General features: G+C 26.2%; 2 protein-coding genes across 5 annotated transcripts; one reads left to right on the forward strand and one right to left on the reverse strand.

The window, feature by feature from the left end:
* The first annotated feature begins 264 nt into the window (after positions 1-264).
* LOC145832746 (kelch-like ECH-associated protein 1) lies at positions 265-14,927 on the forward strand. The gene is made up of 11 exons (XM_082940080.1): positions 265-443; positions 3,592-3,776; positions 4,173-4,356; positions 4,959-5,079; positions 7,794-7,964; positions 8,323-8,487; positions 9,482-9,687; positions 10,032-10,172; positions 10,436-10,641; positions 12,168-12,344; positions 13,310-14,927. Exons 1-11 carry the CDS (start codon positions 322-324, stop codon positions 13,513-13,515), a joined length of 1,884 nt encoding a protein of 627 aa, XP_082796206.1. The 5' UTR covers positions 265-321; the 3' UTR covers positions 13,516-14,927.
* A 15,889-nt stretch (positions 14,928-30,816) lies between these two features.
* LOC145831443 (uncharacterized) lies at positions 30,817-48,379 on the reverse strand. Of its 4 annotated transcripts, none has more exons than XM_082938703.1 (19): positions 48,290-48,379; positions 46,762-46,927; positions 45,045-45,170; positions 43,988-44,081; positions 43,650-43,801; positions 43,056-43,391; positions 41,535-41,789; positions 41,137-41,242; positions 39,592-39,753; positions 35,518-35,675; positions 35,206-35,297; positions 34,949-35,060; positions 34,309-34,478; positions 33,937-34,123; positions 33,394-33,571; positions 33,034-33,143; positions 32,234-32,329; positions 31,413-31,631; positions 30,817-31,170 (listed from the first exon to the last, which is right to left on the reverse strand). In XM_082938703.1, exons 1-19 carry the CDS (start codon positions 48,328-48,330, stop codon positions 31,003-31,005), a joined length of 2,928 nt encoding a protein of 975 aa, XP_082794829.1. In that variant the 5' UTR covers positions 48,331-48,379; the 3' UTR covers positions 30,817-31,002. The 4 variants fall into 4 exon arrangements, with proteins under 4 accessions (XP_082794829.1, XP_082794831.1, XP_082794830.1 ...); XM_082938705.1 differs by having other exon boundaries at positions 43,988-44,072; positions 45,045-45,173; XM_082938704.1 differs by having other exon boundaries at positions 43,988-44,078; positions 45,045-45,173.
* Between the last annotated feature and the right edge of the window lie 7,192 nt (positions 48,380-55,571).

Genomic DNA, 55,571 nt, shown 5'->3' on the forward strand with positions numbered 1-55,571 from the left:
ATCTCTATTTCTAGAGTAATATTATAGAATTTAATAGAAAAACTAAATACATCAAATATGCTATTAACTCAGACAAGTTTTTAAGCATTCAGGCTAGTTTTTTTTGAGTGACAACACTCCAAAAGCTTTCATTATAAAACTACAGTTAAGTCAGAAGTTTTCATTTTAATCTTTGCAAAGTTATAGTCATTCTAAGAAATAACTATATTGTCAAAATTTATATATTCTGTTTTATCAACTAAAACTGTTTTCTTTACAGCTTAATTTATGAATTTTGATGTAAAAATATACAACTTTTAAATCTGTTGTTATTGTTTAGTAATGTCTTGTCAACTCAAACAATTTTTTGGTGGTGGGAGCTCTAGCAACACTAATTCAGACTGTTACTCCCCAGGATGGGGAAAGTGTCCGGGAGCAGTAATTCCTTCAATGAATGGAGATAAGTTAGTATTCTTGCAATTTTATAACTGTTTGATTTCATTGTAAAACTTTTAATGTCACTTAGTATTCTGTGTTTTTAGAATTTTAGATGATATTCTTTTAAAGTTTTGAATTTTTAGGAGTAATTAAAAAAAAAACTAACATGGTTGCAACTCAACTAAAAAATATTTTTTATTCATCTAGGGTAAAATCAAGCTGAAAGTATTTTGTATCTAGTATTTATGTTTTATGTTAATTAGGTATAGTTTTTAGATAGTTTCATCTCACAAATTGAGTATATGTCTATATGGTTATACTCATGGTGGTAATCTTAAAGAGTCTCACTTTTTTTTACAAAAATTAACATTGGCTCTGTTTGTGTTATTTTAAAGCTTAGAGTATATGTTATAAGATACTTTCTACAGAAAAATTATCAGTTAATTTTTGACATTAAACAAATTTTGTAATAAAAATTCAGATACAACCGTATGGAATCAAAAGTTTTCAAGGCTAATTTTCTTGGATTTTTGAAATTATTTACTAAACATATAACTCCTCCTTCATTATTAAAAGAACTTAGTTCAAATTTTCATTTACTTTTCAATATTACTAACAACTTGTAAGAAGTGGCTTAAAAAAAGCCATAAGAAAATTTAAAGCAAAGCTGAAAAAAAAACAATTGCTTTTGTTAATTTTTTATTATTTAATTTTCTAATTAAAAAATATGTTACCTAAAAATTGTTTAAAAATTTGTTTAAGATTTTTCTAAAAAGTTTCAAAACAATTTCTCAAAAACTGAAGAAGGATATAGATTTTAGCAAAATAGTCTTTTTTTGCTCTTTTAGTTTGCACCTTCCATTAAGAGCCTATCAAACGCTCTAACTTTGATCACTTATTTTTCAAAAGTTACTTAGATTTTTTAAAGCAGTAAAAAAGTTATAACTAAATTACCTAATTATGTATAAAATAAGACTACATTTCAAAAAAAAAGAAGTTTTTACCCCCCCCCTCCCCAACCCTTATCTTACTAAATCTTACTAAAATTTACTTCAAATACTTGTAGATTTGTTAAAATTTTAATTATTTAGGTAACTTAGGTATAAATAACTCCTTGTTTTGTTTTATTTAGCTTTATTTAGGAACATTGATTGATCTGTTAAGAATAGCAATACACTAATATAATACTAAAACACTCTATAACTTTACATACCCCTAGCTTATTTTGTGCACAAAAATCTTTAATTTAAAGGAATAAATAACTAATCAAACAAATAAAACCCAGTTATACTAAAAAGTTTTAAGTAACATTTATAAACTTAAAATACTTTCAAAAAAAGTTATAAAATCATCAAACAGAAAAGGTACAAAATGAATAAATAATTTTCCACATAAAACCTAAGCAGTCTATTTTCTGAATGTTTTAACCTTATTTTCTTCATGCTAAAGTCTTTCTAGCTCACTTAAATCTTATTTTTCTAAAGTTTATCCCCCTGCATTCTACAGTTTTTGTCCCACAATTCTCTTCAGATTTTTACTCAAAAGTTGTCTAAATTTAAATTTATCAGCAACCTTTATGGTTGTTTTGCTTGTTTGACCAACACTATTGATTTTTTTCTTAACTTATGGTAATAAGTAGTTTTTATATTTTGTGAGATATCCTAAGTCTTGAAAAGTTCCAAAATTGTACTAGATGTGAGTTATGATCTTGAGTATATTTAGGTTAGAAATATTTGTTAAACTTTAGATATCAAATGTAATTTGTTTGCTATCATATACCTGTTGTAAAATTTCAAAAAGTTTTTCTTTAATTACATCCAAAGAAATTCCAACGCAGAATATTTGTTTAACTTGTATCAAAGTTTCCCAAAGGGGAAATATTGCTCTTATTTGGTCAATTTCAGTATTTTGGAGGGCAAAGCTACTAAAAGGGTCAAAAAGGGGGGGGGGGGTGGCAGTTTTCGAATTTTGGCCAATCATACAACTTTAAAGCTTTAATTTGCTTTTCAATATTTTTTCCTGAGGAAACTCCTTTGTTAGTAAACTTAAAAAATTGAGTGCATCAAAAATACTTACAGTTTTTATAATTTTATATGTTTTTGTACTATGTTATGATATAGAAATAATTTTAATTGGTTGACATCCAAAATATTGAACATAAAAAATGCAAAGTTTTCTAAATTTTTGCAGCAGCTGTTAGTTTTACAAGTGTGTTTTAATGCCAGTCCTTTAGTTAGTTACTATAAAATAGTCAAGTACAGTTTTGTAGGAATTGTTTTATATAGTTTACTTATAAACTTAAGCTTAAATAGATTATTATTTTTTACTTTTCAAACACACCAACCCTGATTTCAATCGTTTAAGGGCTAGGGGCCACCTTGATTTTTAAAATTTGATCTTATTTTGTAGAGTTTTATCTGAGTTATCAGAAATTTTTAACCGTTAAAAAAATCAAAGTAACTTTTGAAATATAAGCAATTAAAGTTGGTGTGTTCAATAGGTTTCCAAACCAAAAACGCAAAATAAGACTCATTTATTAAAACTGTATCTTCTCCTTCAATTTTCTACCAATCAAATTTTCATAGAAAAGACCATTTCTAATTTTTGCATAGCTTGAATGCAGAATTTTTTTAAATATTTTTAGAATTGCAACATTCAAAGTTTTTTAAACTATAATAGCAATGTTCCTGAAAGTTTGAGGTTTCAAGCTCATAAAATGAAGAAAAAATTAGATTTTTAGTAATTTTTTAAGTTTCTGATAAAACTGACTCTAAAAAATTTGTGCCTCATTCGTTTGTAACAGAATTTTTTATAAAAATGATAGTATCTGATAAATGTAACAAGTTTTTAAAATTTTATTTAAAGTTGTGTGTAGTTTGTACTTTAAGCTTTCATATAAGAGTCAATGACAGTTTTTGTAAAAAATGTTGCAACCCCTTTGTCCTTAATGGAAGTCTAACTAAGTTGAGTAAACAATATTTTTTACAGATACATATTAGTTTATGGATTTTTTTAGACCAAGGAATTAATATAAAAACTAGTATAAATACTCTAATCAAAGTACAAAGGCTTGATATTTATTGTTTATCACAAAAACTTGAAAAATTTAAAAATTATATAAGTAATTTTATAATAAAAATACTGACTTTTATTATAATACTTGTTTTTTCACAGGAAAGAACAGTTTGAACTTGAGCAATACTCAAATGATATACTGTGCAGGCTTAATGAATTGAGACATAACAGTTTAATGTGTGATGTTACTATAAAAATCGAACATAGTGGTGTAAAAAAGAAATTTAGTGCACATAAGCTAGTTTTAGCAGCATCATCTCCTTACTTTAAAGCAATGTTTGCAGGTATTTTTTTATATATTGCTTTTTGGTACTTAATCAATAACTTAAATATAGAAAAAAAAAACCGAAGACATAAGTTTTATGATCGTTTTAATTTATATTCTGTAACTGATTTTTTTCCATCCCCTGAGAATAAACTGAAATTGAAATTTGATTAAAAATATAATAGCTGAAAGTTAAAACATTTTAAAACTTGATGTTAATTACTAGAAGCTGATTTTAAAACATTTAGTTTTAAACAGTTGTTTTTATCAAAAAAATAAATTATAAGGCTTTATGATTTATATAGAGTTAAAATTTGTTTGCTTTTAATTTTACTAAAAATTATAAGAAATATAACTTATTTATAATATAGAAAAATAAGTTATGTTTGCAATACTTTATTTCTTAAATTACTAGGAGGCTGCAAAGAGAAAAATTCCTCAGAAGTTTCAATGACAAATTACATCCACCCAGAAGTTTTTTCCAGAATACTTGATTTTGTTTACACCTCGCGCATTCAAATAAGTGAAAAATGCGTTCTTCACATCATGAGTGGTGCCTCCATGCTTCAAATGAATCATGTTGTCAAAATATGCGAAAAGTAATATTTTTTAATTTTAAACTAAGTATTGTATAATTATAATTTTAAAAACATTTTGAAATTATGAGTTATTCAAAGTTTTGAGTCAAGCTTATAACAAGTTTTATGTTTACGTAAATAGTAAATTCTAGCAATTATTTCATCCCTTTTATATGTTTGTTTGTTGCTATGCTGAATAGCAATACTGTTTTAAAACTGCATATACCTTAAAGTTAAACAAAACTTTATAATAGAATTCACTACAAAGTCTAAATTTTAAATTAAAGTCATTTAAAGCAAGATAAAAAAACTAAGTTTTTATAATTCTATTTTTATTAACCAATTAAGTAATAAAAGTAAGACTAGTTTCTTAGTAAAGTCTAAGTATAGTTGCGAGTAAGTAAAATAAAACTATTTAAAGCACTATTCATTATTAGTTCATCTAAATTTAAAACCCTAAAAGTACATTTGAGCTTAAATTATTTTAGACCAAAATTAGTATAATGTTTATTAAAAATGCACGTTTTTAAAGTAAACATTGCTTCAATATGTGTGGTGTAGAAATATTTTCTGCATAATTTATTTGTTTTTGTTTATTTTATATTAAAAATAATTAAATAAAGGTTTCTTGAATCTCAGCTTGATCCTTCCAACTGCATTGGTTTAGCTTCTTTTGCGTGCGAGCTTGGATGCCAAGAGTTGAAGAAAAAAATTGAAAAGTATATATGCGATTATTTTGACGAGGTTAAATGTTGCTCAAATTTTGACTTTGATATAATGTTCTATTTTAAAAGTTTTTCGAAATAATGATTTTTTTTTAGTAATGCCATTAAAAATTTGATAGGGATTTTACACACTCGAACTAAATCAGACTAGTGAAAATTTTATAAAAAACTCAGACCAACTCAGACTAGTTTGAAAAATTTTCAGGTTTTTGAAAAGCTCAGACTTGTTTGAAGGCCTTTTATAAATAAAACTCAGACTAGTTTCTTTTTTTTGGTTTCAATTTTTGGCTAGTATTTTTGATTTAGTTTATTTTAATAAAAATACATTTGTTATAGATATTCGAAGTTTGAAATTGCAATATTTTTTTTCTGCTCTTATAACTTTATATATTATAGTTTAACATAAACTCAGGTGATTTGATTTTTTGCCTTAAAGTGTGGAACTCTGATTTAAACTTAAGCTTTTAAGTGATTACATCTATACTTGCAGTAATGCTGTTGTAGTTTTGTTTGGATAGTATTACTTCCAAGTTCACGTCTGTTTAATAACAAGCAATAAAATCAGTTTAAATTTGTTTCAAATTTAAAGTATTTGAAATAGATATTTAAACTTTAAAACACTTACAAATAAAATCATAATATATTTTATTTTGGAATAGTTTTGATTATTTTAAAATTGTAAGTAATGTTGTGACAGTACTTGAATTTTTTTTCGTCTTAAACTAAGTAAGAGAAAGGTTACATTATATTGATATTTTCGTACACTTGACTTAATTTATAATAAAATAACCTCTTATTATACATTTTATATTTGAAATTAGTAATATTAATTCCGACATTAAAAAAAAAATATAAAAAACATATTTTATTATAAAAATTAGAAAACATTGATCTTAGCAATAGAATTTGCATATTAAAGCACAAGTTGATAATAGTTCAGCACTGATTGAGGTATTATAATTGAATTCATTGCAATATTCATTAAATGTTGTTTTATTAGCCATAAAAACGTTGGTAACACGTTTCTAGTTATAAGTTTCTCATTGTGTGTTTTATAAACTAAACAAGGCCAAGGTTATTCAAACTCAAGTTTTAGTGTCATGGCTAGGCTATTATTAGTTTAAGCTGTAAATTAGAATATTTCTTTTTAAGTATAGAATTTAAAGTAGTTTTAAAACATAACTTTAATCTATCAATCGAAGAAAATAATTCACGGTTGTTTCTTTTGTTAGGTTTTGTTAAAATTAACCTAGTTTTAATAATTAGAAATACTAGTTGAACTGTTCGTCTAATTAAGTAAGTTATGAATTGTAATTTAAATAACTTTATTTTTTATTTTAACTCCCGTGTTAAGTTTATTTGTGCTGCTAAAAACCTCTCAAATTTGAAAAATGTATACTTTGTGCTGAAGCTCGGAAAATGTTGAACAATGAAGACAAATGATAATTACGCACGGCATAAAACAACAAGTAATTCTGCCAAGTCACTCTTATCTCCGTTTTTCATGGCTGCGCTTACCAGACAACTCTCTTACTGTCTAAAATTTTCGTTGCGCTAAATAAAAGTCTTTGTGCCATAAAAAAGCTTTAAGTTTTTTTCAAAGCGTTTGTACCTTTCAGCCATAAACCATTGTGTATTTATTATTTATTCTTTATCTCATAAAAAAAGTTGAAAAATGAGTGTATGTTTGAAGAAATTAAATTATTTATATTAGTTTTAAATGCTTCGAAATACAACGCTTATTTTATACGTAATTTCATAAGCCACAAAATACAATTTAAAAATTGTTTTGAAAGTAAATACAAAGTTTATTATAGGTCAACTTGATTGTTGAATACATTTTTAACTGTTCAGTTCTTAAACTTTGATGGTTAGGTCTTTATTGTGTTCAAAAAATAGTTTTAATATTTTAAATGTTGTAAAAAGATTTTTTTGAATTGTGAAAATAATTTTTTTTACATTTTTATAGTATTGATCAGTTTTTAGCAGGTTTTTTTTAATGATTATAAGTGTAAGTGTGAATTGTATATAATTATTTACTTTTTTACTTAAAATAAAATTAGTACTATAAATGTTGGTAAATTATTGCTAATGAAAACTTTCGAAGATTAAACCATATTTGCTCGTTACTTTAAAAACTTTGAGGCTTAAAAAAAGTGTAACATTTTTCCTAAATGTACTATTTAGTTTTAGTGTAATTCTATAAGAATAAATTAATTTACACATTCTAAACTGAACCAACGAGTTTATGCATGAATGGAGCAGTCGAATTCAAAATTATTTGAGCAGTCACAGTCAAATACATTCCATTCACTCTTAAAAAGTTGTTATAAACTAAGTATTTAATAAACGTGACAAAAGTTAATTCATTTTAAATAAAATAGAACTGTTTGGTTTGAGTATATTTTTACCTAACCAAGTGATTAGATTATAAATGGGTTATATTAAGTGTTACTTTAGTTTTAGTACTTATGTTAATTTATTTTTAGACTACTGTAATTAAGTTTACAATACAAACATTTAGTGTAATTTTTATGCTTCAAACTTTTCAAGTGTCCAATTATACGTTGGTTTCAAAATGCATTTAACATTTTCCATTCTTAAAGTTTAATGTCTGATACAAACAAATAACAAGACAGTTTACTGTTCAACCGAAAGTTTTGAGTTACGTGCGTACAGCACATTAATACAAAGCAACCTTGAATTATAAGTTTGAACCCCGAGAAATTGCAGGTGTCTCAGAGCGAGGAGTTCAAGTCGCTGAACGTGTGCCAGATGTCGAAGGTGGTGTCGAACGACAAGCTCAACGTGAAGTGCGAGTCGCAGGTGTACACGGCCGTGACCAGGTGGGTGCGGCACGACTACCACAACAGAAAGCAGTACTTCACCATGCTCGTCGCCGCAGTTAGTTGATTCAGTTTAAGGCTGAATGTTCTCGTAAGCTCCTGCATTTCTGATGATGTTTGTGTTGTTTACAAGGTGGCAATTGAGAAGTTGGCCAAAGAATAGCAACATTAAGCGTCTTTGAAATTTCTGTTTACATTTGCAAAATCACGTTCCTATATTTAAGGCTTTTTATTTGATAGTAAGAACTAAAAGTTTTTTTCTTACATATTTGTGCGTTTAGAAGAGTAATTGAAAAAATACCTGTTGTTTAACCTAGTAATTTATTATTATAAACACACATACGTAATTTATAAATTAAATATTTATCTTAAAATTTTGTCTTCTATGAAAAAAAACAACAACTTTATACGATTAGGTGAGGTGCCACTCATTGACACCAAAGTTTATTTCATGGCAAATTAAAAATTGTCCGATGCTGAGTGACGATGACAAAACAAGAAATCATTTAGTTCAAATTTTAGACGATTTGACGGTTCACAATTATGTTGATCGCAAACCAAGGCAACCTGATATACCACAAGTTTGTTATGTTAAATGATATTAAGTTTATATATATATATTTATATGTGTTGTATGTTTCAAGTTTAATTTTTTTATAAATATTTGATAAAGTGTATTGTTGTAAAGAATTATGCGATTTAAATTTATTAGCTATGTTAAAATAAAATTTAGAAGCTTTATAAAAACTATTCTAACACTCATGGTCATTAAATGTTGTTTTTATTTTTTAGTCAAAAATCATGTTTAAGCAAATTTCGTTACATAAAAGTGTTGTATTTAGACAAAAATAGCTTAGATTCGTGATAAGCACTTTAAAGAGTTTATTTTAGTTCAACAAGTTACAACACAAAATTTGTAAACAAAACAGAAGACCTGATAAACATTTTATTTGCATGTTGAGTAAAGTTGTGTATTATTGCTAAATCATCACACGAATGCCTACTACATAATGCTCAGTCACTATGACTTTTATCTGCTACAATTTGTTTGACGTTTACCTTTAAATTTGCGCTCTTACTATTTGTTTAAACTAGCTTGTTTATTGCTTCCAGCTAAAATATCGCGTTTATTACTAAAGCAACCAGATTATTACATTAATTTACAAGTAATTGTACCTTTGCTTTTAAACGTGTTTGTAGTTTAAAAACATTAAGCTAGTTTTTTTTAAGCATAAGATAAAAAGCGCAAAACAAAAATTCCGTTTGATGTAAGTTTATGTGTAAAAATAAACACTTAAACTGTTAACTAACTTTCCGTTAAAAAAATCAAAATAATAACAAATTAACATGTTGAGTTTTTTTAAGTAAACATCAACTTAAAATTAAACAAACATAAAAAAATATTTTAATTTAGTACTCGTTTTATACACTTAAAAAGTATATTTAAATATTTTTTGTGCTGTAATATATTTAAAAAGTCTACCTATAAAATTATTTAAAAATTTATATTTACTACTGACAAAGTAAAAAAACTGTGAAAAAGTCTTTCAAAAAAAAACTTTCAACAAACTGCAGGCTTTGTACGTGGTTGGCGGCTACCTCCGAAACTCGTTGATAACAGTTGAATGCTACCTGCCCTCCCGCCGAAGCTGGATGAAGCTTCGCAACTTGCCCATGCCTCGCAGCGGGCTCGCTTGTTGCGTCATACAAGGCCTCGTGTACGTCATAGGAGGCAGAAACAACACGCTTGAAAGCAGCTTGGATCTTGCAACCTGCGAAAGGTTTTACTTGTTTTGTACTACTCTTGTGTGATATGATTGCTTGTTTTTTATAGCTGATAATGTATACTAATATGTTTAAATATGTTTAGATAAAGTTGTATTGAAAAGAAAATGCTTTGACTTAAACTTACGGCGTTGACACATATATAAATATAATTGAGGTTTGAATTTTTTGATAGGAATTCTAAATAATTCAAGCATTTATCATTACTTTACTTCCAATGCTGATTTTTATGATTTTTAAAATTTTAATCCTAAAATACAATTTATACAACATGTTTTGAATTATTAAATTCGCTCTTAAAACAAACTAGTTCAAAAACCTTATTAAACAAAAACTACAGGTACAATCCGATGTCAAACCAATGGGACTCGTGTAAATCGATGTCGGTGCCGCGGAATCGAGTCGGCGTCGGCGTGATCGACGATGAGATGTACGCCGTGGGGGGCTCGAAAGGAACCGATCACCAAAACACCGTTGAAAAGTTTGCACGCTTTAATGTTTTACGTGGTCGTAATTGAAGCATTTTATTTAAAACTATTTAATTGTTTTTATTTTGTTCAAAGATGCTTTAAATAACTTATAAGTTTTTTTTTTAAACCAGTATTCATTCAAACGGGTTTTAAAAAACAGAACTTTATTTTTATATGCGACTCATAAAACAATTAACAAATACTAGATAAGTAACAAACTCAACAATCATACTTTATATCCGCTAAAACTTATTCAAAACTCAACCGCGCGCAGGTACTCGCCAACGGAAGACGCGTGGCAGCTGTGCGCTTCGATGAAGACCTCCCGCATAGGAGTCGGGTGCGCGGTGGCCAACAGGATGCTGTACGCCGTGGGAGGGTTCGACGGGAGGCACCGGCTGTCGAGCGTGGAGAGGTACCACCCGGAGAACGACGAGTGGTGCTTCGTGCAGTCCATGCTCACCCCCAGGAGCGGCGCAGGTTTTTAACATGTTATTTTTTTTAAGGCAACGAAAGTGACCGTTAAATTGGAACAAACTTAGTTATATGTTTGGTTTTCTTTAGAAAGAAATGTCTTTAAAACAAAGTTGTGTATTTTTGTTTGATATATTATACATCAGAAATGAATTTTTACTTTTTTATAGCGAAAAAGTATTTTATATATTTAAAGTAAATTAATTTTGTAACAAAAATAAAGCTATAAAGGAACGTTTTCATTATTTTAACTTTTCATAAATGTATATTAGACATGGAAGTAAACAAACAAAGTAATTATTGTTGTTGCCGTTTTTCATCAATGTCATAGTTTTTTATTGTAAAAACACTCCCAAGAATTCGTGCGGTTTTCTGTATGTTTAACTGAGTCATTGTTGGTAATCAGTTTGCTCATTTTGCTCTCATGTTATTTTGAGTTTGTCCACATACTTTTTCCGTTTACACGTTTTTTCCATAATTTCTATTACAATAAGCCATGTAAGATTGATTTAATTTTACTGTAAAAAGTAAAAATTTATCTAAGAGTAAGGTTTTATATTTACTTAAAAAGTTTATTAGTTTGAGTATAAAGTTGCAATGTTTTATTCACGGTTAAGTCTTTGTAACTAAAAAAGAGATTTTTTAACGAGGTTTTACAGTTATAAAATAAAAAAATGAAGGTAAAAGTATTATTTTTTAATATTAAAACACCAATTAAAAAACTGATTGAGCAGTATTTTTTTATACATAAAGTCGTTTTTGTTTTGTATAAATCAGGGTTGCCACTTTACCTGGAAACTTAGAAAAACCTGTAATTTGACAATTTAGGCAAAAATGACCTGGAAAAACCTGGAATTTGAGATATTTTGAAAAAAACCTGGAAAAACCTGGAATTTTAAATAATTTTAACATTTTCAGTAGTAAAATTTCGATATGACACAAAAAGTCTATCATATAAATAATTTTTTTGTCATCATCAAAAATGTTTTGATTAAAAAACACATTTAAAGTAACTTTACAGTATCTTTTCAATGTTTTTATACTATTAAACACAGTTTCTTATATAGAAATTAGGTTAAAACTAAAAATAGACCCAAAAATATGTACTTTTGAAAACCCTGGAAGAAATTTGGAAAACCTGGAAAAATTTTTGAAAAAACGAGTGGCAACCCTGATAAATGTTGCATTGAATTTTATATCTACTTGTTTGATGAAAAGTAAGGAATGAAACAGAGACCCCACTTTCCGTAGGCTATAAGTATTTTTATTTTGTTAGCGTAGTAAAGTGATTTTTACTAACTTAAGAAGTTGGTATGGTGTGTTATAATTAAAATATTTTACATGCACAGTCACCTCTCGCGAATCTACGCACTCGTTTAGTTACGCATTTTAGAATTCTTAAGGAGCATTGAAAAAAATTGAAAAATCTTTAGTGATGTAAACTCGTTGCGAAGTCAGTAAAATATAAAAGAAAACAAAACAGCTTAAGCATTAAACTAAAACCGTACACTCTCATACAACTAATTTTTCAGGGGTGGTGTCGGTTGGCAAGTACATATACGCCATAGGAGGTTACGACGGCAAAGAGCAGCTGAACAGCGTTGAGAGGTACAGCATTCGAGAGAACTGTTGGGTGAAGGTTGCCAGCATGAAGCACCGAAGATCGGCTCTCACCGTTGCCGTTTACGACAAAAAAATTTACGCAATCGGTGAGTACCAGTTGTTTCACTTTTGTTTTCGTATACATAATAAAAGGTGTACCAACATCTTTGCTACTTTGAAAAATAATAAACTAAAGCACAGTTTCCTCTCGCGAATCTACGCACATTGTGTCCACAGCAAAAGTGCTTAAGTAAATGAGAAAACGTAGTTAAAAGAGAGGTATCAAATTATATCTTTTATATTAACTTTTTTCTTATGATTTATTTGATTAAATACATTTTGAAGACTTCCTCACTTTTTTGTTTACAAAAACAGCTTTAATTAATGTTGTACATAAACGTCAATGGTTTTTTAATTAAAGTATTTTATGTGTAAACAAAGTTTTTTTTTTCTTATTTGTTCCTTACCTACCTAAGATTAAATTTGTCTTGCATGGTATTAGAGAGAGTTATTTTTCTATTACTATGTAAGACAAGTTAAATCTTAGGTGGGCAAGGAACAAATTAGCTAAAATAAAACTTTAAGCCATAAATAATGTTAGGAATAAACATTGTGCATTGTTTAATTAAAATATATAAAGGGTGGTTAAGAGAACTAAAATTTAAGAGTAAAGATATAGAGTTTAATGAGTTTTTTATGGAAGGCACAAACTAAAAGTGCAAAAATCTATCTCCTACTATGTTTTTCACAATTTTTGCTTTAAATTTTCTTTAGGTATATAAAAAATAAATACATTGTTAACTAAATACATATAACAAACTTTTTCATTTAAAAAGTTTCAATTTTTCTCTTTTGTATTCTTAAAGAATTCTAAAATGCGTAACTAAACGAGAGTGCGGAAATTCGCGAGAGGCGACTGTATTAAGGCATTAAGTGGATTTTGAAAATCTAAAATACTGAATGTTTCTGAAGATGATATTTCGTTGGTAAAACCTGTTTTCCAGTAGACTTAATGTTTTAATTTTACTTAATGAGTAAAAAAAAATTGTCTAATTTTATCAACAATCTCAAGGCGGTTACGACGGTAGCGTGTTTCTTCCCAGCATCGAGTGTCTCGATCCGGGGGAATCCCACGGAGGCGTGTGGCGAGAAGTGGCAGAAATGAGCAGCGGGAGGTCTGGTTGCGGGTCGGTAGTTGGGTACCAGCCCTGCCTGCCCCAACCAGAACGACCTTCAGCCCAGCCGAACAGGTCCAAGTTTCGAGTTTCTCGGCACTGAAACTTCAAGTGCCTTCTAATTCGAAGCACGTTTGTGGTTAATGGGAAAATTTTTCATTCCCGCATTAATTTGTTTTACAAGATCTCAAAGTTGTTTATTAGCAAAAAGAAAACTTTTATGTTTATGCGGTAAGTTTGAAATATGGTAGCCACCTCATCAGATACTGTTGATGAAAGTTTCTTTAAAAATATGTTTAATTTGTTTAAAATTTTGCTATCATAAAAGTTAATTGATTTCACAAAGATATATCATATCTAAACAACTTTATAAATAATTTGTGTTTTATAAGTGATTTTTTTTCTATATAATTTAGGTTGTACTTTCAATTATTACTATCAAATAGAAGTTGTTGTGAATAATTGTTTGATAGATTAAATAAGAGTTATTTTTGTTTTTCTGTGAGAAGAAACTGTTGTTTTTACTTTTAAGGTAAAGTTAAATTTTTAATTGTTGTTTTTTGAAGTTTTAAAATTAAGCAACTAGTGCCTATGATATCAAGCAGTACTATGCTAAAAAGACACTAATCAAAATTAACAAAATTGGTTTAAAATTGTAAACAGCTGTGTATGAACAAATGAAAAATTCAACATTTAATAATTTTTAGTTTACTCTAACAATTAAGATTATTTTAGTTTTGTGACAACCATATTAAAAACTTGAAACTTTAAAACTAATTATACTGTTCTACCACAAGAAAAAAAAAGGTTTTAAATTTGTTTAAATTTTGAAAACAATTTTTAATGAAAGACAAACAGTTTGTATATTCAGCTTGTTTTTTACAAACTATCCTTTTAGTATTCAAAATTTAGATTTATTTGAATAATCTTACTAAAATCTTATTTTATTTACTTTCTTATAATGTTTTAGACAATATTATTCAGCTTACCTATTTATCTCCTCATAGAATTATCTCATGTGTTTAATTATATAGCATAGTTAATTTTGTAATGTGTTTTATAATCACTACCTAATATATCTAAAATGGTTCTAATAAGATAAAAAAAAATTTTTAGTTTATAAGTTTGTGTTATAATAACTTTTTAAATCTTTATAGTCCATGACTACGTTTAGTTGGTTAAAGATACTAATTTTACAAATGCTGAGTTTTAAACTATTGTGCGAGTTCCTTTTTATTTTCAAACTTGTTAGTTTTAATCACATTTGAGTACTAAAGTGTGTACTTGGTTTTCAAAACGTTTTTCGTTTTTATTTATACGTCTGTATATGCTCACCTATGTTTTAAAATCAGCTGAGTGTTTGTACTATGTGTAAAACCTTAGGTAAATTTCAATTATTTGTCATGATTTTTGCCGATACTTCTTTCTTGTGATTGAGTCTTTTTCACTGCCTTCTTTCTCCTACCATCATAACTGCTTTTGTTATTTTGTATACTGCATGTTTTATAACAAATATCCAACTAATAAATCTTGTTATGATTATAACAATTACTTGATGTGTTTTATATTTTTACCTTTAGTCTTACAAGTTAGTCTGTAGTTTTTGATCTTTTTAATTCTGACTACTGGTTTTTATTATTTTTTGATAAGTTGTAAGCAAAATCTATTTTTTAACTTAAAACTAAACTAGCTTAGTAGTATAGGATATGCAAGTTTGGTAAGGCGGTAAGTAAAAACTAACTGTACAAATTTTTGATGTAATTGATAACAGATTAGGAAAACTGAATTAGTTTCATTTGAATACACATTTTAAACACTAAACCATAAGTTCTTTTTTAAACATAAGCTTGCATAACTATTAATTAGCATTGACTTTAAAAACTAAACAGCAAAATAATTAAAAATAAATTGCAAAACTTAGATACATTCTACTTCGTAATACTAGAAAACATTGAAGTGTAATAACTCTAACTTTGTTCAGAAAAAAATTCTATTAGTTTTTTTTTTACATTCTTATTTTTAGAAGTAGTTTGAATTGTGCTTCTACGCTTATTATAATGAAAATACCGTTTAGATTAAAAACTAAAACATCTTGTTATCATCGTTTTATCATTAAATTAACTGAATAACAGTATGTTTACATTAGTTTTTTGTTAAGAAGCATATAAATACTAAAAAAAGTAAGTCTTTCAAAAAATATAGTTCGATTAAATATTTGCTAAGCTGAAATCTAATGATAAATTATACTAAATTAATTGTTTAAACATGAAAAGTAAGACTTATTTTATAAAAAATAATTTTTTGATAACAAACTAAAATTTGAGTTTCATAAAAAACATACTTATTTAGCACCATTTAAGAAGGGTGAATAATAATGTAAATTTTGAACTTAATCTTATTAAAAAAAACGACTATTTTATTTCTTTTAGAAAAAATGTCACTAAGACTTCAAAAATAGTCACTTAATACAAAATAAACACTATTTAGAAACTACAAAGTGTGTTATCGTTAAATTGCTCTGTCGTACGAACAAGACTCAATCAGAGTAATCCAAACTCATCGACTAAATTGCCTGTTTTCAAGATTATAAAAATGCTAATTAGTTTACTTGAAGCTAAGCATATTAAATAAAACTAAGTCTTGTATAGTTATTTTTAAATTTTGTTTGAAAAGATTTTGCAGCTGGAAAATTTTAAGACCACAAAGTTCAGTATTAGGACCGTTGTTATTCCTAATACACATAAATTACTTAAAAATAATACTAGTCTTAAAGTCCTTAACTTTGCAGATAATACAATGTTATACAAAACGTTCACAAAAGACACATACCCAAATGACGGTCAACATTTTAATGCAGAACTTAGTAAGGTATCAGATTGGCTTATGGGAAACAAACTTCAACTAAACCTTAATAAAACCAGAAGCATGATTCTACACAAATCAAAAAATAGTTTTTGTAAAAATAGGTAAAACAGTTGTAACAAACACAGATAGCTATAAACATTTGGAAGTAATTTTAGACAGAAATTTAAAATGGACAGAACAAGTAGCAGCTATAAAAACAAAATTACAAAAAAACGTTGGGTGTATTATATAAAACAAGACATTTCTTAAATGAAAAAGCAGCATATTTAATCTTTAATTATTTATCTATCACAATGTTAGATATGGCTTGTTGTGCTGGGGATGAGCAAATAAAAAATGTATAAATGAAATCAACGTTCTCATAAACAGAGCACTTAGATGCATACATTATAAGAAATATGATGATAGTGTAAGAGAATTAAAAACTCAGAAAAAAAAAAAGAAATGTTGAAAGTCTGTTTCTATATGAAATAGGTCTGTTTAAGTTTGACAATAATTTCTTACCAGGTAACTTTAAAAATTACTATAAAGGTGTAAAAAATGTCCATAATTATCATACCAGGTCTTCAGAAACAATTTTTTCCTACCTAGATTCAACAGCAAAATAGGTCATAAATCACTATCCTTCCAAGGTAGTAAGTTATGGATTAAGCTACCATTATGTTTAAAAAATATAAGTCATTTTGGAAAGTTCCAGGATGAACTTAAAAGTTATCTTTTAAATAGTTATTCTCAAGGTCATTAGTAATCATTCCTACTCGCCTATTTACTTTGTTTAAGAACTTAATAGTATTTGTCATTTAGTATCCAAAATTTTATTTATTTTTTTTATTTTTGTTTTTTTTTGTTCGAAAGTTGATCTGTTTGGTTACAGTAACATTGGTTTAGTCTAGGTTTTAGCATTTTCTACTCTGGTTGTATTTTAAGATTTTTCTCTAAGATTACTATTTTGAATTAAGTTCAGAATACTTAAAAACTTTCTTTTTTTCTCTTATGCTTACAACTTTTTTTTTACATGCAAAGATAAAAAAAAGTTATAGATGTTTTTAATTTAGCAGAAAAAAAGTATTTAGATAGTAAGCTAAGATAACTGTTCTAAGCAAACTGAGATATTTTTTTCTTTTCTTTTTGAGGAAATTAAAGATTTTTTTTTCTTTTTTATGTTTGCAAATGTTGCTTGCTTTCTATTATTACAGCTTTAGACTTGGACAAGTATATGAAAAAAAAATCAGTATTTATCTTCATATTTTATAAAATTAAGTTCAGTTACTATAAAAATAACTTCTTTAAAATTCTTTTTAAAAAAATTTACAATAGTTAATTTAACTATTCAAATGTAAAATTGTTTTTACTGTTCAAGTTGAATTTTTAAATTAAAAAAAAAAACTTTTTAACAAAAAACTTATAAAAAAAATTTTTGTTAGAAATTTTCAGCGTATTACATTTTACTTTCTTTAAAGAAGTTGTAATCTATAATTCAAGTATTCGCAAGTTTGTTATTAGTGTCGTTTATTTACTTTTAAAAGTTAATGTAAAGTGATATGTATATTTTTTAGTTCATACGTTACTAAACAAGATTCATAGTACATTATTTAACTAAAAATTCAGTTCATTTTCGTTTATTTTTAGTTTCTTTTATTTTTCTTTTGGTTAAACTGATTGTTTTTTACTAAAGATTTAAATATTTAAACTACAAAAAAACTGTGTATAATAGATCGCAAGAAACTTTATAAGCATGTGGTGTACGACTCGATAACCGAAAGGTTCCTTTGTACACCAGGTCCTTAGACCAAACTTTTTGAGCTTTTTTTTATCGTTCAATAAACAAAATATCAGCCTTAACCATATTGTCTACCTCTGACACAAGGCTTAAAATACCATCAATAGACATCAATTCATCTGTATTTGATAAACATTTTATTATCTCGGTCTTAACATCATCCATGTTGTTTTAATTTACCTTCAGTCTTGATTTAAATTCACCCTTGTGGACAAAAAGGAAAAAAAAAGCTTCTGCTTAATTCATTTATAACTTTTCAAATTCCTTTTAATCGTAGTCAACTAAGCAAAACTTCAGGTCAAGATATTTTGACACGAATATTTTTCAAGTAAGTTAATCAAAACACTCATTGAATTCACTTCTATAATAAAAGACAACTTTATGTTCATCTTTCATACTCAAAAAAACATCACCGTTCTCAATATTTTGCACATTTTTGTATGGAGTTAACAAGATCAGAACTTTTTTAATAGTTTCAGGAATTTTTTCCAACCTGTGTAATAATCTCTCAAAACTTTTAGATAGTAAACTCTAAACATAGGAAACATAAAAATTGTGTTTTCATCGGAAAGACAAGAAAGTTCTTTATGATCCAACTCAAGGATGACAAAAATAAACTCGGGGTGATTTTTAGCAAGTTTTTTGGCATTACGAAGACATTCAACACCGTAAGTTAAAGAATTCTTGTGAAAAAACTACCAGCATCGATCTGATTTTTTGATTTATATAAAAGTTGAATGCAGCGAAGTAATTATCAGCCACTTTAGTAATTTATTTGAGCTACTGAAACACTAAAAATTGTGAATAAATTAATAAAACTATACTTTTTCATTTAGACAACTAACTTGAACTTTTGTAATGATTAAACTAACTTTAAAACAAACTTGTATTATTATAACTTAAGAATTTTCATATTTTTATATACAACTTATTATAAAATAAATATTTGACAAAAATAATTTAGTTAGAAAATCTTTACATTATAAAAGGTTAATATTTTTTGAAATACGTTTTTTATTAATTTTTAAACTCTTTTTTTATTGAAGACTTGAGAAGATTTAACTTTTATATACATAACAAAACTCTTTAAGCTAAATTTAAGTAACACTGCATATACATCATTAGACTAAAAAAAGTTAAACTATTTAAAAAAAAACCACTTGATTGTCTATCATTATCTATGACAAGTAATCAGTCTAAAAAATTTTTAACTTTTTAAAGATACAAACTTATTAAGAGTGTTTTGTTTTAGTTGTGTTCTTATTTAAATAAATTTTTTTTACTGTAAATTTTTGTTTTGAAAATCAAGTGTAAAAATACTTTAAAAACAATTATGTTTTTATAGTTACTATTTTTTAAATATTCACTAAACTATTTTTTTACAAACAACTGTTTTATTGGAATTTTGATTAGTTTTACTAATTATACATTTTTTAAATGTTTTTTTTTTATAACAGCTATCATCACTACCTAACGATTAAATAAAGGTAAAATTGCTCAACATAAAAATATTATCTTTTGTGTAATTTTAACACAAGTTTTAAAAATAAAAACTTCCTACTAACAAGTATTGAATAAGGCTGATACAAAAAAAAAATCATAAGTTTCGTCTATATCTATTGCAAAGTTTCTTCAGCTTTACAACTAAATCTCCCAATTGGCGGGTTAGAAATAATTTTTTGTCCCATAGACTGACTGTACGTTTAAATATTTAGTTAAAATGTATTTAAATATTAGAAATTTAGATTTAACTTGCTTAAGTATTATATAATACTTATTCAGTATAGTTTAAAACTGTAAACTACAGTACTACTAAGCTACAGTAACCTACCACCTAGGTACGAACTGCCGTTTTGGTACACATTTTTTAGCGAAAAGTTCTGTGTTCAAAATAAAATTCTATTTTTGCTTTGAAATTAAAAAAAAAACAAATCTAAAATATACTAGAATTAATTTCACTCGAAATTAGTTAAAACTAAAAGACACTAGAAAATAAATTATGAACTTACAAATTGTATATCAAACCCAGTATTTAAAACAAATACATTACAGTATGTAATTGTAACGAAAATAACGAACAATACAGTTTAAATTTGCATACCACATGATTAAAACATAAGGGTAAAAAATACTCAAAAAGTCATACAAAATTTAGATGAACAAAAAAAAAATTAACAGTGCAATTAACATTTGCATACCACATGATTGTAAAATAAATGTAAAAATTGTATAAAATGAGCGATTTTAAAGAAATCAAAGAATATTGCAATTGACACTTACGTACCCAATGATTGAAACATAAATGTAAAAAAAGTATAAAAAACGATATTAATGAAATAAGTAACACTGAAATTGAGAATCATTTAGAACTAGATGCTTTTGAAAACATGTCTATTATTGTAGCTTGTCGTTAAGGTTTAGTAGACAATTTTTGTGGCTTTTTTATTTTAGAACCTTAAATTATCGTTTTAGAATAAACACAATTCAATAAAAGCATGATCAATCTTTCATAAATATTTAAATGTTTAAAATTAGTAACAAAATGTTTATATGTGCCATGTAAATTTTAAAGGTACAATGAAATCCAAGATAGATTAAAAAAAATTTGTCGGTTGAATATAAACTACATATAACAATAAGTATTTATATATAAAATCATATATTAATAAAATACTTTATAACTCTTACATGTTTTCAACAAATATATTTTGCTTTTATGATGAAAGTTTTTGTTTTTGGATATATTTTTTTAATATAGTGACTTTTAATATGTTTGTATTAGGCTTAATGCAGGTAATAGAAAACCAAAGGTTCTAAGATACGCACTGACGCTTGCATAGGCACTTTTGCGCTGTTCAAAAACCGTACCTAGTTGGCAGGTTACTGTACTTTGTACTAACGATACTAAATACTTAAATTTAGGACTTTGATGTATACAGCAGTTAGTGTAATTCCATTTACTGATTCACACTACACAACCTAACTTAAATTAGCTGATAAATTACCTTTAATTCATCATCCATAAACAATCGTTATTGTATTTAGTTTTTCAGCTTTGTTCTCGTCTAATAAACTAATTTTTTAGCGAAACGTCGTTACGTGAACATGCTCAAAACAAAGTTTTTTTTTTTTTTTGATAGGTTATAATTATTTAAAAGCTTCTGTATTGCTATTATTAATGTGTTCTATTGTTCTAATATATATCTATTATTAATGTGTTATAATTCAATCAAAACCTATATTTTTTTTAAGCTGTTGTCATAAGATTGTTTAACCACTGTGGTATAAAATAAACAGTTTTAAAATCTATTTTCTTTTTTAAATGTGATTAAAAGTTACTCTTTGTTTCTTATCATATAGAACTCACTATACCATTTAAAAAACAACTTTGAAATTTTTTTTCAATTTTTTTGTAAACATGATAAATAATAATGATACCTTAAGCATTTTTGAACTTTTGAAACACTTTAACAAAAAAAGTGTTTGTCTTTATCTACAGATAGGTTTTTATTCATTAGTAAATAGTAGTTAATAGTTAAAAACTATAAATAAATTTTGATATAAAAGAGTCAAATATTCCCGCATATTCAAGGACTATTTATTATTTCAAGCTTCTCTAAAAGTTATCAAACTTCATTATATTTAGCCTAAGTTTTCTAATTTTATAGTTCTATTAGTTATAAGTTTTAAAGCCACACTGTTTTTTTATTATTAGTCAAAACAAAAGTTTAAAAAGTTTTTTAAGTTGCAGATACAAAGTTGCTTACAAAAAGTTATTTTTAATATTTCAAACTTTATTACTGTAATTCATTATGAAACGTATAAAACTACTTTTAAATTTTAGTTTATCTATGGGCATTGAAGCATTTTAAAATATAAGTATATATTTATTAAAAGTAATAACCTAATTTATACTTTAGTATTTCTAAATCCCTCTTCAAACATATTTTAGTTACATTTAGTAATTAATTAACTTTGTTGACCCATTAGACTCATTTCAGTCATCAACTTAATAGCAAGTTTTGATCAAATCACATCCATCATTAGACCAAAGCTTTTGGTATTCTAATTCTGGGTTTTGTTCTCATTGAAAATTTATTCTTATATTATTATAAACAAAGTTATAGTCTTCAATTTACAAACAGCCGTTAAGGTTTATCACAAAGCTACTGTTTGGTGATGTTTCAAGCGAAATCAGGTTGTGTAGTTTCCTTGCAATATAAAATAAATTGTCTAGTAGCAAGAAAATTGACTCATTACTCAAGTGTTATGAAAAAAAGTGCGACTCAATCATTTTGTAAATATTATTGAAAAAACTCTATTAAATTAATAAAATCTTTATCGAAAACTTATAAAACAACGTGCAGGAAGTGACAAGTTATAAAAACAGTTCTAACTAAAGTTAATAATTTCATACAAACACACTTCAACTAAAAAGCACATAAGTTGTTTTTAATAGGTTAACTTAAACTAAAAATCAACAAACAAACATAACAATTTTTTTTTATGTATAAGTAACACTCGTTTTAATTGTTTTATTCAAAGGAGTTTTTTATTAATCTGTACTATCAAAATTGTAAGAAAAATTTATAAATTAACTTCAACTCTTTTGTGAGCTTAGAATTATGAATTGTAAGTATTAAAATAATTATAAGTATTTAAAATATTATGTAAGACAGCTGTCTATCCTTTAAAATGTCTTTTTACTATTGATGTAAATCCAATACTTTTGTCCTTTATTGTTTATATTGATATATTACGGAGTTCAATTTGAATTAAGGGGTTTTGCTTCCTTATTTCTATAATATCTTCGTTTTGTATTATTACTTTAAAATAGTAAGTGCTTTTGTTTAGAACAGGGTTTCCCAAAGTGGACCAAGTGGCCCCCTTGAAGGCCATGACAGATACTCAGGGGGCCATGAGCAGTAAAGGAAGCACGCGGTCATAATTTGAAACTTACACTAGATATTCTGGAGTTGCTGATGAAAAGCAAAAAAAAAATATTTTAGGCGTTGTATATAGTAGTTTAGAAAAACGTACACTAGATATTCTGGAGTTGCTGATGAAGAGCAAAAAGAAGTCTAAGGTGTTTACTATGGTAGTTTTAGAGTAATATTGGTACAAGGGGGCTATAAGTTTTTTAATTTCTTTAAAGGGGGCTATTTGAAAAAAAAGTTTAGGAAACCCTGGCTTAAGAGTATTCGTAATTTTTTTTTAAATAGTTGTTATAACTTTAATAATTTCCAAAACTTTTTTTTTAAGGCCCCCTAAAAGATAATAAAAAAGCTATGATCTCCTCCAACAAGATATCTCAGAAAACTACCATTAAAACCGCCTAAGACCATTTTTTGCTGTTCATCATCAACTCCAGAATACGTAGTACAAGTTTAAAATTATAACCTCGTGGCCCCTTTACTGCTCATGGCTTCTTAAATTTCTGAAATGGCCCTGAAGGGGGCCACTTGGCCTAGTTTGGGAAACCCTGATCTATTAGATACTCTACTTTTGTATTAGAGTTTTTTATATTAACTTTATTTACTTGCTAATTTTTTTACTATTAGTTTGAAGAATTCAACAGCAGGCAAGTCAAGGCTTTTTTATTCAGATAGCACAGACTTTACTTGCAGCGTAAAAAACAATTTGAAAAACACAACTATTGAATTATAGTAAGTGTTTTTTTATAGTATTTGTGATGAAATCAATCAAGTATTGATATCATTAATATTACATCATTATCAAATGTAATTTAGTTTACAATTCATTACAAGTTTTTATGTTATATAAAAAAAAATCTCGGAGTTTTTCATAGCCCACTAATAAATAAGTGGTTTATTGAACAAAAACGAAATATTGCTCAAAATTTTTTGGTTCAAGGATCAGGATACGCGAAAAGATCTCTCGGTCATAGAGTTGCATACCCAACTAAATAAAAATTATAACGAGCTACAAATGAATAAAAAAGAAAAAACTTTACAGTTTATACCCACTAATAAATTGTCATGTCATTTCTACTTTTAAAAATTTGTAGACAGTTATTAGGCAAAATATTTTTAAGTTCTAGTTTTAATTTCGTTACATTTGATATCTCTCGCTGATGAAACTATTTTAATCTTAACTTAAGTAATAAAAGTTAAAATTATACTTTGATAAACTTGGTTTTGGTCCTAAGTATTTAAATTAATAAAAATCGAAACAGCTGTTTTCAAGTAGTTATTTGGTGTTTCTGATACTTCTTATCTAATGTTTAGATCACGGTTTTACAAAGCAGGCGGTATTGCGATTTTAGCTAGGCAATAAGTAAGTAGTACAAAGAAAAAGATTAGTTATTTAGTTAAGGAAAATATTTAATAAAATGGAGCTACTATTTTTATAATTTACGCCAAGCTTAGTTTAATAATATGAAAATGAGTTTGGGAACCATCGTTTACATCTTAAAAGTGAGTTCAAAAATTAAACATTTTATAATAAGCAAAATAGAAGGAGAAAATCTATTCATATAACCAAAGTTTCTAATTCAATATGGTTTAAAACTATATTCAGTAAATAAACAAAACTTTTTTCAGGTTCCAGAAAACCAGGAGTCCCCTAAGCAGTTCTGAATGCTTCAAAATGTTTGGTTAGTTGCAAGTTAGCTTGCATCTGTTTAAATTATTATCTGAAAGTTAATGTAAGGCTTACAGTTTTGTTCATATATTTTTAGTTTACCACTTAGAAAATCTCTTAGTATTCGAATACTGACGTTTTAGACAGTTAGTCCGCAAGTAATAACAAATGATTTTTTTTTACAAGATTTTCACATGTACTTACATAATGAATTCGGTCAAACGTGTGTTTTTTAACTTGATACTTATACAATTGTAAAAAGTCAATATTGTAAAACACACTTAACTAAATTCGTCCTTTTTTTTTTAAGGAAAAATTGTGGTACTCTAAGACAGTACTTATACTTTAGAGCAGGGGTCGGTAAAATTGCGGCCCGCGATGAATTTTTCAGCTAAAATTTTTTTTGAGAGCGAGAAAAAAAAAACATTTTAGCTCTTAAGTAATTGCAAGTGTTTTTATACTGTTTATATTTTTTTGATTAAAGTACAATTTTATGTTGATTACTACAATTATTTAGATAAATGCGACCAGCGGAAGACTTTTTCAAATAGAAAGCGGTCGGCGAGCAGCTTTTTATACAAAAACTGGCCCGCGACTTTCAAAAGGATGCAGACTTCTATTCACCCAGGGAATAAGGGTTCAAAATCATGGATGATTGCTAATAGAACCAAAATTGATAACTACTGATGTAAGAACAGAACAATTTTATTTTTCTACTCAAATTTTAGATTAAAGCTATATTACTATCTATCTATAACGGGGTTCCCCTAAAAAATCAATATCACCCAATGGGGGAGTGGGAGCGAAATCTAATACAGAGAAGCGACCATTTTCAAATTTTCTACCAAAGTAGGCGATTATGAAAAGGAGTTTGGGAAACCCTGATCTATAGTTTCTTTGTATCACAGCTTATGAAAAAAATTGTTGCAGTTGTCATATCAAACTGTTTTTCAAAACGTGAGCAGAAAAGTGGAATTTTTTGTGAATACTACCACACTAGTTTTATTTAAAAGTCGAACTAGACAATAAAAACTTAAAAGCAATGACAGAAACAGAAAGCAAAAAAAATACATATATGACTTAAGATCTGATAAGCAACCCAATTATTCCTTAGCGATAAACTGTGATACTTTTTTATTTTAGGCAACCAAAACAAAATATACAAGTTAACACAATCGTTAAATAAAGTTAAAAAAATACTAACCTGAGTTTATCATTAAGCTAATAAGTTGTTGATTTTTTGACAGTAAATGCCTTGTTAGTATTTGATGTTTGTGTTTAGATCAGGGTTTCCCAAACTCATTTACTAAATCGCCCCCTTTTCAGTAATTTGAAAAAAAATCGCCCCCCCCCCTGATTTCACAAAGTAGTTTTTCTTTTGAGTACAAACTTTTGAGCCAAAAAAAGTTGTGTTCGAAATGTAATTTAGTCTGGTACTTCTTATGCACGCACTTTTTTGTTCAAAGTAGTTTACAGGGCTTGAGAAAATAATTTACAGTTATTTTCTTAGAAGCCCAGTAAAGTGTATTAAAATACTTAATTATTAAAAAGCCTTGTGTTATCTGTTATCAATCCTGTTTAAATATGAACTGTTTCGAAATTAATGAAACTTTTACGTCAGTGGTGGACAATTTTTGTAGTCAGCAATTCATATTTACTAAAAAAAAAATTCTAGTTTCAACTCGTTAAAAAAATGTAATTGCGGGCTGCATGATTTTAAAAAAATAACAAAATTAAAAAACTCGAGCAAAATTGAAATTAACTCATGTACTATTATTGTGATCTAGGAAATAATATTGTGAACTGAAAACGAAATGAAAGCGTATTTCAAAATATTAAGTATCAAAAAACTAAATATTATTTATTATGCACAAGTAGTTTTCAATTTACTTAGCGGGTCGAAATTCGACCGGATGTGCGACTGGATCTGAGCCTTACGTTACCCATTTGAAATCTTAACTTAAACGTGACATTATAATAATATCTCATATAACAAATTTTGGACATTAGAAGTTAATACTAAGTAACTTATTTAAGCCGCACAAAATACTTAAATTATTTTATAAATAGGCATATTCTAAAATAACTATATCAGAGATTAAGAAACTAAAAAAATGAACATTTTATTATACACATAATAAAATAAAAATTAAAAATTTATTTCGTATCTAGTTTGAGGAAGTTTGACCGACTGGTTGATTTTCTCACATGAAAAGTGGTTTCATCAACAGCTTCAGTTAATGCAGTAAATTTATTAATTTCAATACTAAGATATATTGTAAGCAAGTTAGTTGTAAAATTAAAAATTTAATTTTAAACTTTTTAAACTATTTGTTTCGTAGTAGAATACCATGAAATAGTACTTGACTTGGAATAATCTTTAGGGAACTAAACCTTAATTCTATAACCTTTTTTTTTCTTTATTTAAACTAAAAAAAAATCTAATGTTTTACACTTAACTCTGTGAACAGAAAGTAATCAATTAAAAAAAACTTTTAACTAGGTTAAAATTTTGTTTTGTAACTGTAGCAGTCTTTTTGATGGCTTATTTAATTCTGTTTAAAAAGATTTTTTTTTCTAGCTATTTAGCCCATAATAATTTAACAGAGGAAAATAGTGAAAAACTAAAAGCTAGTGTTGAAGTATTAAGATAAACTAAGTATATTCTAATTGCTAATATAATTAAATTAAGAAAAAACAAAAAACAGTTGTACTAATAGTCTAAAACTCCTTATATAATAATGATTTTTTAACAATTATAAATCAAGTTAGAAAATAAAATTGAGTTTAAGAAACTTTTAAATGAAAGAGTAGAAGTCATTTAAAATAGAGACTTCAAATTTATACTCTTTTAAAACCAAAAAATTCATTTTAGAATTTAAAACTTTAATGGTTATCAAAATTTTACAATCAGGTAATAGTTATATAGTTATATAAGTTATATACGGATTAAACAAGTAATAACAAAAACCTGTCAAATAAAGGTCTTTCAAACAAATATTTTAATTTTATCACTATGCTATAAAAACTTTAATGTAAAACGACGAATATGAACTACAAAATTAACCAGGTCAAAATAAAACTATTAATAACTTTAAAACATAAACCATTTAATAAACATAGTAGACTTCCGCTTAAGTTCGCACTTTAAAAAAAAATTAAAAAGAATAATTTAAATTAAAAATATATTACCATATTTTTTTTTACAAAATGACAAATTTCAATATGTTATATGCAATAATGTTATGAACTAACATGAAATCCACTAAAACATAAAACAAATTTTCATTAAAATAAAACAGATCTATATAAGCTAACAAATACTATATACATTTTGTTTCATTAATATTTGGTTAGTAATAGACTTTACTTTAGTTATATATAAGAAAATATAAATTTGCCCTTTTTATTTGGGTAAAAAGTGCGAACTCAAGAGGAAGTCCACCGTAATTAATATTCATTAGGCATTATGCAAGCCTGTTGTAGAATAAATAGCTTAATAAAGTTGTTATTATAAAAAGACTATTCAAATACAATACAAACCAGGTTAATTTTCAAAAGATCAAATCAAATTAAAAAACTTTCATAAAATAATGTTTGCTACTCAAGTCTAATATAATGTGAAGGATGAGGTTCATGACTGCTTGCAAGTTTTTCTAATCTGATTCTTAATCAGTAAAATAGAGCCTTAAGTCACCTCCTTTATAAATATCTAGATTAGATCTTTTGCTCTCAAGGTGTTGATAACTGAACTGAAAGCTTTCTCAACAACATAGGTAGAAGGAAAAGCTATAAACAACAATCTAAATTCCTCTTAAATGATTGGATACTTTTGCCTTAGTTTTTGTTGAGTCCAAAAGCTTTCATATCGTTCTTTGGAAGAATTTACTTTAAGTTTAAGGTCAGTTTGTAAGTCTGAGAAGGTCTCCTGTATGTCGTTTATTTCAAAAGTATCTGTCTCGAAGGGATCCATATTTTTATCTATATGATAGCTTTTTTGTGTCAAATCTAAATGTTACTACTTAATATGTTAAAATCGTTAAAAATTCCAGGTTTTTTTTTGCCGAACTTGTCAAGTTCCAGGTTTTTCCAGGTTTCTGGGTAAATTGGCAACCCTGTATAGTTTTATTTCTTAGTCTAACTTGGTGAATTTTCAAAAAACAACTTGAAATATCATGAGGTGATAGTTAATAAAAAATAACATAGATTTTTATAAACCATTTATGATCCCAAATAACATATATATCAGGTTATAAAGTAGTGAGAGGGATTTCAATCATCTATGATATATGTAATTGTTAAACAAGGAAATATATGAATGAAAATATAGTATTTACTTGAAAGTAGGAGTCAAAACCACTTCATTTTTTTCTATTTTTTACATAAACAAAATAAACTTTTTTGTTTAAGTTTTACCTCAGGGTCAAATAATCAATAGCAAGCTAAAATTAGTAAAATAGCAAGAAAAAAAGTAAAAATCTCATGACAGCCCAAAATTTTAAAATCGCCCCCTTTTCGCCCCCTTACTAGTTATCGCCCACCCTTTCGCCCCCTTACTAATTATCGCCCCCTAAATTACTAAAATCGCCCCCAGGGGGGCGATATCGCCCACTTTGGGAAATCCTGTTTTAGATGTTAAAATAAAAAACAGAAATAAATACAGATATATGGACTAATCAAAAAACAATATAAAACTTAAGTTTTACTTTCATTTAACTAAATTTCAGCGGGAGACTGTCAAAAAAAAAAACATCAAATCAACCTCAGTGTTTAAAAAAAACATACTAGCTTTGGCGAGTTGCAACGCTGATTATACAGTACTTTTCGGCTAGTAATAATAGTAAAACTTTAAGAGCTTACTTTTTATTCTTAATTATATTCGTTTTTGTTACACATGTCGTAGGTTGTCTTGGATGTTGTTGGTCGTATGGTGAAGTTCATTATTTATTATAGTTACACAGAAGTAAATATTTGTTGACGGTTTAAAAATCTAATCAAATTAAATGGGGTAGGTGTCAAAAAAGCGCGGAGTGACACTTTAGAACGGCATCACTTAAGCACGGAGTGACATTTTTGCACGAAATAATTTGAATCTTTTAAAATATTTATTTAAATAATGTTTATAATATTGTATAACTACAAAGTTAACAAAGATGTGAAAATTAGTTCTAACACTTTTGAAAGTATAGTCTTAAAAAATATAAATAACATTTTTACTAGGAGCACTTTAAATTAAATTGTTTCTAAAGTATTAAAAATAATAAAAAAGCTAAACGGGTAGAAAAAAATGTTGAATTAAGTTTATTTATCCTTGTCTGTACTTAATTTTTATAACACATAAATAAGCATAAACAAGTTGCGAGATGCGTGCATGTAGAAATAAGAGGAACTTTAAATACTTATGTAACATGATGTTCAAAGCTGTATGTATTTTAAAAATGAAATTAATTAGTATTTTACCTTTAAATATCTCACCTTTTATTAAAATTTAAGCTTGAAGTTTAACCTTATTAAAACTAATTTAAGCCTTTAAAAAAAAATTATGTATCCTAGAGCTTGTATATTTTGAGAGCGTTATAAAAATAATTTTATGTCGAAAACTTTAAGGTAAAAGTAATAAAATATTTTCATTTTAAACTATATAGTAAAATAAGTAAATAAAGTTTGTAAATTAACTATTGTTTTAGGTTTTATTAAATCTTAAACTTGTAACTTATCAAAAGCTTCTTAACCTTTAGTTTACATGTTGCAAGTTCGTTTTTAGATTTTCAAAAATGGTAGTAATGATGTTATTTAAGCACAAAAAAAAATTTCATAATAAATTCTGTGCTTAAGTGTCACTCCGTGCTAAAGTGAGGCCGTGCTTTTCTGACCCGTTCCTAGTTAAATGAGATCAACACAAAACTTATTTAGATAAGTGTTTATTACCATTTTAATATAGAATAAAAATTGAGAACTTAAAAAATAAGATTTTACTAACAATACAACTAACATGCATGAACGAAATTAAAACCTTAACACTTAAAAGTTGTAAGTTAAAAAATGAAAAACTTAAAATCTACATATAACATTATTAATAATATTTATTGAAAAAATAAAATATAACTAACGTCATTTAAATAGTAAACTAACTTTACCTTATAAAAACTATTAATTCCTAGCATATACTATAATTATTATATAAAAGTTAAATAAAAATTTTTCAAAGTATTAAACTAACCTTAACTTTTATCAGTAACAAAGTAATTATATGCAAAAGTAAAAAATTCGACATAAACAACTAAAATTTTCTTAAGAGTACCATAAAACGTGATGTTTTTTTTCAACCAAACTTATTTACACTCAAGGCTCCATTTTCATTTTCTTGGTATCGGGAACGCTGTCTTCTTTACCGTCAGCTTGTCTCTTCATCGCCCCGTCCACCGATTCTTCTTCTTCTTCCACGATCTTGTCATCCTGCAAACCGAGAACTTTCCAGGTTTGACCGAACGCCAAATACCTCAACGCGTGCTGTGTAAATTTCATTTGTTTACATTATTAAAGTTTTAAGAAAGTAGAACATCATGACTTATATAAACAACGGATGAAATGGTTAACAGTTTTATTTAAGGTTAGTTATGTTTAAAAACAAAACGTAAATATATACTGAGTTGTAAAGTCAATAAAAACCTAGACAACTTTTAAACAGCTTTAATTACATTCAAAAGTTTAACAAACACCAATATTAATAAAACGAAAATAATAAAAAAAACCTGAGAACTAGCAGTGATGTCTTCTTTTTGCTGGAGGGTCAAGTGCTGGAACACTGACACGAGTTCTCGCTGGCACGGATCGCTTATCTCGTCTTCGAACAACAAACCGCAGCCGAGTGCTTGGAAAATGGCCTTGAAGGCGAGGAAGGGGGTGAGCGCGAACCCCTGCAGCGACCTTAGTGAGTTTTCCAACAAATGCTGCACCATCACCTCTATAGTCTGTCATTCGAAAATATCTCATATTACAGGGTTGCCAAATGATTTTGGCAAATTTTCTCCAGGTTTTCAAAATTTCCTCTAGGTTTTTAAAAGCACATACTTTTGGGTCTATTTTTAGTTTAAAGTTAAGTTTAAGGAAAGAAACTGTGTTAAATAGTATAAAAACGTTGAAAAGATGTTGTAAAGCTATTTTAAATGTGTTTTTTAATAAAAAAAAAATTGTAGATGTCAAATTTTTTTAATCTATATGATAGATTTTTTGTGTCAAATTGAAATTTTACTATTTATCATGTTAAATTTGTTAAAAATTCCAGGTTTTTTAGTGACTTTTGTTCAAAATTCCAGGTTTTTCTTCAAAATTTCTCAAATTCTAGATTTTTTGGCCTGATATTAACACATCGAGTTGAATAACAAGTTTTAATAATTTGAAGTTCAACATTATAACATACAAAGTTCAACATCAGTTTTTATTTACCTGGTGAACTTAATATAAAAAGTATAAATTAGACTATGCTTTGAGTTGTAGAGACCAAAGCATGCAGTAAGTTATTTAGAAACTTTATAATCCACTTAACTTTGTAGCTTAATAAAAAAAACATTACCCAGCTGCTAAGCGACTGCCATACAGGAATTCTGGAAACGAAGTCGTTCAAAAGCCTCACTGTATTAACGCAGGCTTGAAGATTCATCGCGCAGGCCTGTTTCAAAAAAAAACCATCAATTTTAATAAAAGCTTTAATGTTTTTTTTTTTAGCTACATATTTACCTTCTAGGTAAGTTTCTGATGCAGCAAAAAGTTAAACCTAGATACAAAAAAATAATATATAATAAAACTAAATATTATGGAGAGAACAAATGTGATTGGTTAATTTTATGCATCATAATTCTAGTCTAACAATTTTCTTGTTCTTTGTGCAAACGTTTACACAATTATTTTAAAATTCAACGAAACTCTATTAACAATAACTTGAACTTTATATTTAAACTATTTAACTGAGTATCATTAAAAACTTCTTAACAATAGAAAATAAAACTGAAAAGAACTAATGAATGTGACCGAATCGAAGTTATTAAATTTTAGATTATTAATTCCGTACAAATCTTAGTACAAAACATCTTACTTAGTATTTAAAATAAAAAATAAACATAAATTTTAAGAATAAAGTGGTTGATCATTGTTTTCATTCTCATATTAGGTCATATTTTCGTATAAAAATATTAATTATAATAAATAACTAATACTTTTATTTATTTAATGAAACTTTGATACAGTTTATAATATTTCCAACGACTCTGAAAAAGTTACACAATAAAAACTAATTAAATTTTTTTTTTTCTTAGTTGGCAGCAAGCTATTAAAATAGGATAATAATTAACAATATAAAGACTAGATCTAACTCACATGAAACCATTTCACGTGTCGAATTTCTTCATTTAGTTTAACACACTTATTTAAATCTAGCATGTCTGGAGGAATTTTTTCCACAATATCGCTTTTCGAACTTGTTACATCTGTTTTAGTAATGATGAAATATCAATAATATTCAAACACGAAAGGATGTAATTTTTAAAAATTAGACACTTATCTATTTTCGAATGTTTTAATTTTGTAGGTATACTATTGTAATTTTATATAAACTTAAAACCAGGTGCTAAATAAAGTTAAAATCAACACATTTGCTACTGGTGTAAAGAAAAAGTAGATGAACTTATATTATTCAACTAAATTTTTAAAGCACACAAAGTGCATATAATAGCATACCATCTGATTTAAACTCTTTTCCGTTTTGAACCTTAGGAGGTTTCATATGAGGGCTAGAAAGCTCAATAGTGCAAACGTGAATTTCTTCGTTGTTATTTTCATACCTCACTTGTGTGCTATCTACCAAATTTGTCTGTGTGAACCTCTTTTCATCTAGTTCCATTTCAATGCAAACTTCCTAACAAAATAATATTATTTGCTTAAAAAATAACTACGTATATTAAAATGGATTAATTGTACTAAAATGTATAACTTCATTTAGGTAAAAGTAATTTAGATATGCTATAAATTAATAAACAATACATATTGTTATAGTTGCATAACAATTATATCTATTCGACTAAACTAGGTCTGCAGAAACTAAGGATAATATTTAAAAATGTTGTAATGATACTTCAAGCATACTTACCTTATTTTTTTTTAATGAAATAAAATAGATTTAAGATGTTTTGTATATAATATTTCAATTACTCTTTAAGTTTTTTAATAACTTTTATAAAAAGCTACTTTCAATTAAGCTTACTATAACCATAAGAAACTAACTTTTATAAACTTTGGTAACAAATTTGCGACTCTTTTGACCATGCCTTTAGTTGGTTTCTCGTTACACACGAGCACCATCTGGCAACATCTGTCCTCTTTCACCAACAAGCCCTTTGCAAGGTTGCCAATTCTCTGAACGCTCCGAAGCAACTTGGCAGGAGGATTGATCTTCTTATGCACCGTAGCGCTACAAAGTTTAAAGCAGAGCCACTTTATTTAGGGGTTTAAGTACTGATGTTCTAAAAAATATTAAAAAACAAAACGACAGTGAAGTTATAAAATGTATAAGTTTAGTAAAGCGACTTAAACAAATTAAACAAGATTAGCTTTCACGTTAAACAAAAGCTTTAATCTAACATTAAATAATCCGACCTTAGCTTAGAAGCAAATACAGTCATTTCTTCTTCGTGAATTTTATCCGCAACATTTTTCAACGCAGACTCAACAACTTGCACTAGCAATTGAATGCTGTCCAGCTGTTCCTTGCACGGGTATATTTCTTTGTGTCGCTTCAGCACTAGTTTGTCGTTTTTCGATCTTAGCTATAAAACAGTCCAATTAACTTTACACAAAGTTTATAATCTTATACAAAAATGTTTTAACGAAAGAGAAAAAAAGGAATGTATACGAATAATGTAAACAATTTTATAAACTAAAATGTATTTAATAATGTATCGTTGTGGTTCACTTTCATCAAGTATTAAACAAACTACAGTATAATCAAATAGTTATTTTAGTAAGAACTATTTTATTAGAGTATAAAAACAGAAAACAAGTTTCAGCAAAATACAGTTTATTGATACTCAAGTTTGAGAGCAAACACCGTTTTTGTCATTCAAATAAACTTACTTTATTGCTATTTTATGGTTTATAAACTAAAACTCTATTATTCAAGCATAATGTTATATGTACCAGTAATAATTATTACTATATCCCATTTATATAAAAACAAATTACTGATTTCACGCTTTAATAAGAAAGCTTAAGTTTAAAATAATACAAAAAAAATTACTGGTATCTTCTTGAAAGGTTGTGGAATATTGCTCCTTGCCAGTGCAGCTGAACGGTGGAAACCGGCTCCTTCATCGAAACTAGCTTCCCTTCTCCGGCGCAAATCATCTTCCCTTTGTAGTAATTTGATTAATAGATTTTAACTTGGAAAACAATTCATTTCTAATTGCAAATTACTTTCTAAGATTAGGTATTTAATAATTTTTTCAAACTTTAAGCAGTAGTTTCGATCAAAGCTGCTAGTAAAATGAAAGAAACCTTTTCTGTTGCTGTTGAAGTTGCTTCATCATCACGTATTTTTGATGCTGGTTAAGTTTTACTTCTACTACAATGGTGGGATCAACTTTTTGCTAAAAATATATAAGTATTTTTTAAATAAATGTTGAACAAAAATTTTTAACAAAAAAAATTTTTTTTTTTAATTATTTATAGTTTAAATATAATTTTAAAAAATTAAAACTTAAATTTCACAAAAATGTATACAGGATTTACAATTATTTTCAACTTTATAGGTAATAAACTGACAAACCACACGCAGGTTTCGAAATAACTTGCAATCAACAAATGTACCTTGTAGTTGAGCCGATGCCTTCTGCCCCTCACATGGCTCTCGTATGTGACAACGTCGTTGAACTCACACTTGCACAGCTTGCATCTGAACCTGCGAACCTTCAGACCTTCTTCCATCGGCAGTTCTTCCACGTACGACTCCCCTATCGGCTCGGCGTCTGACAATGAACAGTTTAAGAACTTGTACGCTTGATACTGATGTAAAAATATAAAGTATTTGCAAGGTTCTATTTGTTCTCACCTTTATTTTCAAAACCATGTACAAACACCACTTTCACAACTTTTATAAAAGTTTTATTTAAAACACATTTTATAAAATTTAATAACAATTCAGTGTAGAAAATCTAATAGATAACATAAACTATCAGCCAAAAAATAAAAAAAATTATGATTGAAATAAAACTTAAAACATATAATGATTTAAATGCAAAATTTTGTATTTTAAAACAGTGTTCCACAAAGAGACTTCTGGAAGGATCTGAATAAAGCCGAATGAAAAGTCTTTTTTTTTTGTTTCTTACAAAAACTTTTCATATTTAGAGCGATTTACTTATACAACTATTTTAATAAGAAACGTTTTATTACAATAATTTTGAGTAAAAGTTAATTATTTTTTTTACCAACTTTATTTTCACTAATTGGAACTTCTAGTATATATCTTTTTATTACAAATTATTTGCTAAGCGCGGCCCATAAAATTTTATAAGAGCTTGAATCGTCATGTAACCCTATAACACTACTTCTCGAAACTCAGATGTAACTCGAAGCAAAATTCTCCAGATTTTTTTTGTTTAATTAGAAAGTAATTAGTTTTAAAAATGAGGAACACTGGTCTAAAAATATGGTGAAAAAAAATATTTTTACTGCAAACAGAAGAAAACTTTATGAAAACTACAAAACTTTTTGTAAACTTTAGTTAAAGTTACTTAGAAAAACTTAAAACTTGTTAAATTTAACTGAAACTAAAGGGTATAAGGGCAAAAATTCGTGTAATAACTAACTAGTATATGGCACAAGGTCTACAAACAGATACTAGTTAGTACAAATATCTTAAGATTTATTAATAAAATATTCTTAAAGTTGTAGTATTACTATTAAGCTTTTAAAGACATCAGTTATTTAGAAAAAAACTTTAACTATATTACTTTTCTAAAACTTACCTTAAAAAAATTGTAAGTAAACATCAAATGTTTTTTAAGATGTAAAGTTATTTCATTATAATACTTTAATAAAATATATTTTTATATGTATACACACAATTATTTTTCAAACTAATCGTTATAAAAACAAAATTATTAGCTTTTAGTACATAGTTTTAAAAAGCTTTTTTAGATAAACATTTTGTTAAATTTGGTTTAATCAATTATAACCACTCTTACTTAAAAGCTTATAGCGAATACCTTATACCCTTTAATAAAACCAGGATTGCCATTCTTTTAGACAAACAATTTAAAAAATGTCCTGATTGACAAAAAATGTCCTGAATCATCCTCAGTTTTAAAAAAATTAATGAAAAATTTTATTTTTGAAAAATCAATACAAATCAGGCTCTTCAAGAAAAATAAAATAACAAAATGTTGAATCAACAAAACATCACTCATATTCTATAAAAAAAAAACTGGCTTGATATTTTAAGAAGTCTTAAAACTATCATGAGTTCTTTATCAAAAAACTAAACTATCCCAAGACATCCTGAGGCTTTCATAAGTTTCAAAATACCCTGAGTTATCTTAAGCATCCAAAGTGTATGGCAACCCTGTAAAATTTGAAGCTAGCAACATGTTTTTAAACTGTTTTTAAGACTATTTAAAAGAATAAATGCAAAAATAAAAAGTCAGGTAATCTTAATTTAATAAAACATACGTATAGGAAGCCCAATCATGTAGTTTGAACAAGTTATTAACCAAGTAAATGGATAAAGTACAACAAACAATACCAAACGACCCTAAAATTTATTATTCCTGAATCAAAATTAGTTTTGTATTTGTGAAAACTTATAAAACAAAACAATTAAGAAAAAAAGTTTGTCGTGTGTAACCTATGTTTTACATATATACCTGACTTTTTTTTATCAGCACTTTACCATGCACAAAGTCAGAATGAGACAGGTGTTAAGATACCTTTTTTTTAAACATCTGGCTTTATCTGACTTTGTCATACAAAAAAGTAGTTTACCTATACCAAAAAGACTGCAAGCTTGTATTCTGTAAAATTGATGGTAACCAGGTCAACTCCTAGCAAAAAAATCAAGTTAATTAAAATAAAATTTGAACATAATAAATTTCAATAAGCCAAAGAAAATGTTATCAAAAATCTACAAATAGTCATTTCATATAATACTCGCAAAACACAAGTCAAGTTATCATACTTAAGTATTCTGCTTTTTTTTTTGTTTTTGCGAAATAGTTGCATGTGTAGAAGTTTAAAACTGGGTATAATAGGTCTGTGATTTGGATTTTAAACGGTAATTTAAAGTTTAATGCAAACTAAACTCTGTCATCAGTAAGTTTATGTAATTCGAGTATTTTACTATGGTATCAATAAATAATATTATAGATAAGTAGTTTACAGTGTAAGCTTACATTGATTTTATAAAAAATAAAATTAAGAAAATAATTCTATAATATAAAAAATTTTAAGCAACACAATAAAATACCAATATGTAATATTTACAAATAGTTAAGTTTAGCATTAAAATTATAATCAACATAAGTTTAAAAGCAGTAAATGTGTAAATTATTACTTAATGTAAAAATTATTACAACATGTTAAAAAAACTTCATTAAAAAATTATAATCATAACAAAGTATGTTTAAAAAACTAGTTATGATAAGTTTTAAGTAAAAAGTAAAATAATCTGAAAAAGGGAAAAATCCAAAACGTTATATAAAACATATATTATAACATGGTTACTAAAACTGCTTAAACAGATAAAAAAAAACTATAACTGAGTATTGTTTAAGACTAATATTTTTTACCTAGGATATTAGTTATTATCTACCTTACTGTTTTCTTTACATAAATCTATTTAGAATAACTTTTTATTCATACTAAAATACATGTATGGGCTGGACAGACTACATTTAGAAGACAGCTAAATTGATTGTTTTATATGCATATAATACTTTACACAAACTGCAATTTCGGGGTGTGTTTGTGAAACTATGTTGAGTTATTACATTCTGGTAAGTTTATTTTAACCTTTTTTTCGATAAATTAGCCTTATTAATTAGTTTAGTTTATAAATCGTTTTTACTAACTAAAATCAAAGTAATCAGTATGACAATTTAGTATTACTTGATTTTAGTATTGCAGAACAAACAAAAATCAATTTTTAGGCAGCCTGAGTTTCATGACAACTTGAAATATTTGTGAAGAGCGATCATGTTACGAAGTCTAAAATATTGAACATAATTTAATTTATTAAAGAAAGTAGCTTTATTTGAAACATTTTTTTTTTAATTATTTTAAGCTTATTAAACCTACCACTATATTGTAGTTTTTACTCGTGGAAAAGTATTATTCAGTTTTTTTTTCAGACACGAAAAGTTCAACACCAAAAAACTTTACTTTAAACTAAAAAAAATCTTTAAAAAGTTTTTTTTTTGAGCAATAACCTTTTCTAAATTTTTTCTATTATGAAAAAGTAGTAAAAAGTAAAATTTTTGTGTAGATTTTTAGCTAAATTCTCAAAAATTAAGCTGTTTTAACTAAAAAAAATAACGCATTTATGTAAATATAGTCATTTTTTTAGAGCATTTTTATGTTAGTTTAAAACAATATCTACTTTGGATTTATTTTAAAGTTACTGAATGTAATTTTACTATTCAGTTAACAACATTTGCTTTGAGGATACTTACTGTTTAATTTTTTTTCTTTCTTATATTATTATATTCAAACATACTTGTTTTTGGAAATCAGTCCTTTTAAACCATTGAATTTGTTGTTTTTTAAATGTATTTATTAAATAATTAGAACTACTTTATTTATGACTAGCAAGTGATATATTACTAATTACTACTGAAGTAACATTTAAATGTTATAAAAAAAAAATTTAAATTATTTGAAACTTACCTTTTTTTGGCTCATCTTCATTGTTATCTTTTTTTAAATTTTGAGGTTGTCTTGGTCCTATTTCCTGTTTATTTGCAGATTTTTGAGGATTTTTAAATTGTTCAATCTTCTTTTGCATTTGCCTCATTTGATTTTTAGATCCACGTATTGCACCATCATCAACTGAAAATATTACTCTTAAGTTTTTTTCTAATAAAATTGAAGTAACTTGAGTCTACTTCTAACTTAAAACATTAAAAAAAAAATTAAGACAAAAATTAAGTTTTAATTTAATATATATCTATTATAGTGGTTTTTACAGAAAGCCTCTAAAAACTTATGACATTTGAGAGCATATATTATGTTTAAACAAAAACACCTATAAAAACTTATCTCTTTCATTTTTTTCTACTTTTTTTTCAAACTTACAATTGATAGTGAACTAAAAATAGCGTTTTGCTTGCTCTTAAATTTGATAACATAAATTAATATTATCTAAGATATTGATGTAATTTCTTTAATATTTTTTTTTTTTAAGTTTAGGTTGTAATAGTTAGAACAGTCTGAGTGTTTAACTCTTAGTAAATGTATACAGCTAACAAAACTTTGTTGTTTTATAAATTTGTCTTAAGTGAAAAAACATTTGAGTAATAAAACTCAAACAACAACTAAGAATTGAAATCTATTTAAAATGTTAAATACTGTTGTAGTAAAAGAAAAACTATTAAACTAAACTATCATTGTTTTAAAAAGTAGTAATAAAAAGATTTAGAAAAACTACTAAAGTTCAACTAAAGTTAATTTGATAAAAAGGGATCATTGACTGTCATTAAAATATCAAGTTAATTTGTTTAATTACTAAACAAATTTGCTTGACTAAGAAGGAGCTTTACACACTGAGTTTAAAGTATTTAGCACTAGTAAACTTTAAATCTATTAAGAAATTTGAGAGAATTTACAATTGGCAGATAGATCACATTACAATAAAATATTTAAAAATCTAGTAAATGGCGATGTCTTTTTTAACTCACACTTGCTTGTTTAATCATTAAATAAATAATTACTGAAAACTACGAAAGGGAATTAAAGTTTACTTCTTATACTAACCTTCAAAAAATTATTAATATACTATTTTGTCAGGATTGCTCAAGTTTTTTGAAATGTTTTCCAGGTTTTTGGATAAAAGTTTATATTGTAATTTTTAGTATAAAGTTAATTTTAGGTAAAAAAATTCATCTTAAATAGTATAGAAAGATTAAATAGATACTGTAACAATACTTTAAAAGTGTTTTATGGTGAATAAAGTTTTCAACGATAGCAAAAAAATATTATATATGATACATTTTTCGTACCTAATAAAAATTTCATTGTTTTACATGTAAAAATTGTTTGAAATTCCGGGTTTTTCCTGTTTTTTTAATAATTTTTTTTAAATTCCAGGTATATTTTATCATTTCTCAAATTCAAGGTTTTTTGACAACTCTGATCTAGTGGAAACATTTCTTTAAACATTAAACCTAGTGTTAGTTTAGAAAAACAAAAAAGTTATGAGTATAAAAAACTCACAATTAAGAATGGGGAAGTTGTTTGGATTACTTGAATTATCATCGACTTTGTAGTGTATAGGAGTGTAACTCTTTGGAAGTTTATTTTTTGATGCTTCAAACTTTTCCTAAAATATTAAACAATATGTCTTTTAGAGCTAAATCAAGTTTAAAGACGTTTTATTACAGAGATAAACAAATAAAAAATGTCGAAACCAAAACTGTTGAAATACTTTTTTCAAGAATTATAAACAAGCAACTTAAACATTTTAATTATAAACACCAGGCTTTAACTTAGAAAGTGTTGAAACACATAGACTGATTTTATTCTTCTTAAAATCTAAAAATTTTAAAGAGCTGCTTGTAATAACTGTTACTATAACTCTTACTAATTAACATTATTGTAAAAATTTCACTAACTTCTCGGTTAGGAACTTCACTGTCAGTCAGCTTTTTGCACCTGATCAAATAATCAACGAAATCCCAAGCTGCGCGCGTCTGAGCGTCTTTCTTGTTGCCGGCACAACCCTTGCCCACGTAGGTGAAGTGAACCGCGTGCATCTCGGCAATGTACATGACCTTGCTGTTCGGCAGCGGGTGCGGGGTCATCGTGTACTCCGGTTTCGACCTGAACTTTCCCAGGTACGTGTACAAGTACGCCTTCACTTCGGTTGCCTGTTGAAAAGAGTGGGCTGTGTAAAATACAAAGTGGCAGAAAAAATTGAAAAGCTTTCGAAAGAAGGATTTATACTACTAATAACTATATAACTTATACTATTAGTAGTATAAAACCTTCTTTCGCGAAAGATTTTCTTTTTTTTTTGCTGAGGTTGCTAAGGATGTAGAACTACTTAGAACCGGATCACTATTAGCTTTATGATTAAAAAACGTTTTTGGTACTGCTGCATGCGGGATTACACTAGATAGCAATGCGTTGTTTTTACTACACTTGAATAAACCTTCATGACAACGACTTGTTTTTACTCACAACAGCTGTTGATCTACGGTATCGACTTGAATTTTCCCCTGCTAATCTCAAACAGAAGGTTGTAAGGCTACTGAAATCAGGAGTTTAAATAATAGTTGTCGTGAGATTGGTCAAAGTGGTAAATTCCTCTAGTACCGCCCAATAATCCTAAAGCTCAACTACCTAAAAATGCTGTTGCCAAAAAATTTAAAAAAAAATTGTTGTTCTATTCTACATTTAAATCGGAAACAAGTGCAAACACTCACGAAAGTGAGCAACAATATTCAGTTGATTAAGAGATTGAAACAGAATTCAAGTTTTTTTGGCCGAAAAAAGTTTAGCTGCTGAAGAATTTAAAGAAGTTTAAGTCTTGTCTCGGTGGAACTCAAATAAAAAGAAATCAAGGTTTGCAACCTTTTTTTGATATGATATTTACTAGACTACTTACTTTTATATATGTAAACAGTTGCTTTACAATTTATTGTTCATCTTATAATTCGAACTTTTGTAAATAAAAGTATAATGTAAGGCTTATCATAAAAAAAATAAAAAAAGTTCGTTATATTTTAAAGCATTGTAACATTTAATTTCTTTTTTTTTTACGTCACACTACGTACACAATTCAAGTTTAGTCGTATAACAAGCTTGAAATTGAACATTAAAACTGAGATTTCATATTGGTAGAAAATTTTTCCTAGTGTTCAAATACAATATTTAGACAATAACATCGTATTTTTTTAACAAATATTTGTTTTAAACAATGTTCACTAATTAATAGTATTATAATTACTAAATTTTATAAGTTTGTTCTCTATTGAAACTACATAAAACTTTTAGGATCTGGATCTGGTCGGATCTTGAATTAAAAAAAAACGGATCCGGTAGATTACTAGTTTTAATATATATTAGCTATATCTAAGGTTAAATATTCAAAGTACCACTAAACTACAACAAGATAACAAATAAAAACTTACTACAATTGGTTTATTGGGATCTCTATTTGCTTTGTTTTTCAAACGCTGTTGTTTCCAATGCGGCAAATTTGAGTAATCTGTATTGTTTTTAGAGAATTTGTTGTTTCTATTGCTTGAAATAATATTGCCAGAAGCTCCATAGTTCTTGGTAGCATTGCTGAACAAGTTCATGTTTGAATATTTTTTATGTGGGTTATTAGAAGACTGCTGGTTGTTGGCCACACTCTTCTGGTAGCTGCTATAGCTGCTGTGATAGTGATGAGGCTTGTTGTAATTAGTTGTTGGAATCGTTATATTGTTTGACTGTTGCTGCATCGACTGTTTTGCTGGTGCGGCCTATATAGATTTGAAAGTTTTTGCATTTGTTTAATTTTTACGTTAATTAAGATTTTAAACCACTTAGTTTTAAATGTTATTAATTTAAAAATACATCTAAGCAGAATAACAAAAAGCAATTAGTATTTAATATTATTATGCTTCAATATTAAGTATATAACAAAACTTATAGTGTTAAACTTTTTAATTCATTCAACCTTCCTAAATTGAAAAATAAACGATTCAATCCAAAAAACAACTGTTAACAATCATGTTTACCTGGTGTTGTTGAGTATTGGGCATTTGGCGATGTTGCGGTTGTTGGTAAGAATTATGGACAGATTGCAAGTTCTGCACTGGCTGCAGCTTTTGAATTGGTTGTAATTTTTGGATTGTTGGCAATTTTTGCACCGTAGTCAACATATTTTGTTCTATAAGAAAATCTTCTTTATGCACTACTATACAATTTTAGCCATAGATTGTTTCTACACACAGATACAACTTAAGAAATAAACTAAGTATAAATTTAATAGTTAATACAAAAAAACACGTATCATATTTAAGTTGTTTTGCAAAATCCATAGATTAAAAACTTTTGAAAATTATCAATTACTGACGCGTATTTCTATAAGTCGGTTGGAGAGCATTGTTCTGTTGAAGATTGTTCGACTGCTGCTGGTAGTAGCTGGCTGGTTTGGCGTACTGCTGCTGCTGAATATTTTGTTTTTCAAATTTTAGTTATAAACAAACAATAATAATATTTATAACTTTTTTGTCATTTATGCCAAGTTAACATGTTTAATTTTTATTATTTTTGGAAACAAAAAAGCAAGCCTGAGTGAACAAAAACAAACCTGAGTTAAATAAAACTGGCCAAAGACAGTCTAAGTATATGAAAACGATAAAAAAGCAGCAAGAATAAAAAAATCTAAAAATATGTTAATTAAGTTCAAATACTAGAATAAATCATTATATTAACGAATGAATTAAATATCTAAAATAAGATTTTTTTGAAGTCTTAAAAAATAGCATTAGAATTAAAAAACAAACTAATTTGAACTTTGCAAAAACTCTAAACAAGTCTGAGTTTTTCAAATAACATGATAAGATTTTAAATTAGAAGAGTTTTTTTCTTAAAATTTTCAATAATCTGAGACAGTTATTTTGTTACCTGATGTTTATACACTTCAGTAACTTTTTATGGATTTTTCAACTGTCCTCAAAACTAAATAAGTTAAAATATTTATTATGCGTCAGTAATAACTGAATACTTAGATTAACTTACAAATTGTCATACAGTGTAAGTTAAAAAAGATTGGTTTAAAATTGAATATTTTTCAAAATTTATCTCATTTAATATAAAAAGCAATTTAAAATATTTGTTTATAAAAGATTTAATTTTGTTTGAGTTCCGCAAAGTATTATTGCGTAATTAAGTAAAAGAAAAATAATGTGCTCTCAATATTTCAAAATGCTTAATAAATATTTGCAATAAACAGTTTTTAACAATATATTTATACTTGTTTAAATCTAAAAACATACACAATATCTAGAAATTTATCTGATTGTACTGCACTTTAAAAAGCAATAAATTGTTGAGTATGAAAATATAAACTTATTTTTTTTATGAAATATCTTAGAACACGTTGAAACATGTCATTATAAACTACCAACTTGAACAGCTTGTGGAGCAGGTGATGGTGTGACGGTTGTTTGATAAAAGTTCTGCTGATAATTGGTGACGGGCGCATGAGAACCTGCTTGCTGAGAAGCAGCACTTCCTACTACTACAGCTGGAGCCTGCTGATGAAATTTAATAATTTAATTGATACAATCAATTTGACATGATATCTAAACTAACATACTTTTTTAATATGTTATTTTACGTTGGTAATAGAAATTACAGTCATTGCAAAGAGAATAATATAAATAATAAATATTTATCAAAATATCAAAAAAAAAGGCTGTAAAAATATAAGATTCATTTAATTTTTTTCCTAAGGCATAAATAAAGATATAAACATTCATAATTTTTAAATGCAGGAATATCACAATATGTTTACATAACAGCTAGGAAACTTGATTTTTCAAGAGAAACATGTTTAAAATACTTTCAAAAGCAGTTTTTTAAACATATGCAGGTTGTGTAAGTGGGCATGCTTTTTTATTTTTATTGAAAATAAAATTTCCTAAATGTTATCACCTATTTGTTATAAATTATATTAAAAACCTTATTTCTGGCTTAGTTTAACAACTTAAATATCTAAGATAAATTGAGCAGTATGATCTTGAGCTTTAACTATAATAGTACATTGGAAAACCAAGTATTGAATATGAGGATTAACAGACTAGTTAATTATTAAGTCTATGGAAGAATTGAAAACAATTTACACCGCAACCAACGTTGGTGAGTATTTATCAGTAAGAAGCTTCCTAGCAATAGGTAGCAACACTTCATGAATTAAAACTAAATGTGGTTTAAAAACATAAATTTTTAAAAGAAGAAAAGGATCTAGTATCTTAAATACATATCAAGAATTTCAGTAGAAAGAACCAAATAACAACTTAGAGCAGGGGTTTTCAAACTGCAGCCCGTATTCAAAATTTTGTTTTATCTTAACTAATACAATTTAGTTTTCAAAAAAAAAAAACTTAGTGTAATTTCTAAAAGATAATCAATCACCTTATTTGTTTTTGTTCAAAAAAATTAGTGAAAAATTTGCCTTATATGCATAATAAAAGTGTTCCCTTTTTAGACTTGCCGACCTTGTCTTAGAGGAATATCAGCTAAATTAAACTATTTTAAAAACTGTACAAAACGTAAAAATTAACAGTTTTAAAAGAGATTGTAATAGAAGATCAGAAATGTAAACTATTTAAATATTTTTTTTTTATTGAGAATAAGGAAAGGCAACTTTTCTAGTCTGCGTGCCAGATTTACAAGAAAATTAGTTTTGCACGTCTTACTTTTTTTAATGTGTGTTTGGGTTTTAATAACAGCAGTATGAAAATTAAAAAAGCTTGTTAAAAGCAAAATTGAAATTAAATAATCATATAATAAGCCTAATAAAGCATTTTAAATAATTTATTTATCAAATGCTTAATTTTGTTTGATTTCAACAAAATATTATCAGGCTAAAAAAATATTTAAAGCCATCATTATAAAAAATACTTCTGTTGACAGACCAAATCTGGCCGTGTTTCTTATCTGTAATTAATAAGTTCAACTACTTACTTAAGTTTTATATTTATTATGTAAAATTTTATGTTTTTCGTGTGTATTATTTTCATACAATACAAATAAATATTTTTACTTTAAAACTGTAACTTATTTAATAAAACATTTAGATTATTTTTAACTTTACTTTTTATTTACAAAAAGGTAAGCAACCTGTTGGTAAGCAACAAAAGATGTTGGTTGTGACGCAGGTATAAAAGCAGGTTGCTGCTGTTGAGCAGTTGCAATGTTGTGTTGAGCAAAACCAGTGAATGCAGGGCCAGTTGCATTGTACCTAGCTGTCTGTTGCTGTGGAGCTTGTACATTGTTTGTGGACAAACTATAAGAAAAAATAATTATACTATAAAGTATTTCATTACTCAAGAGGGTAACCTATTATAATTAGTAGATTAACATTAATTAAAACAACTAAAACACTTATGACATTTTCTATTCTCTATAATTTCTGTTTTAATAGAAAACTAGTTAAAATAACAATTTGTTTAGATAAGCTTGTGTATACTAAAAACTACAACTTTGTCTTTTAATGAGTGTCTAATTTAAGTTAAAGCCACTCATTTAAGTTGAAGTCAAAAAACTTTTTAATTAACATTGAAATTTGAACACTGAAGTAATAAATATCAGTTATTTTAATAAAATATTCAAAAATCAATAAACTTTTGAGATATAACCAGTTTTTTAAAATATCTAATAAAAAATATTTTTTATATTCATATTTTTTATTATCAATTTTAGCTTTAATTCAAAAACAGACCAAAAACTTTTCTCCTACTAAATTTTAGTATTAAAGCTATTTGGAGACAAACGTCTTTTTTCATTTAGTCTAATTTTTTTATCAATGAAAAGGCTACTAGTTGCTTTTACTGTTTTTTTAAGGTTAAAGTAAGTTTAGAGATATGAGTAATAAAAGTTAAAGCCTTCAATAGGTTCCTTTTTTCGGAAATGGAATAACTAAAGTGGTAAAAAAAGGCTATTTCATTAAATATCTACCTCATCTACAGATACACATTTGATCAGAAATCTTTTTATTAATTTTTTCAGTCTTTATAAGAATATATTTTTTTTAATTTTATTTTTTTTGATACCATATTTTGGCTACAAAACTTTTATTCTTAATTTTTTTCATGCATTGTTTTCTAAAAACTGACTTTAATATAGCAATTACATTTTCTTAACACTAGGGTAAATTGCTTTTAAAATGTAGAAAATTTGCTTCAATTGAATTTCTCATAACCTTAAGAAAATATACAAAGAAAAACTTCTATCTACTACACTCTTTGTATTGTAATATTTTACAAAACTGACTTAATATCATAAAATAAACTATTTTTTATACAAAATATTTTAAAGTAGTCACATTATTTTCTAACAATGTTAATTTTTGGAAATTAAATGTTGTAATGCACTATAGCCTAAATTAGTTATAAATTGTATTAAAAAAGAATTTATAGTGATATACTTAAATTATAATTTCTTGTTTTAGTAAAGTTAGTTACATTATAATCTATTTTATAAGAAAATTGTTTACTCAAATTGAGTCTTAAACTCTATATTTTACTTAAATGTGTAAAAGTATACAGGAGATAAACTTATGATGCTTAAAACTATTTGATATTTTAATTCTTTTTAGAAAATATTTTGATACATTCAGCTACACTATGTGATGGTAATACAAACAAACCTGTTATAACTTTGATTCTGGAAGTTGTAAAAATTGGACATTTTTCTTATTACATTAAAATATTCATTTATCTAAAATAAGAAATCTTCTGCAAAAAAAAATTCAATACTGGATTGTCTTTTTAATATGCTTATAACAAAAAGCGTTATAAATTTCTAAACCAACATTACAATATATACAGGGTTGCCATTGGTTTTTGAGAAATTTCCTTCAGGTTTTTTGAATTTCTTCCAGGTTTTTAAAATTACAAGTTTTTGGGTTTATTTTTAGTTTGAAGTTATTTTTAAGGAAAACAGTGTTAAGTAGAATAACAACATTGAAAAGATACTGTTAAGCTACTTTAATTATAAATAAATATAACAGACATTCTAATTAGAAAAAGTCTTATATCAAAGTTTAAAAATTTAATTTCATTTAGTCCTTTGTCTTTGATTTTATTTCATTTTTTTTTATTTTTTATTTTATTTCATTTAGTTTTTGCGAGTTTAAACTAGAGAAACTAATAAGATTTACTATTTGAAAAACTTTTAAAAGACATAGAAATAGTTACGTAATAATATCCTTTTTTAAACTTTTATATGCAAGAAAATTTTGAATTAATAAGTTCTAATTGCCTACTGAAGAAGAACTTGAAAGTACTTTAGGCAATATAACGAATACTAATAAATTTGTAGATTTTTTTGTTAAATAAAATTTTTCTTTTTTTTAAACAATCGATAAAGACAAAAAAATCACGAAGAACATCACACAACCAAGGGAAGATTTGAGACACTTAAAACTAAAATATTCTTACTGTAATTAGAAAAATAAGTTGATGACAAAAATTTAAATTTATATGATAGATTTTTTGTGTCAAATCAAAACTTTGCTACATAATATGTAAATTTGGTGAAAATTTCAGGTTTTTCCAGCTTTTTTTGAAAAGTTTCTCCAATTCCAGGTTTTTTTTATAAATTGTCAAATTCCAAGTTTTTCCAGGATTTTAGGTTTTGTGGCAACCCTGTATATATAACAATAGATTTATATAGCTCACAACTTTATAAGTTAAGATTTAGTTGTAAAAATTTTTTACATTAAAATTTGTTATCCTTAACTTTACGTTAGCACACTTTAGTTCAATATACAGGAATTTTTGAGCTTTTTTTTCAATTGTTTTTAAATTTATTTTGAAAATAAGTACATAAGTACTGCGACCTGCTTATGTACTTATATCACTGAATGTCATTTTAGCTGGCAACTTAAGTGTCTTTTCAACTGTATAAAATAGTGTCATTTCAACAATGCAACTCTTAAACTTTTTTGTTATCTTTTAGTGTTATTGTTTGCATATGTTATATATTGCTGTAAACTTAAAATAACAATTAATTTCTTTTGTTAGGCCTATTTTTAATTCTAACAATAATGTCATTTCAAATTATATTTTAGATTGTTAGATAAATTAGTTATTTCTGTTATTTTAGATAATGTTAACATTTGAAAGCTAAAGAATGAAGGACAGTGTAATTTCAATCATGAAACTGATGTAACTTGTGTCATTTTAATTTTTTGAGAATTTTTCTTAAGTTGTACTTACTTGTGAGTAAAATATAAAAATATTAAACTTTTATTGTTTTTTTTGTTAATTATTGATTATTTCAAACTAAACCTTAAACAGTATTATAGTTATATATAAGTTATAGTGAAAATATCTTAATATACAATAATGTAAAAAGTTTAAAAGTTCTCTTGCTTTATGTTTTTTAATATGTAGCAAAAAAAGTACTTGAAATTGAAGTTAGGAACCAAAACTTAAAAACTTTGTGGATTTCTATAACAAATAATTTTTTATAATAAATTTATTTTTTTAGAATTTCATCAAAATAGAACCAAATGAAATTAAAAACAAAGAAGATCTAAATTTTAGTATAAATATTATTGACTATTACCTATTTTAAAAAATTGCTTTTCAACAGAATAATTTTGAAAACAAGTGAAATGTTTAAAAACAATTTAAACTAAATATGATTTCTTTTATAACTTACAAAATAAAATATAAAACAGCAAATAAATTTAAAATGTTCCTTAAATTTTTTAAGATGAAAGATTATTTAATTTCATAAGTAATGTTAAGAAAAAATCGAAAGAAAGTTTTAAAAAATATACATATTTATTGCATATTACATAAGTTCTTAATGAACGAAAAATTGACTATTCCCTGGACTGATTTAAGTTATTTATATAAATCTTGAATGTATTAACAATGTTTATAATAAATTTTTACCTATATATTTTATAAATTAGTTACTAAGAAATATTAATTCCTATTGCCATAAGTTGCGTAATTTATTTTTTAGGGAAAATAGTTACTTCTACGTTCCTTAATTGTTGGTAGAAATATTTAATATAAAAAAATACATATTTCTTCTGTGTATAATGAAGAAAGCCATAAGAAAAACTACCAAGTGTATAAAACAAGTATTGAGTTTATAAAACATTTTAAAGTTTTTTGCCAAGAGCTTTTTAGTGATACTAGCTTCATTGCTCTTGTTTTGAATTTTTTAAATTAAGATAAAGAAACAGAAACATTTTGTAAGAATGAAAAGAAAAGGTTAACTCTGAGCTGGCTTAAGTCACAACACAACATAATCATGCATGATCAATGGACTTAGTGTGGTGAAAAAAAAATTCAGCGGAGTTGCAAGAAATATAGAAATAAAGAGTTCAGAATACTGAATAAAGGTATTATTGTTTTACAGAACATATCATGCTTCTTTACTTTTTTAAGACTTTATTATCATAAATGTGAATAAAGTATACCATTTTCAACAAACTACAGGCTAAAATAATTTAGCTTAAGTAGAAAAATTCCAAGTTTATCATTGAAAAGAAAACTTTGTAGCTTGTAAATGCAGAAACTCCAATAGCTTAGCTTTATTGCAGCTTTTAGTGTACATTAATGGTTAGTTTTGTGAACTTAGAAATATATAAATTATTAACTATCCAAATATTTATCAAAATCTGACATTATAAATGTAGGCAGATTTTTTTTAAACTTAGCTTTATTATTAAACAAATTGAGAATGATTTTTGTTTCAAATACTGTATGAAAATAAATAAAATGTACAAATGTAAAATTTAATTCTAAAACTTAACTTCTTCAAAAGGTTTAGTTTGTAATGTTTAATGTCTTTTAAGCTTCATTTATCAGACGGCTAGTGTTTTAAATACAGGGTTTCTCAAAGTGGGCAATTTTAATTACATGGGAAAACAAGTTAAGTAACTAGTTTAGGGGAGATATCTAATCCAGGGGCTCAATATTTTCTAAATTTATGGCAAGGTAGCAATTATGGAAGTGAGTTAAAAAACCTTCTTTTAAGCCTAGAACTCGCATCATTAAATAAAACAATACACCTATTTTATTAAATTAATTTACAGCCGATGGCCATATTAGTTTTTGTAAACTTTATTTTAAGTTTTTTACTTTTTTCTTAATTGATTAACATTAAACAGAAATATTTATTTTTTAATTAAAAAAATAATAACAACAAATATTTTCAAGTTGAAGTTTTTGATAAAAGATAAAAAAAAAACACTTTCAAGTTTTAACAATATTATAACTTGATAATCATAAATTTTGTTATAAAATTTTTTGTGTTCAAAAATCTATTTCTTTTAAAATCAATATTATATAACTCTAGTTTCCTATAAAAAAATGACGCGCGAGATTATAAGTAATAAAAAAAATATAACGAGTTTTAGATAGACGGTTTTATTTAATGGACTTAAGTTTACCAACTTTAGTAAAAGGCAAATAAACTAAAAGGTTAGTCTGAGCCCAAAAAAGCTGATTCAGCAAAAAAAAAACTTTTTTCATGTTACTTTAAATTTAAATAATTAAAACTTTAATTTTTGATTTTATTCTAAAATGTTTAGGTAATATGGATTAGGAGTGAGGGCACAAAAAAGGGTGGGTGTCAGATTGGCACAGCGATACTTCAGCACGGGTCGTCAATTCACCACGGTGCGTCTCTTTTTCACGGTGGGTCACTTATGCACGACGTCACTTTAGCACAAAAGGTAATTTTTGTATGGTGTCATTTTAGCACAGTAGGTCACTTTTGCACGGCGTCACTTTTTCACAGCGTCACTTTAGCACAGTAGTTATGATTTGTAAAACTTTTTACGAAATTTTTATTTAACTAATTAAAAATAAATGTTAAAACTCTAAACTTATAGGAGTTTTAAGCTTGAAATATTTTTTTTATAATGTGTCTATAAGGTTTTTTTGGAAAAATAATTTTGAATTTTTGAGTACTTTGTAGTTGTTATAGTATTAAACTTTTTACAATATTTAATATCAAAAAACTAAATTTAAAGTTTATTACTTTATTATCATATACACTTTAAACTAAATGAATTATACAATAAGATAGTAAAGGTAATAACTAATCAATACGATAATATATTTTTTCAAATTGAAATAAAGCTGAAATTTTTCAAAACTTTGTAAAAAACCTAAAAATACAAAGTAGCAAAGTTTTGTAAAAACAAATTAAAGTCTGCTTTGGAAGGTTGTTACTTTAATATTTTTACTGATTTTGTAATCAATGTATAATGTTTTTTAATTCTATATAATATTTTGTATTTGTATCTTTCTAATATTTTTTTTTAACATTCTAAAGTTTGGATTTTCTATTTTTAAGGTAGAAAGCTTAGTAAAACTAAAAATAGCTTTCAAGTATTAACCCTATTTAATTAAACTATACCTCAAAAATTTAATCAAGTTGATCAAAAAACTTGATAGTTTTTCACTACATTTTTTTAAGTGTTAGATTTATTTTTATACAACATAAGCTTGTTTTAGATCAGATATAGTATGTGTTTTTCAACGTGAAAATTAACTTTTGAACTCATATTTTTTTAGTAACTTCATAAATAAACGTTTTGATTAAAAATAAATTTGCACAATAATTATTTTTATTGTATTACTATATTATAATAATATAATGTAAAAAAAAATTAATTTTTATAAAAATAAATTGCATTTTGAACAGCTTTATTCGACTGAAAAGTGCGAACCATACCGGTAGATCGTACCTTAGAAGTGCGTTGCGTACCTAGCTGGCAAGTTGCTGTGGTATAGTAAACGTATATTGTATTTTTTAGATTGAACGTAGCAATCTTAAAAAATTTCATATATTCTTTTAGTTGGATAGTTTAACATTGTAAAAAATGCAAAAGTTTTTTTTAATTTGTGAAAGTTATAAGTTGCATTTTAAGGTTTAGTATGAACATTAACACATCATTTGTACTTTTTTTCAGACGTTTCAATTTAAAAAGTTCTGTAGTTAAAGCAATCTTGTAACATTTAATTAGTTAATTATTTAACTTTTGTTTTTAATTGTATACTGTTAAACAACATTTTTGATTTTAGTTTTATCATTTCTGACACATTTTAATTATAAGCCTTTTATTCAATTCATAAACATGGAAAGCCGTGAAACGTAAAAAAAGAAACTTAAGATATCTTATGTGTGTATATATATTGTCTGTGAACTTGAAGTTTAAGTACTTAAATCTAATGTATCAAGCAAATACAATTTTAAAACATTAAAATAAGTTTTTTTTTTAATCGTTAACATAAAAACTTATGTAATATAACAAAAATTAATTAACAGAAGTAAATTTAAATTTGTTTTTAAGTTTGCAATGATTTTACTCTAGAAAACTGAATAATAACTTCAATTAACAATAAATTGTTTTAATATTTATACCAGTAAAACTGATTACATGTACGATAAAAGATTTAAAGTATTTAGTGTTTGCTTAATCTTCTAAGTTATTTGTTTTATTAAAATTTGTTATATATACTTCTACATCGTTGTCAAAATACTAAGTACTACATTTAAAAATACTTCCAAAATAAAGTTGTAAATTAAGTTAGATTTTTATACGAATCTATTGCGTCTTTTTCTATTAATTTTTCAAATCAGTTTTTAAACACGTGTTTTATATATTTAAGAGTTCTAAATATTTATGAATATAAGTGTATTATCTAGAAAAAATTTAAATAAAGGTTTAACAAGGCTTGGTTTGTGCAAAATGTTATCAAAAAAAAAAATCAAAAAATAAAAAGTTAAAAAAGACGCTTCAAGCAAAAATAGAACTTAAAAAAATGGTGTAAAACATCGCTCGGTGATAAACTGACGCTCCATGCAAAAGTGACCTTCCGTGCAAAAGTTACCCACTGTGCTAAAGTGACGCACCGTGCTAAAATGACACCGCGCCAAAATGACACATCGTGCTAAAGTGACGCCGTGCAAATCAATTTACTCAGTATAGAGCAACAGCTCATTTCACTAAAAATTATACAATAAATAATAATTTTCAATTTTTAATAGGTTTGTTGGGAAAAAATAAATTTTGTCAAATTTTGAATTTTAATTAAAACTGCCTTTTGTGTTGACTATTGTAAAATTAATGATATCCTATTATTATACAACAGTCAAAAACATGTTTTTTGAGTTTACTATCTGTAACTTTAAATATCTATCTAAGCAGGTTTTTATAATAAACAAGAAAACTCATCAAATTTACTTTTTTTTGATAAACTGTATGAGTTGTACGAAAGAGAATCGTTAATAAAAAAATATTTCAATAATAACTTGTATACAAACGTTGTTTATCCCATTCAATTAAAACGTCTAAAAACACAAGTTTGTTGTTAATGAAATGCAATTAGTTTGTTTATACACATGATTATTATATAGTTATTTGCCTTAACTAAAAAAGAATGCTCAACTTACTGGGATGTAAAGAGCTTATTATAGTACAAAATAGGTTACTTTTCTTGATTTTTTCATTGATTTTTTTATTGACATTTGGCTTAAATTGAAAAAAGTATTTTTTAGATAGTTCTTAATTCAACAATTTTTAGAATTTTTTTTAAATAGTTCTTAAAGCCGTTTTAATTTTGACTGTTATGTTAACTTAACACAAATTGGATTTTAAAAACTTCAGCGACTTTGAGTTTTATTAATATTTTGTTGACTCTTGGCTTTTTAGAAACAATTTTAGACAATTCTTAATTCCATTTAGATAAATTTCAAGGTATAAATATTTTTTTTTAAAAAGCTCTGAATTCAGTTTTTTTCTTTGACTCAGCATATTAATATTAATTCAATTCGTTTTTTAAAAAACTGGTACTAATTTTACCTAAGTATACTCTGGCATGCTCGAATTTTCGAATATGCAACAATTTTGTTTATATTCTTCACGCATGAATAAGTTTTTAAATAACAGT

Source organism: Thalia democratica, chromosome 3, assembly GCF_965202585.1.
Source record: "Thalia democratica chromosome 3, ktThaDemo2.hap1.1, whole genome shotgun sequence".
NCBI classification, from domain to species: Eukaryota; Metazoa; Chordata; class Thaliacea; order Salpida; family Salpidae; genus Thalia; species Thalia democratica.

Coding starts and splice junctions, on each gene's coding strand:
- LOC145831443 (XM_082938702.1), bottom strand. CDS start 48,330: ATGTCCAATTTTTACAACTTCCAGAATCAAAGTTATAACAG. Junction 43,392..43,649: donor CCAATACTCAACAACACCAG/GTAAACATGATT, acceptor AAATCTATATAG/GCCGCACCAGCAAAACAGTC. Junction 35,061..35,205: donor CTTCAACAGCAACAGAAAAG/GTTTCTTTCATT, acceptor ATTACTACAAAG/GGAAGATGATTTGCGCCGGA.
- LOC145832746 (XM_082940080.1), top strand. CDS start 322: ATGTCTTGTCAACTCAAACAATTTTTTGGTGGTGGGAGCTCTAGCAAC. Junction 444..3,591: donor CCTTCAATGAATGGAGATAA/GTTAGTATTCTT, acceptor GTTTTTTCACAG/GAAAGAACAGTTTGAACTTG. Junction 12,345..13,309: donor CAAAAAAATTTACGCAATCG/GTGAGTACCAGT, acceptor AACAATCTCAAG/GCGGTTACGACGGTAGCGTG.